The sequence below is a fragment of the Babylonia areolata genome, chromosome 21 (genome assembly GCF_041734735.1).
Source record: "Babylonia areolata isolate BAREFJ2019XMU chromosome 21, ASM4173473v1, whole genome shotgun sequence".
NCBI lineage: Eukaryota > Metazoa > Mollusca > Gastropoda > Neogastropoda > Buccinidae > Babylonia > Babylonia areolata.
Window position 1 is genome coordinate 56,208,546 of NC_134896.1, and position 72,089 is coordinate 56,280,634.

Sequence of the window (72,089 nt, forward strand, 5' to 3'; positions counted from 1 at the left end):
GACGAGTTCGACCAGGTGAAGGGAAGTAATTCTCCATATAATTGCCCTTTATTCACAGAAGCTGCCTCGGGATTTATTGTTGTCAAGTGAACAAACATGCCAAGCTTCGTTCTTGTCTTGAGCTTGGTACCACCGAATATTACGAAAGGTTGCCAGTACGTCTAACAGAAACAAGATAATACGTTAAATTTCAACGAGAAGCAACAGCACCGGAAGTGACGCAACCCAGCTTACGCCTCCCTAAACTGAAACTAAAGCCTGAGCAATACTTGTGTCTGAGAACTGTCACACTGGGCACGATGGATTCCGACTGGACACTGAACAACGCTGATTTGCTTCAGGAGATCGGGACACTGGTGTGGGCAGCCACTGACAACGCCTCCATCATAAAGCAACTGGCAAACCTGCGAATTGGTTACGAATTATACCAGCGCTTGAGCGGAGAGAGAGAAGTTGAAGCCCTGCGCAACAGGACCATCCTGAACATCGCCAAATGGTTGAAGGAGCACCCTAAAGCATCCAAGGAGGAGGTGACCAAAGAAATTGGAAGGCAGATTACAGAGTTTGCCCAACAGGTGGAAAAGATGTGAAGCAAGACTATGCGAAGGTCGCATATGATGATGTTCTATCACTTTTAGCTGCACGTACTTACATTCAGTCAGGGATCAACAAGTTGTGTCAGTGACTTACGAAGTTACTTTTTATACATGTGTAGAACTAGTCTCTATCATTTACATCGTTGATTAGGTGTCTACAGTTGAAATTCTATACTTCATTGAACCATTTTAACTTTTTTTTTTTAATTCTAAAAAAAGTTAAAAGTTGCAGCAGAACATCTCTGTGCTCAGTATGAACATTTCTTCTTCTTCTTCTGCGTTTGTGGGTTGCAACTCCCACGTTCACTCGTATGCATACGAGTGGGCTTTTACGTGTATGACCGTTTTTACCCCACCATGTAGGCAGCCATACTCCATTTTCGGGGGTTATGAACATTTCAAAAGGTTTTAGATTCATCAGACATTGACGGTAAACACCAACCATGAAGTGTGGCTGGTTTTCACACAGTGCAAGATCAACAGGCTTCAATGACTGGTCATCTATTTTCAAGGACTTCGTCTGAAAGGTTTTGTTTTGTTTTCATTTCTTTATGGAATGCCAACGTTTGAAACCAGTGTTCTTCCTGATCCAGCGTATGGTACAGTGAACTTTCCAAGGACTGAGTGATCATTCCGCAGGGAAAGAGGAAGAGAGGCCGGCCTCGCAACAGCTGGAGGCGAGATACCAAGGCAGAGCTGAAGCAGCAAGGGACCAACTGGACTGGAATGGCCAGAACAGCCCAGAACAGAGTGCGATGGCGAGGGGTTGTCGATGGCCTATGCTCCACCAGGAGCGATGGGCAAAATGAATGAATGAATGAGTGATCACTGATAAGGATACAAGTGAAATTGGGAAAATGTAGTTATGATGGTTTCTGATCTCAGATATGCATCAAAACATTATTTCAGATTGCAACAGAAATAACACACCCAGTTATAATTAGAAACATACTGAATATTTGATTATTATTAATAATGATCAGGGACAAGACTGAAACTTGATATCAGATGGTTTTCTTTTCTTTATCTGTTTCTTTCTTTTTGTTTTTAGTTGTTGCTTTGTCACCTGATGTTTTTGTAATTGATTTGAATATTCAAGATGATTTATTTTAAACAAAGACAGGTTTTGGAAATTTCATGGTTAACAGGCTGGTCACAACAGAATTACACACACAAACATGTAATGATTTAATTTATATAAATGTATACACATTAAACACTTACTTAAGCTTAGTTTTTATCTTGTATCTTTTTTTTTATATCCTCAGAATCTTTCTCAGAGCCCTGTGTGATCCCTGTATCATAAGTATAATTGTTCATTAATGTGTATAGTGTGTGTGGAATGTGTTAAATGTGTGTAAATTACTGAAGAGCTTAACAGTTCTCTTTCATTTAATGAAGAAAAGAGTGACACCAAGCATAATCTGTGAAAGATTGTATAGACTGGCTGATACATCATTTGACTTAGAATATTTTCTTTTTGAAGTTCATAATTCATATAAACCCCTAATTTAGACAATCACCTTTAATGCATGTGGATGGACATTGTGTACGTAGGTATACATTAAACATATATACACACACATACACACACACATATTATATGCATTTTGTGTATATGCACTTGATTTATTGTCTTTCACTTTAAGTGATATTGGATCTTTATGCATATTACATATATATGTGGATGTGCTCATGCCTGAAATAGTGCTACACTTTATCTTCATCATTTTACATTGTGATCACATGGATGTGTAGTTTACTTTTCTAGTGTTCACTCATACTGGACGATAGGTATATGTCACTTTGATGGCAAGGGTCAGACTGTTATGTTGTTCTTGTGCCATAGTCTTGTTCCTTCTTTTTCTGTCTCTCTCTCTTTCTCTCTGTTGATTTCTTTTCACCTCAGATTCATTCTTTTTACTTTCATTTCACTCTGTTCACATTTGAGTTCAGTTTTGTTAAAATTCAGGTACGGTCAGTTTTGAACTCCTAGCTGTGAAGACATGCGTCACATACTAAGAATGTACACGCATCAGGACAGAACTTTGTATAAGTTTTTCTTGTCGTCCTGTTTATCCGTCACTGTGATGTATTGTAACGTATTCCAAAAAAGATAAGGTAAAAATAACTTTATTATCTCACTTAGAGAAATTAATCAGGTCCAGCAAAACAAGCATAGACGAGTACTGAACACAAAAACATTAAACATGACTTAATTAACAAGAAGCAATAAGCATCACTATTACAAGACATTTATATAAAAACATTGCATATGTTCACTTTAAAAATGTTGTACTTAATCATTATTGTAGACATTTTGAAAGACACCAGTGTTGGAATTACACATGTATGTTTTTCACATTGTCAGAATTTCAACTTGACACTTTTAAAAATAGCCTTTCTTTTTCAGAATAAAATGAAGTACAAACTGTTATGTATGCACTTTGCATGCACACACACACACACACATCTGGGACGTGCACACACACACACACACACCTGGTTCTTAAGAACTTATAAGGTGAATTGAACATGGGATAAAGATCTTCTGTCCTGAGATCTATATTTCAACTTCAGAGTTCTGTTCCATTGTCCTGATGGCAGCATTTTGCAACACTTGCAGTGTCAGCCCGCGGCATGACATCAGTGTTGACCTGTTGGGGGTTTTGGGGGGTTGGGGGTGGGACTTTACTGGGACACAAAAAAATTGGACGAAGTATGCAAGGAGTCCACTTACATATGCAAGGTCAAGTTAGGAATGAAAATTTATAGACATAAAGGCGGCTGTTGAATGGGGCCAAAGAAATATGTCGACTAACCCGATGAGACAATCACAACTTAGCAAGGTTGACGTAAGTGGCGAAAACAGTAAATATATAAATGTAACATTACTAACAATGCATTTTCTGTCACCTATGAGTTATATTGATTTGTGCTTTCATGTATATTATTTATTTCTTTGTTCAGTTTACTGAATATACTCTTGTGGTTAACTAAAAAATAACCCCCCAAAACAACAACAAAAAACTTTAGGACATCATTTGAAAAGTACTGCATTTTGTCTGGTGTGTTTTCATTGGTCAAGTATTATTTTGAAACATTCAGTATTAATTTTGTACATTTTCTCAGGTCTTGATTACTTTACCAGATGTATCATCAAGTTTTGATAATAACCGCCCCCCGACCCCCCTCCTCGATAAAAGGTGTAATGGTCTGTGTAGCATGTATGGAGTTTTTGTTTTTATACAGTTTAATAGGAATAAAATGAGTTGAAAGAGAACATGCTGGCTGTTTGTGTTCATTGTGTTTCAGTGCTTTTTCTTGTTAACATTGTGTGTGTGTGTGTGTGTGTGTGTGTGTGATTGCAGAAATTTATAAAGATCACCTCCTCCATAAATATTGTAACAAAACAAAACCAGTCCATCCTGAAATGCATCCTAGTTACATGTATTTCAGATTTAACACAGAACCTGTGAGTTATAGCTCCAGTCCAATGAAATTTGAATACAAACTTGATTAAAAATGATTAGAAGTGCATGATTTAAGTATTTTAAGCATCCCCCCCCCCGCCCCTCAACCTCTCCATTTCTTTTTGTCTTAAAACCAGATAATATGGTGTTAGATAAAGTCTAGGATAAGTCATGATGATTTAGATCTTTCTGCAATGTTTACAGATATATCAGAAATGAGAAATACTCCCTGAAACTGGTGGTGTTTTTTTTCATCCATGAGTAGGGTATTTTCATAAATCTCTTCTTTGCCTTTGATGTTATGGAGTAAAGCAGCAGTTAGAATGAAGCTATGCTGAATACAAAGTGAATGTGTTGGTCTGCTCCCAATCCCCCTCCCCCCTCCAGCCCCCCTTCCCCCCCAACACACACACACACCCTTCTTCACACATCCACTTTCCTTCCTATATAATATGCCCCTCCCTTCCCATCTATTTCTTGTTTCACACACACACACACACACACTCACACACCAACACAGAGGCACAGTCACTTTGTATTGTTACAGTTTTTCACACACACACACTCACACTAACACACCAACACAGTCACTTTGTATTGTTACAGTTTTTCACACACACACACGCACACACACATACACACACACACAAAGGTACAGAGTCACTTTGCATTGTTACAGTTTTTAAATAACACACACACACACACACACCACTAACACACACCCACACAATGTCAGTTTGTATTGTTACTTTATATGAAAATATAATATGCATTATAATATCCATACAGTAGATTTTAAAAATCCAAGGAAGACGACCAATCACAGAAGAGGGCTCACTGAAGATAAGACAATCCCTTTGCAACATGCACAACATTACAAAGATTGTAAGTACCTGTAGGTAACTGATTTAGGGCAGACCCCCCACCACCCTCTTAAAAAAAGCACATAAAAATCAATTACGTTATATCATTTCAGCTAAGGAAAGAAAAAAATATGACAGCAAAGGAAAAAACACCAACAATCAAGATGGGCAAAGTAAAAGAAAAAAAGAATCATGGGGGGCAAAAGAAAAGAACAATCATAAGGGGAAAAGGAAAAGAACAATAATGAGTGGCAAAGGAAACAATCATGAAGGGCAAAGGAAAACAATCATGAAGGGCAAAGGAAACAAGCATGAAGGGCAAAGGAAACAATCACGAGAGGCAAAGGAAAAAACAATCACGCCTGGCAAAGGAAAACAATCATGAGAGGCAAAGGAAAAGAACAATCATGCTTGGCAAAGGAAAACAATCACGATACTCCCTCACACCTGTCTTTGACCAATATTCTCTCTCACTCATCGCTGACCAAGCTATGAAAGACAAATATCCAAATGGCCATTAATGTCTTCAGAAGGCACTTTCCTCTGACACACTGGGCATGAAACTAGAGAAACAGGACCTTCAGATCTACTTGTCGGCGCCCCAGCACTGTGACTACTGCTTCCTCCTGAACCATTTGCAGATGCATCTGTTTCAGATGTAAATCCACCTCTGTCAGAAATGTCTTCATCACTCCTGTGTTTCTGATTCCCAGTTGAGTCATTTCCTTCTGTGACAGGTTTAGCACGTTTAGAAACAGCAGGAAAATCAAAATCATCTTCATCAGAACTGACCAGTTCAATGACTGTTCTTTTCCGCTTCACCTCCTTCCTTGCACTTCCCTTGCCTTTGCTGGGTCGGAAGTTCTCTGGAGTGGGCCAGTTATCCTCCTCGCAACTGGACACATGAAAAGAGCTGTGGTGGGAATCACTGTCACTGGAAGTGAGGGCTGTATCAGGTTTGACTTCTGCACACACTTTCGTTTCACGTTGTGGATCTGCTGGTCCAGCACATTTCCCAGCATCCTTTTGACCAGGAACTGTGACGGGATCATTTTTCACAGATGAAGAGGCCGATTTTGAACACGTTTGGTTTTCCCGTGCCCACTGTTTTCTTATTCTAGCTAACCAGCTCCCTCCATCACCACTGCCTTGTCCCAACACATGACCCGCGCTGTTCAACTTCTGACACTCTTTGGAATCAGAGGAATCTGGTTTGGGTTTCATCTCTTTGTCCTTGTCTGTTTGTACCACTGTCCAGTTCTTGGGATTGGATGCTGGAGTCTCTTTGGAAGAAGCACCATTGAAGGTCCATCGGTTACTCGTGTTTTGTAAATCATTTCTCGAATGGCTATTTGAAGATAGTTCTGAAAAATCATCTTTCTCTGGAGTCCAAATACCACCACCCCATTTGTTAGTATCAATCCTTTTTGGACTGGAGGTATTGCTTGTGTGTGCATCATTAGTGGCAGTTGCCGAGGGGATTCTGGAGCTTGAAGATGGATATCCAGAACTGGTGACTGTGCTGGTGACATTTTTGTTGCTGCCAGACACTTTGCTGCCTTTATTCTGTGTGGCGCCTCCCAGGATGTTGCCATTCCCTAGAAAAGAGCGAATGTCCTGACTCGTTCCTGAAATATGGACAAAGTATGAAAATGAGCATTTACAACAAAACTAAACTGCACACCCTTACATGCACCAGGTCCATGCATACACACATACACACACTCATGCATACATGCATATTGCAAAAATAACATCAGCAGCAACAAAGGTAACCATATTAATCAGTTAATGCCAACAGTTATAATGTATCGAAGAACTAAGAAACACAGAAGAACCAAAAATTGTTTTGCTAATTTGAAAAACTGCGCTGCAATTATTTGCAGCTTTGCCTTTCAGATTATTTTCACCTATACATCCTTTTAGGTGCCAATTATGCAACAATTTTGCACTACCCTGTTAGTTATGTCCTTTCAACATGTTTTCTGGGACAGGAGAAATTTACTTGTGTTAACCAATACTTGTATTAAGAAATTAATGAAGGCAAAAAACCCCAAACTTTTAATTCTCTTCAAATTTCTAGCCTGACCTAAGCTTCATCAGGAGTCCACAACCTTAAACTCAAGCCACCTCACTGCGCTGCAGAAACATTATCAGTCAAATGAATTTCTGTGTGTGTGTGTGTGTGTGTGTGTGTGTGTGTGCATGCGCATGCATGCACCTGCACGCACATATTTGTGCATGCATGTGTGCAAACGCATGTCTGTCTGTGTGTGTGAATGTACAAGCACGCATCAGGGAAATCATAATACACTTACTTTTAAGCTCGTCCTGGTCTTTTTTCTGCTCTTTGGTGCCCTTCTTCTTGACACCGTAGCCTTCCGGCTCCTTGACTTTGATGTAGGTTCCTCCGCAGGAACGGACGTGGTCCTCCCACCAGGGGTCGTTAGCAGACGGCGCGCGGTTCATGGCTCGCTTCACCCAGCCGAAGTACGGGCGACGATTCTGGCATGGACCATTACAACGCCACCAGTGTTGACGGTAGTTGTCAACTTCATCATGGAAACTGTGGTATATCTGTAGAAATGTATATACAATGTACTGATTTCTTGTTATGTTTTACATTATCAATAATCTATACGCTTGGGATTGATACGTCGACACGTTTTAAGGGTGGTTTTGTTCCTATAGAGCAAGTTACTGGGATTTGGTGCAAAACGTATTTCACTGCACAATCATGCTTATCATATTTCACAAATAAGAAACATTTTGAGTTTCTTCGAATCACCTTCAGTGTAAATTATATGAGAACATATGTCCACAATCATAAAAGTTTCTACTAACTTTATTTTCAATTGTGTTACACATTTCTAGCTATTCTGCACTTGACTGAACCAATAGATAGATATCTGCATAAAATTATCATACATCTTTTGTTTTCCTTGTTGGCAGTCACTTTATCTTCAAAATGAGCCACTTAAAAACATTAGAAGTTAAATATCGGTGTAGCTTAAAAGATCCAAACCTAAAAAACAAAAAACAATCAAACAAAAACAACAACAAGCAAACAAAAAAAACCCACACCCTCACCAAAAACAAGAACAAAAAACTAGATAAATCTAAGTTCATGTTTGCTTTCTTTCTTTTTTTTATGTAATACTTTAAGTAAGTTGTTCCCATAGGTCTACCATCTTTCTTGCTCCTTTCTAGCAGAGCTCTGCATGTAAGTGATGGGGATTCACACCAAAGAAACCTTGATTACTTTTGTTGACATAATGGGATTCAAAGTCAGTGCAATATTTTGAAGAAACATTAACATAAATGGTAAAGTAGCCTTCTAAATCTGTCATCGTTAATCAAAATAACGCTTTAAAATAATATCTAAAATGCTCTCAACAGACAGACACACATATATGCACATAAGCATATACAAATACACACACACACACATACACTGTAACACAGCCCCTTCGATGTAACCTATTCTGTTTTTTTAAAGAACTGAAAATACCAAATAAAGCAAATTATAATAATTCATTACTATTTAAAAAAAAACAACAACAACATATCATGGACATAACTTATAAAGAAATAATGGGAAAACTTGAAAAAAGCTATATTTCAAACACACTCAGCCAGGCCGAGATAAAAAAGAAAAAAACACAAACACAAAAAACACTACACTTCCTGGTCCACCAAACATCTTAAACAGAGGGCTACTGGTCAGTAAATATCTTTCTTAATTAAGAAAAGTGACAGAAAATACATTATAAATCAGCGAATACAGACACACGCTTAACATTTATAAAGGAAGCAACAGTACACAAAACATAATTATAACAATTCTTAAACACATATTAAACACTGCCTACTTTGCATGCAATGAATGCTACAGTTACCATAACTGACTTACAAGTATCATGCATGGTAAATAAAATTGATGGAGTTACTCACAGTGATGTTGGCGCCAGAAGCTTTGTTAATTCTGTGCATATGCTTCTTGAAGTTTGGACCATGCTCTTCACGCTCCTACAACAAAAAAAATTATCAATATTAAAACAATTCTTATTTTCTCGAATGCTAATACCTTTAACATAATGATGTTGGAATCAGTTATACTAGTAACTGACTTTTTGTCAAATCATAAGTTAACAACTATTTCTTCAATTTACTTGCTCAAACTCTGCCAAAAGACATGCTCATTCTCGTAAAATGGATTACTGTATTAATCCTGCATGAATTTTATAAATAGGATAAAGAAAATTTCACAAAAAAGATATAATAATGTGTTCAGTTTCTTTTTTCTTTAACGCATTCATGCGTAAGTTTTATTAACAGACCTTACATTAAAGTAGTGTGAAAAAACAGCAGTTTACATGTAACCGCAATAGACAGCAATAAATAACTGTAATAAACAGCAATAAATTATAGTCTGAATATATTTCACAATATCCAGAAATGCCTACCCCATAAAAAGAATTTTTTTCAACCCATGTAAAAAGAAAAAGTATGTAAAGGTATGCAATATACCAAGGATACAATGTGATCTTTTGTGTCTAAAATCAGCCACTTTCATAATATCACTATCTCCTCTGCATTGCTGAACCACAGTTGAAACTCCAGTTGAAAGAAATATGATATGAATATGTATTCATGGTACTTACCATTAACCTGATATTTTCTCCACACAATTTTTTTTCACACACAATCAACTTTTTTTTATAACTCATATGTTCATTTTCTCAGTTTGCTCACAAACACAACTAATCATAAACATTCACTGCGCAAACTAAACTAAGTTCTTACCCTGTCTTTGTCAACAACAAATAGGAAGGCATGGATCATTTCATGCTGAAAAAAAAAACATCAAAGAAATTTGATTAGAGACTCACAAAGACACAAATTAATCTGAAATGTGTATTCTGCATTCAAACACACACATACACATTGTTAAATTTGCCCTTTTAAAAATTAAAGTGAACAACAAAAGACCACACATGACAAAGCAAGTGTTCTGAAATCATTTGCAAAACTGAAGTCGAAGAGAATGATCATACTGTCATCCGTGTACATGTTTACATGTGTGTCTTTATGTGTGTGTGCGTGCACAAGTGTGTTCATGCACATTATGTGTGCATGCATCCATACATGTATATTGTGTACATTGAGAATGTGTTTATAAATTCTACACCAAGCAAAAGCTGTATCATATTAATAAACAAGTACATACCAGCAACGTCTCAACCAGATCTTTCCTGGGTCTCAGCTTCAGCAGTGGAACACTGAGGCGAATGGAACACAGGCCACCTCGGCCCTCGTAGTGGCACACACCAGCACACCTAACATTGAGACAGAGGAAGAGAGAAATAGAGAAGAGGGAGAGAGATAATGGAGATGGATTCATTGTGGCCGGCTTAAGATTTGTTCTTCAAACTGTTGTGTATGATTAATGCTGAGAATGTATTGATACAGCTCATTGCTATATTCTATAATAAAACAAAAGGAGTAAAAATGTTTTGTGTTGGAATGTATTGTGATCCAGAACAACAGGAATCAGGAAGATGAAAGGTGGAGAAACCAGAATTACAACTGATCTCTGTGTGTGTGTGTGTGTGTGTGTGTGTGTGGAGGGGGGGGGGGCAGGGTTTATTTTTGGTATGCATCCTGGTTGTGCCAATTGACTCATAAAGTGTAAAAATGACCCATTGCTTTTTCATACTGCAGGACAGCCAATGCATTATTTCAGAAGTTTCTACAAAGAAAAGCACCAGCTTCATGATTTCACCAGTCAAAGACAAGAACCCAAACAGAGTTCACATGACTTCACACAATAACCATAACACAACACAGAGTTGTGTCCTACATTCCTTGTACAATACAGCAGACACAATGTAGTCCTCCTTTAACCGCTCCAGAGCAAGGAACTCAGCTTACTGGACTTTCAATCTGAGGGTCCCAGGTTCAAATCTCAGTAATGATGCCTGGTGGGTAAAGGGTGGAGATTTTTCCAACCTCCCAGGTCAACATACGTGCAGTGCAGACCTGCTAGTGCCTGAACCCCCTTCATGTATATACACAAGCAGAAGATCAAATATGTACATTAAAGATCCTGTAATCCATGTCATCGTTCAGTGGGTTATGGAAACAAGAACACACCCAGCATGTGCACACCCCAAAACAGAGTATGGCTGTCTACATGGCAGGGTAATAATGATCATACACATAAAAGCCCACTTGTATATGTATGAGTGAACATGGGAGTTGCAACCCATGAATGACGAAGAATAAGAGAAGAGAACTCAGCTAAGCAGTTCACTAACAGCAGGCATGTTTTGAATGTCAGGGGTCAGCTTACCCCTTCCAAACTTCTGTGTATGGCTATAAAATCATAGTATAGACAGAGGGAGAGGGAGTAAAAACACAACATGTTTTTGCTTATCTATAGTTTGTGTAACTGCTGTCAGTGGATGTTGAGTTGTGCATTATTAGCCATCCTATTTCTATGACCGGTTGTACGGTGAAACACTGGTCCTAAAATTGGTCTTGTGCCAAGTGGGCCAACTGACATAATTATGACTGGGGGGTGACAAAATTCTGGTGTTCGTATGTGTGTGTGTGTGTGTGTGTGTGTGTGTGTGTGTGTGTGTGTACTCACAAAGTCATTCTCGGACTCCATCTGACTTCAACTCCAGCCAACTTCCCCCAGAAGTACTCATCGTTGAAATGCATGAAGAGAGCACGCACATCAGGATTTGGGTCGGTTATTTCCAAACTGGGATCGACTACCGACAATGCACCAGAATGAGTGACCAACGAACTCCAACTTTCAGTTCCACTGATGCAAGTCGGCTCATCCCTAGACGTAATGAATGTGGAACTTTCTTGGTCAAATTCTTCTTGAAGCCGCCGAGCGAGGATAAGATCACTGTCTTCCATATTTTTTTTCTTGTCCAATGGACTACTTTCGATTGCTTTCGTAAGCAATGCTCATTTCCGCCAGGTTTGGAAAGTCAAAATCGCACTTCCGCTCTATACGAAGAGTGTATTATGTCAGTTTATTTACTATTATATGTACAACAATAGAATAGGGTAGAATAAATTTTGATGTCATGAAAACTTGTGGTTTCTAGGACAAAAAACATGGGTAAATAATCTAAAGTCATTGTGAACGTATTTTAATCAGTGGGCTGCTGAATGTGATATTGATCAGCTGTTTTGTCTGGCATCTGCTTGGCAGATGTGGTGTAGCGTAATGATGGATTTGACTGAACTCGGAACGCAGTGACGCCTCCTTGAGCTACTGATACTGTCCCCTCACATCTGTGTATCCTTCTCAACTAAAACAGATGATACAAGATGTGCTATTCATGTATTTGCTTGCACTGAGGAACAGACGTCCGGAACCGACTCGACAAGGGACTGGGAATATATTAGTACATTGTGTACATGAGCGCTGCGGCCGCCGCTGACATCAGTCGATGTCAGTGGGCCAAATGGTGTCTTAAAGAACAGAATAGTTTGTTACCACATGGAAAAAAAGGGGGTGGAGGGGGGTGGGATGGAGCACGGACGTAAGCCGCATATGACGCAGCGGAACGACCAGTGTACTTGAACGACCAGTACTGAGACCAGTCGTTTTTATAAATGATATATCAACACAAAGCGCACTCCCAAAATTTCGACACAGCTACTCTACTTATAATTACAAAAAGTTGCAGTGACCTTCTTACTCAGCGTATCTGTGAACAAAATCACATACGAATCGCTGAAAGATCCTGCACTTGTTCGACAATAACGTTCATTGAATTTTAAAAAAAAATGTTTGAGAAATGTCGAAGGAGCAAAAGTTTTTGGTAAATTTCAATGACCTTCACCCTTACTCGTCTCGATTTGGTAACCGGAAGTGTACTATGGTGATCGACATACCTTAGCAAAATGACATGAATTATCATAGATGCTGTGTTCTTGTTTGAGGGACTTACCGCTTGACTGTTGTGGAGGATGCCGCGAGTTTAAGGGTAGGCAACGACATTTTTATAAAAATATGTTTTTATTTTGTGAAGGTAGCGTAGATATGAAAATAAGTTTCTCAGAAGCTTAGGTGTTGATGGCAAACGCTAGGCAACGGGGATGCTAAGGCAAGTGTGTTCTGCGACTCTCGGTTAATTTGTCACACAAATGGCGTCTGCTTGACAAATTGATCAGAATTCAATAAACAGGTTCTTCATGATTTGGTCACATCTTTTCCGTTTTGTTTCATATGAATGAAGACTTGCATGTTTGATTTGTCACTCTATTATTTTTTTTCCTAATTTTTCGCTCAAAATTACCTTTCAGTTGGTACGGCAATGAGGATGATTCATCACCTGTTTCGTTTCATGAAAATATGCCAAAAATGAATTAGTGGTCCAATGAGTAGACGATCGATATGTATGTGAGATGAACTGAAACTGTTTTATTGGCATGCAGAATACAGAGAGGAAAGAAAGTTATTGTAAGATGCTGCTAATTGTACAGTAGTAAATTTTCTAAGCAATGCCGTCTTCGATAGTATTGGCAATGGTTGAAGGCTTTTAGGCTTGAAATTTGCAGACATCGTGGGTGTGCACAGTACTAATCCCTTATGACTGCTGTGTCTGAGATCAAAGTTCTCTTCTGCGCGATGACCAGTATGACTAATTCACTGAGTTTATATTCCTGTAGAAAATGCACAACAATAAAGGTTCAGTCTGAGTTGGGAAAACGAACAAATGAACTAATTTAAATGCAAAAGAAGGGTGGGATTGTTCTGCATATGATATGGCTTCCATGGTTGGGTTGAGTTCTGACATTTTATTTATTTATGCATGGTGGTTTGGGGGTGTTTTATTTATTTTTTATTTGTTAACATTTGTTTCATTTTGTTTTATAAAGAATTATGAAAAGCAACAAAATGAGTGCGGAGAAAGTGGTGGAGAGGAGACTCAATGAGCGCTTGAAACTGAGGTTAACAGGTTGATATATATATATATATATGTATTTATTTTTATAAAGGCTTGCAACTAGTGCAAGGAGTCATTGTAGAGATATCGCCATACTGCTTCCAAATAGCTTTAGAGGACAGTTGATATTTGTTGTATTTGTTTAGAATATCTTGTGATTAGATATCAAGTTTTGAAACAAAGGTAATGCTTCATGAGAATATTGGTATTGCCATTGATATTATTTTTATTTCTCATGAGTCATGTACACTATGATTTGTTGTTGTTGTTTTTTTCCCTGTACATTATGAAATGTGTGTGTGTGTGTGTGTGTGTGTGTGTGTGTGTGTGTAGCTTTGATTATATTGTAATTTGCGGTGAAAGACTTAAGCATAGTGAAATTGTTCTCAAAAACATTTGGAAGTGAGTTATTGTTCTTTTGAATATTAATGATAAGCATAGTGAAGTTGTTCTGGAAAACATTTGAAAGTATGTGAATGCTCTTTTAACTTATAATATTATGCAACATAGTATATATGTATATATATATATATATATATATATATATATATGTGTGTGTGTGTGTGTGTGTGTGTGTGTGTGACTGACTGAGGCAGCTTGAATTCTCAGAAATATCTGTCATATTTGTTATGACTGCATTGACCATGTACAGCAATCACTGCACTATTGAATAAAATTTAGTGACCATTAAAGATGTATTCCAGCTTTTTAATATATTGATTTCAATTCACATAAAATCCGGTGTTGCAAAGTAAAGATGTGAGATATGTTTTTCTTCCACATTCATTAGCTCCAGATTCAACTTTCACCACCACTAGTTCAGAGCAAACAGGTAGCCTTTTACAATTTATGATACATTAATTATTAATATAGTTAGCCATACTCCATTTTGGGGGATAGGTGCTTGCTTTGTGTGTTTTTTTTCCCACCATATGCAGACATTTTATACTGATAGATTTCATGATACTTACTGTGCATAGGCCACATTCTGCACACATGTATGTAATAATGAATGCATAAAGGGTGAATGATTTAAACATTTTCAGCACATAATGGTTTATGTTGACCTGGGGGACTGAAAAATCAGCACTCAAATCCGCAGATGCTTAGAGGTAGGATTCAAACTACAGATTTCAGGGTCATGCGGCCTAGAAGCCCAATGCTCTGAAGTTTAAGCACATGACTGTAATACCTGATGATGATATTGCATGTGCGCGTGTGTGTGTTTTCATCTAATTCCAGTAAATGAAACCACAAGTTTGGACGGTGATACTTAAAAGTTTTGGAGAATTTTGAGATGCAGTGAAAGTGTTTTTTTTCCCCATCTGGGCAGGGCTTGAAATTCCCACCCATCCAGTTGTCAGGGAGAACTAAATCTTCTGGCAGACAAGTGGACATGTATCATTGTATGCTCTCCCCTTTTATCCATAGGGCAGTCAGATTTAAAAAAAAAAAAAAAATTATTATTATTATTTTTTTTACTGTGTCACCAAAAGAGTTACTAAGCAGTCATCTCCAGTTCGGAACCATCACACTTCCTTCTTCCCCTTTTCATTTTGATACAACCACTCCACATTCCCCACCCCAGCAAGCAGAGTGAAGTCTCTTTGAGATGAGGCGTGTTCTCCAAACATGTCAGTGCAGAAACAGATATCCACTCCTTGTATTTCTTCCTCTTCAGTCTGAAAAGCCTGGCATACTTTATATAATGTATGCATTTGGTGTAGCTTGTTTTCCTGTATTTAGACAGTGATCAAGTGTTTTTTTGTTGTTATTTTGTTTGTTTTTGTTTGTTAGTTTCTTCTTCTTCTAATGATTAAAAGAGTCAATTTTTTAATGACAGGAGAGTTGTTTACCTGTACTTGTTTTCATCCACTGTCATTGTTCTGTATTGTAAAGGAGTTAGTCCATCAGGAACACAGCTGCTTGTTTTTTATGTGACTGCTGAACCATATTAGTATACATTGTAAAGTCAAGCTCTAGCAGTACTGGTGTGGATCTGAAGTGCAGAACAGTGTAATCTGGTACAGCAGTTTCTGTATGGTTGTGATTTCACTCAACAGAGTGCATTCTTCAGTGGTGCTGGATGACTTTGTGGTTCCGTATGTGCACTTTAGGTCTGAACTCAGTGAGGTAACAGCCCTTTACTGCAAGACATGTATGCTCATCAGCACCAGTCAAAAGATCAACAGCAGCAAAGAACAATACAAAAACAAACAAACGAACAAACAAACAAACAAACAAACAAAAAAGACACTAAAAAAAGAAAAGGGGAAGGGATAGGATTTGGAACAAGAATAAATTGAACGGGCTTCTCTGCTCCAAGCTGCCTCCCCCAGCCCCAGATTGAACATGAGTTGTGAGTCATGTGGAAAGAGTGTGGAAAAAGGGTGAGTCACAGCAGGCCAGTTACTGAAGGCAGTGGTGTTCCTTCATTGACCTGTGTATATGGTGAGAGTTTGGGGGGGGGGGGGGGGGCGCTGCAGGGATTGTCACTGAGGCGATGGGAACAATATATCGGAAGGTGTGGAGCCTGATAGGAATACTCTGTTATTGATTGCTTTGTACCAGGCCCTGTACATATCATGTTGTATGCTTTATTATTGATTCCTTTGACATAATGTGGGGAAAATGACAAACCTGGATGTGGCAGTGTATGGTGGAGGTTGGATGAGCAGCATGGGAATAATTCCGCTGAAACGATGCAGATGATAGGGCATTATTAACAAGGTGAAAAGGGAGTAAAAGAAAAGGAAAGAAGGAAGGGATGGATTAAGATGCTGAGCATCAGTTAGCTTGGAACTAAAGAACACAGGTTAGAATACATTTCAATGAATCACCATTATATTTGAGCATTTCAGCTTTGGTGTGTTGATTAATTATTTTGAAAGTGCAGCAGTATTAGTTTGGGAAACAAGTTGAATAAAACATCATGAAATGCATGTGTATAATTTGTTACCAGGTTTAAAGGAAAAAAAAGAAAGAAGAAGATTGCATGCCCAACTCCATGCCTGCCCTCATTTTTTGTTTCCTGATAATACTGCTTCACCACTCACACACTCAGCTCAAACTTGTTTGAAACGTCAAGCAAGGAGTGGTTAAGGAAAACTGGAAACTGAATAAGACTATAAAAAAAAAAAAAAAAAAAAAAAAAATATATATATATATATGCTGTAATTTGAGAATAAAAAGGTTCAACAAGATTTAAAAGGTGCAACTTTCATGTGGAACTAGAAGACATAATTTACTTCCTTTGTGGTGTGTGGCACAGTTGCTAGACATGTATTGATGTAATAACCATAATGTATACATTCCAGACAATAAGAAGGATTAAAAAAAAAAAAAAAAAAAAAAAAAATCATAAAGTGGGACCTTAGTTGATCATCCATCCAGAAAACTAGCATTATAGATCTTCTGACCCAGACCACTGCACAAGGTCTCGGTGTGTGGAATGATTTTAACTCACTCAGTACGGCCAGTCCTCTCTTCTCCTCTACACAGACCCCTCGGATGTCCTGTGGGTGTCTGAATGACCCAACCTTTAGCTTCTGTCATCAGAATTGTGGTATTCTTTGTCAACATTCACCTCTTCAGTATAAGAGCCTTCCACTTGCAATATTTTGATGATGGTAATTGGGGTGAAACGCTGTTAACGTTGTCTCTTTCGCCGTTCGTATGGAGAGAGTTAAAGGGGAATAAAAAACAGAAAAAAAATACAACTGCAACAACAACAACAATGGAAAAAAACCCAAGTTTCAGTCTCAGTATCTAAAGGAGGCGTCACTGTGTTTGGACAAAACTATATATATGCTACACAGCATCTTCTGGGCAAATGCCTGACCATCAGCACAACCCTAGTCAGGCCTTGAGTGCATACATTGTATATTGTGTATGTATCATTGTGGATTTCTGCTAAAGATTTTTGCCATGGATGGATTCTTTTTGAGTGCACCAAGTGTGTGCTGCACATGGGTCCTGGGTATATTGTCTCATCTGAATGACTGGACATGATTTTCCAGTCAGACTGGTGAGAGCAGCATTTGAACCGACACTCGACGGGCGCAATAGCCAAGTGGTTAAAGCGTTGGACTGTCAGTCTGAGGGTCCCGGGTTCAAATCACGGTGACGGCGCCTGGTGGGTGAAGGGTGGAGATTTTTATGATCTCCCAGGTCAACATATGTGCAGACCTGCTAGTGCCTGAACCCCCTTCATGTGTATATGCAAGCAGAAGATCAAATACGCACGTTAAAGATCCCGTAATCCATGTCAGCGTTCGGTGGGTTATGGAAACAAGAACATACCCAGCATGCACACCCCCGAAAACGGAGTATGGCTGCCTACATGGTGGGGTAAAAACGGTCATACACGTAAAAGCCCACTCGTGTGCATACGAGTGAATGTGGGAGTTGCAGCCCATGAACGCAGAAGAAGAAGAAGAGAAGAAGAACCAACACTCTCACAGACATGGTATTGGCTGGTGAGCGTCTTATCCACTAATCCAGTCTGCCACCTTCTTCTATTAACAAACAACCCTCCCTGCCATCCCCCACCTCCCTCCATAACCTGATCAGAACCTGAATCAAACCTGGGAGCCTAGCATTCCTAGCCATGTGCTTTTCATTTCATCCACAAGGCTGGCCACAGCTTCAGTGCGTGGTTTTCCTCTTCATTTCAGTTTTTTGTCCAGGGGACCTGCTGTGTGTAGTTCTGTGGTTAATTCAATCCAACAGAGCAGAACAAGTTGAGTGACTCATGAATGAATGAATGCACACAAGTGATGGAAGAGAGAGAGAGACAGACAGAGAATAGTGGAAGCTAATTCAGTGATTGAACCCAGGTGTATGTGGTTGTGTGTGCGTGCATGTGTGTTTGTGTGTGTGTGTGTGTGTGTGTGTGCATGTGCATGTGTGCGTGTGTGTGTGTGTGTGTGTGTGTTTTTGCGTGCATGTGTACCATATGATGTGTGTGTGTGTGTGACTCACTGTATATTTAGTAAAACTCATCAAAGGAATTATGGACACTCTAACACTGAGCACAACAACTAAAACAAAAGTGCAAAACTGTGAGCGTATAGTGTCTTTATATAGTTTAGAATTCACGTATACATATGTGTGTGTGTGTGTGTGCGCGCACGTGTGTGCGTGTGCGTGTGTGTGTGTGTGTGTGACACATGCAGGCACTGAAACCAGTGGGGTCAGCAGCAGCAGCGATGGGGTAAGCACGGGGCCCCCAGGAGCCCAGCCTGTGCAGCAGCAGCAGCAGCAGCAGGTGTGAGGTGTGACTGTGTGGCCCCACTGCGACCACCATGAGCACCGAGGACCTCCTCCAGCCCAACCAGCTGGTCAAGGACAGATGGAAAGTGGTGGGTCACTGTGCTGGGAGACTGCTGGTGGTGTTGTGTGTATATATATATATGTGTGTTTGTGTGTGTGTGTGTGGTTTTGTTTGTGTGTTTGGTTTTGTTTGTGTGTGTGTGTGTTTGATAGGGGGAGAGAGAGAGAGTGTGTGTGTGTGTTGGGAGACTGCTGGTGGTGTTGTGTGTGTGTGTGTGTATATATATATATATATATATATATATATATATATATATATATATATATATATATACATGTGTGTGTTTGTGTGTGTGTGTGTTTGTGTGTGTGTGTGTGTGTGTGTGTGTGTGTGTGTGATCAGTACAACAAACAGTTAATCTGACAATAAATGGTTTCAGTCAGTCAGTCAGTGTGATAGGGAGAGAGGGAGAGTGTGTATATGTTGGGAGACTGCTGGTGGTGTTGTGTGTACATACATCTGTCACTCTGTGTGTGTGTGTGTGTGTGTGTGTGCCATTCATATGTGTGCCATTTATCATTTATGTGTGTGTCAACACATGGAAACTGTATACATGTGTGTGTGTGTGTGTGTGTGTGTGTGTTTGTCACTGTGCCACTTATGTGTGTGGATACATGGATACTGTATATGTGTGTAGGTGTTTGTGTGTTTTGTTTGCAATGTGTGTGTGTGAGAGAAAGAGAGAGAGAGAGAGAGAGAGAGAGAGAGAGAGAGAGTGAATGTGCCATTTGTGTATAGGTGTGTTTTTATTTTGTATCCAGTGTGTGTGTGTGTGTGTGTGTGTGTAGGTGGGTAGGTGTGTCTGTGACTGTTCAGTTCGTGCATGTAGATAGATCTATGAATTTTTCCTCACATGGATATATATATATATGCGTGTGGGTAGGTGTGTTTTGTTTGCAGTGTTTGTGTGTGTGTGTGTGTGTGTGTGTGTGTGTGTGTTTCAATTGTGTTCATGTTTCTTTTTTTTTTTTAATAAGCTTTCCTTTTTGCTCAGATTAAATTAGTATTCAGAGGAGGTTTGGGGGGTGGGGAAGGGGCGTGGGGGTGATTAATACAGATAATATACTTTAAACAACCTTTCTCTCTCCTCTCTCTCTGTTTGACCTGTGAACAGCTGAAGAAGATAGGGGGCGGGGGGTTTGGAGAGATCTACGAAGCGATGGACATGGTGACACGCGAGTCGGTGGCCCTGAAACTGGAGTCGGCCAAGCAGGCCAAGCAGGTGCTGAAGATGGAGGTGGCCGTGCTGAAGAAACTGCAAGGTATATATATATATATAATATGAGGAATGAGAGAAGGGGGCATAGGGGTGGGAGGGGTTATGGGGTGGAGAGAGAGAAAGAGAGAGAGAGAGAGTGGTCATGAGTGGTTCATGTGATTTGTAACTGTTTATTTCATGATAAACACCCCTGAGGTCTTAGAGAGAAAGGGCATTATAAAAAATGTACATTATTATTATTAACATTATTAATATTATTTACATTATGTATGGTGAGATTTAGTTTAATTTTGGTGTAAATGTGACTGTGTGTCAGAGAAAGAGAGAGAGAGAGAGAGAGAGTGTGTGTGCATTGCATATTTATATAGATGTATGTATGTGTGCGTGTGTGTGTGTTGAAGACAGAATCCCGAGAGAGAATATGCCTTGGTGCGCACATTAATGAAAAAAGACCAGTTGTGCTTCTGGTTGTGTATCGCTTGAAGAAAGACCCATTTGGATGATGAATTAGACTGTTTTATTTTATAATATTCTAAGTTGTTATGTTTTGTTATTTATTTCAAGAGCTTGAAAAGAAAATCAAACCCGCACAGGTAGAGGTTGGAAATACGAGTTCTGTCAAAAGTGCTGACCCAGTTAGAGCTTATCCTGCCAAGATGAATCTTGTTCACTGTATTGTTTATTCTGAGTGTTGCTATAGTCAGGGGCAAAAATAAGAATAGTAAAAGTCTTCTTTACTCTTCTGGTGAATATCCTTGACCAAAAGGGACATGGCTTCCAACATTTGGATATTGTTCACTGGCTGTACTTTCAGCCTGCGGAAAGGTTGATGGGTTAGTTTCAGTCTCACGATTAGAAATGGATAGACATTCTTACACACGAGTCAGCATGACATTCTGGTATTGATCCAGATTGCATTATTGAAGTGCTGTGGGAGTCTGCACTTCTAGGTGATCTGGAACAAAATATGCTGTGATTTATTCCTGACTTACACTGCAGCCAGATTTCATTCTTTGTTATTGACTTATTTACAGAACACAAGAGAACTGACATTTAAAACAAAGAGTGTTTGTACAGATAAGTGCTTGATTCAGAAAACAAGGTGGAAAAAACCCACGAAGGAATCAGTCACACTTAACAAAAAAAAAAAAATTATTATTGTTATTTTTTTTTTTGCAGATCTTAGGGATTGAAAGTACAACTATTGTTGGAATTGGAATTGGAATTCATCATTAAGGTTAAAGCCCCATATCAGGGGTATGAACATATTTTTTAAATTATTTTATTTATTTTATTTTTTTAGCAAGGAAGAAAATAGTATATATAAGCCAGGATATAAACATGAAAACATAAGTTCCGATTTGGATACAACATAAGCAGTGATTATCAATATTATACAGCATCACAGTAATGCTGCGTCATTGGTCATGAGCTAACAATTTCTCTTCTTTTGAATGCTTGGTATAAGAATACAGCAAAATTGTTTATTACAAGTTCATTTCTAACAGCCAGAAGTAATGAAAGTAATAAACGGTCAAACGGGAAAGTACAACAATTGTGGAGAAGAGAAAGACAGGCAGAAAGCAAACAAAAGCGGAGTGCAAAACAGAGCTGATACCTATGTGACATCCTGTCAGATGTTGGCCCTAGACATGAGCAATGGTGGAAATGTTCAGCACTCATGGCAGCTGTGATTTGCAGAGAGCAGCAGTTAGCCCTGAGAGTATCCTAGTACTGTGTCAGCCACTAAAGTTCCACTAACAGAGCAAACCTACTGGCTATAACTTGCACCAGTTTAACTCATTAAGGTAGTACAAAAACGTATGAAATAAACTTGAAGTTTATGGCTTTCTGTGACATGGTATGCAAAGATATTGGACTAAACATGTGTAAAAAGGTCATTTTGTGCAGTTTGTCGTGACGGTTTCCATGGAAACGAATCCAAAATGGCCGACAAAAAAAAAAATCAAAAGCTTAGAACTTCGGTACCTTTATAGATATGTTATTTCTGTTTGCTTTATTTGATTTTTTTGTATTTGTTCTTTATTATAGTGCAGTGGTATTTTGGAATTTGAATAAATACCTTTTTTGTTGTTGCTGTTGAAATGTGTATAAATTCCTTGACATATTTTTTTTCAAGTGAGTATATATTCATTTTTTTCACTAGTACTATACAAACCACCACACTATAATAATGATGAATACATAAAGAAAGAAAGTACCAAGTTTGAACATGCTATCTTTTTAAGTTTTTGAGCATTGGCATTTTGAAAAATGGTATTACGAGGACAAAACACAAAACTGAGAAAACAGGAAAAGAAAGAGATGTGCTTGTACTCACAAGAAATCACACATGTTGATGCTGTTTGAAGCTTTATTTAAGTGAATATAGTACCCAGGTGAAACGGACTATAAAGATTAGATGTTGAAGAAGCAAATTATGCGAAAAACGAAAGTCACAAAAAATCATGATTTTGGTCAAAATTTCACTACCGTGTCTGGCCTTGAGCGTAGTTGTCAGACAGGGAGCATACACAGGAACTCCCCTTTTCATTGTAAGTTCAGCAGGGCCTACGCTCAGCTTATATCACAGACTGACATAAGCTTACATTTAGGCCAACAGCAAGATGAGAGATGTATGATCAATGGTACCTTCTCAATATGGGAAGTCATTTTACAGCTTAGCCTTTTGTGAAGTACTGTGACTCTCAGAGTAGGAGGCAAGATTGCACCTGCTGGCTCTTAATGCTGCAGCCTTGGGGGCTAGTAGGCTTTTGCAAACCATCCCAACTCCGACTGTCCTAAAACCCCTCTTGGCCAAGAGAGTGGGGATGCAACTTAGGCGAGACATTCACCACTATAGTCAAATTCTAGCCCAGGTAGTTGGGACAGTAGTTGCCTCCTCTGTTGTTCTGATGGTCAAAGTTGGACACGACTGACCATTGCACAGTAGACATTTAGAGAGTACATGAAGGAACTCCCATTTATTTTATTTTCATCACCTTCCTGGAAACCCAAGACGTTGATGATCCATGTCATCATCATGACATTCTTACAGGTCGGGACCACGTGTGTCGCTTCATCGGCTGTGGTCGCAACGAGCGCTACAACTATGTTGTGATGTCGCTGCAAGGCAAGAACCTGGCAGAGCTTCGGAGGAGCCAGCCACGGGGGTGTTTCTCTCTCAGCACCACGCTGCGCCTCGGCTCGCAGATCATGAAGGCTGTGGAGTCCATCCACGCTGTGGGCTTTCTGCACAGGGATATCAAGCCTGTGAGTGTGTGGGGGTTTCCGGGGTGGGTGGGTTGATGCTTTGTGGTGTGTGTGTATTTGTGTGTGTGTGTTTGTGTGTGTGTGTGTGTAAGAAAAATCTTACAGCTGTAATCATACATTTTTAATGTTGGTTAAGTCATGGGTCTACCAATATTAGTTTATTGATTTATTATAGAAAAAACCAGCAACAAAAAAAAACATTATTTGGAGCTAAAAATTGTTTTGTCTTATTGATTTGATTTTAAGGAAAAGTTTCATCTCATTTTAGCATCATTCTCTCCACCCCTCTTCTCATCTTTTCTTTAATCTTTTCTGTTCTTTTGTCAATGAATTTTCTGTTTTGCTTTCCAGTCCAACTTTTCAATGGGCAAGGGGAGCAATTCACGCAAGGTGTACATGTTGGACTTTGGCCTGGCGCGACAGTACACCACAGCTACAGGGGAGGTTCGACCCCCAAGAACCGCTGCTGGATTTCGAGGCACCGTCCGCTACGCCTCGGTCAACGCTCATAAAAACAAAGTGAGCGCTTGTTGCGGCTCATGTGTCGTGTAGTTAATGAGGGCGAGAGACAAAAAGAATGGCAGAATTCTTCAGTTGGCTCGGCTCGGTTGTTCTCGAGCTGCATAGCACCAGCAGAGCATTTGCGCATGCGTTGCACTGTTGTATTACATCTACAATTGACGGGTGCCATAGCTGAATGGTTAAAGTGTTGGACTTTCGATCTGAGGGTCCTGGGTTCGAATCACGGTGACGGTGCCTGGTGGGTAAAGGGTGGAGATTTTTACGATCTCCCAGGTCAACGTATGTGCAGACCTGCCAGTGCCTGAACCCCCTTCATGTGTATACGCAAGCATAAGATCAAATACACACGTTAAAGATCCTGTAATCCATGTCAGTGTTCCGTGGGTTATGGAAACAAGAACATACCCAGCATGCACGCCCCTGAAAGCGGAGTATGGCTGCCTACATGGCGGGGTAAAAACGGTCATACACGTAAAAAACCCACTCGCGTATATACGAGTAAACGTGGGAGTTGAAGCCCAGGAACGCAGAAGAAGAAGAAGAAGAAGAAGAACATCTACAATTCAGCTGGCACAGTTGAATAAAAAGACATACAAAAACGTGGATGATTCACATGTATACATTTGTTTAATCATTCACATATCAGGAGATGGAGCAACATAATCACCAGTACATATGTTTGTATGTATGATAGTCAGTTGTGTTCAACTATGACCATCAGAATAGCAGAGGAGGTAACTGCTGTCCTGACTATCTGGGCAGAATTTGATTATAGTGGAGAATGTCTTGCCCAAGTTACATCCCCACTCTCTCGGCCAAGACGGTTTTGGACAGTCGGCGTTGGGATGGTTCCCAAAGGCCAGCTAGCCCCTATGGCTGCAGGACTAAGAGCCAGTGCCATTTTGCCTCTTAGTTTGAGAGTCATGGTCCTTCACAAAAGAGTAAGCTGTAAATGATTTTCCATTGCAATAGAGAAGCCATTGATAATACAGTTCTCACGTTGCTTTTGGCTCAACAGTAAACTTATGTCAGTCTGTTGGGCCAGTATTTGTATGTATACGCTTGTTTATCTACTAATTTATCAGAGTACCTTATTTGTATATGTATATATGTGTTTAGTTACCTTTTCTACATATATTTGTATACATAACACATGATAACCTACTAATTTATCAGAGTACCTTGTATATATATATATATATATATATATATATATATATATATATATATATATATATATATATATATATATATATATATGTGTGTGTGTGTGTGTGTGTGTGTGTGTGTTTGTTTACCTATTTGTCTATGTGGAGATAGGGTGGCATGACAACCTGTACACATACTTGTTTGACTTGATTCCATTCACCAGGAGATGGGTCGCCATGACGACCTGTGGTCGCTGTTCTACATGCTGGTGGAGTTCATGGCGGGCCAGCTGCCGTGGCGCAAGGTGAAGGACAAGGAGCAGGTGGGGTCGATGAAGGAGAAGTACGACCACCTGCAGCTGCTGAAGAACATGCCGGCGGAGCTGAGGTCCTTCCTGGAGCACCTGCAGACCCTGGACTACGTGACCAGCCCCGACTACCCCTTCCTGCATGGCCTCCTCGAGCAGTGCATGCGCCGCAAGAACATCCGCGACCTGGACCCGTACGACTGGGAGAAGAGCCAGGGAGACTCCTCCATCACCACCACCACCACCTCGCAGCTGATGGCCATCAAGCAGAGTGGAGGGCCTGGGTAGGTTTTTTTTTTTTTTTTTTGAGTGCCAGAAAGTTGGGGGTGGTGGTGGGAGGGGGTGGGGAGGGGGTGTGGTTTGGCCTTGGTTGTGGATGGTTGGCTGGCTTCGTTTTCTGTCGGTTGGTTGGACGGACGAAAGGAGAGAGCATACATGTCCAGTTGTCTGCCAGAAGAATGAGGCGTCCCCTGACGATGGGATGGGTGGGGATTTCAAGCCCTGCCAGGATGAAAAGACTTCCACCACATCTTGAAAGTCTGCAGAACTACCAGTTTCAAATTCATGTACAGAAAAAAGATATGTTGTGACGTTTACATTACACACTCTCACAAGCACACTCGGACACACACTGACACACATACTTCATGCACGAAGGGAAGTAAATGCATTGACGCAAGCCTTGTCTCCCATATCCCTGTCTTGTTTCCTCCCAGTTCAAAGTACATGCCCATTCCCAGCTACTTAAAGTAGAGGAAAAAAGGCAAAAAATTCTGGTAATTTTGTTTCAGTTTATTGTTAAATCTAATGGATCATTTTTCTTTCTCCCTTTTGTTTTTGTGTGTGGGTGTATTTGTGTAGCTGTAAAACTGTTTCTAATCAGAATGGCCTGTTGAAGTATCATTTCATGAGTTGATTGGGTTTAAGCATTAAGAAAGCTCAGTGAATAATCTCTTCCACTGCTGAATGGCAGGGCAAGACTGAACAAGTCACTGAAACATGAAATCAGTGGAGATAGTGGGTAGGAGAATTGTTAGGATATCCCAAGATATCAGCAGTGTCAAGGGTCAGGGGCACTTCTGTGCGTTTTAAATTGGTCTCAGGAATATTGGCACTTGGTGTGTCTTATAAACGCCCAAATCCGATGTCAGAGTTGTTTTTTTTTATATCTGTGTAATTTGCAGCAGAATTACAAATCTGTTGTGAAGTATTTAATTTTACAGAAGATAATGTTGATGATTGACAGAGTTATCAGCTGAAACTGTGTACTGCAAAACATTGATATTGCAGTTTCATTTTGTATTCTTTCAGTTGCCTTGTATCTTTGTATCCACATAATTGAGTGCGTGTGTATGTGTGTGTGTGTGTGTGCTCTGTATGTGTGTGCTTTGTTTGTGTATATATGTATGTGTGTACATGTGCTGTGTATATGTGTGTGTACATGTGTGCGTGTGCATGTGTCATGCATGTATCTGTGTGTGTGTGTACGAATACACGTATATGTGTGTATGTGTGTGTCGGTGTGTCTGTATGTGTCTGTGTGCACGTGTGCTTGCATGTGGACAGCCCACAGAATGTGGGCCCCAACGAGGCAGGTCATGGGGCGACGGAGGTGATGGACGAGAACCTAAGCCAGGAGGACGGGGAGGAGGCCCTGAAGAAGGCGGGGGCCGACCAGCTCATCATCGCTGTGGACCCCAACCAGCTGGACGTCGACAACCGCCTGCTGGAGGAGCAGGGGGTCATGGTCGTCACCCCCAAGGACATCATCCTTGACAAGAACCACGCTGGCCACGTTGGCAAATACGAAGCTGAGCAGAAAGGCAAGGACTCCGCCGCCGATGCGGACAAAGCAGGCGGGCAGTTTGTGCGTTGTGCTGACAACCACCGTGCCAGTGACCTGGACGTCAGGGGCACTCTGAACGGTGATGCTGCCCCTCCAAGGGAGAGGCTGGCCACTGCCAAGTTGGAACTGAAGCCCGGGGGGTCTGGGGAGAGAGGGGCGGAGTCTAAAGGTTTGATGGACATTCCGGATCCCTCGGCTCCGGGTGTGTACAAAACAGTGCTGCAGGTGGGGTCGCTGGGGCCGGTCAGAGTGAACGGGGACAGAGCCCGTGCTGCAGGCAACCGGGAGGGGCCTTCGGGCTTTCACAACGGCCACTCCGGCCACTCAGGGTCCTCTATACCCAGACTGACCCACGTAGCATCAGGTGCTAGCCAGCAGGCCAAGGTGGCGGAGCCCTCCCCCGTTCCTCCAGCATCAGCAGACAGACCCAAGGACGGAGCAATAGTCAACGGGAAAGCCCCGCCTCACAAAACAGCCACCATCCAGCTTCCTCAAGCCAGCCTGGTGAAAGTGCCGGAGGGGGAGCCCGAAGAGACCACCAAGGACGAGGGGGGCCAGGAGGGGTACCAGGTGAGTCGTGCCGTGGTCACCTTCGCTGTGCTGCAGACGGAGGACAAGACGCACACGATCGGGGATGACGAAGAGGGGGTTGACGAGAACGCCACCCGTGCGGCCCCCTTCACCATGGCCAGCCAATGGCAGGGCATCTCCGCTCTGGGTTCTAGTGGGGAGGAGGACAGCGACAACAACGCTCTGGATGAGGGAGCGCCCCGGGAAGGGGGGGCGTTCCGCCTGTCCAAGTCGCGCTCCCGGCAGCTGGCCATGAACACGCTGGCGGACGAGGATGACAACTTTGACAGCATGGCCCGCAACTCCCTGGTGCTGTTGGACGACAGGGACGGCCTGGACCTCCTGAGGGCCTCCCAGGTCTTCGCCGAGGTGGAGGAGGAGGAGGAGGACTCCAACGTCAGCCAGTTGGCCCGGGCATGTAAGGAGGAAGGGGGAGGGGGGGAAGTGAAAGCTGCCCCACCACTTGTCTCGTCGTCCAAACCCCCCGATCTCCCAGGTGGTGGTGGTGGTGGGAAAGGGATAAAAGTGGTCAGCACTGAACCATCTTACATGAAGCTCAACACTTCTAGTCCGAGGAAAATGCCTGAGAAGCTTGCTAAAGACATTGGCAACCGAATTGGGTCTCCTCTGAAACAGGGCCCTGGCAGCCCTTCTAAACTGCTGTTCAAACTGCGGGAAGGTGAGGAAAAGAAGGGGGCTAAGCCTGCCTCCAAACTTGCTGTCACAGGCAAGCCCCTGGTCCAACAAACTGTGAAAAAAGAGAAGCCTGTGGAGGCTTCCAAACATAGTGCCAGTGGAATCGTAGCCACACAAAAGAGTGCCAGTGCAATGCCCAACGAAGCGGAAGACAAAGTTACCAAAGACACCAATATAGGCAGTGTAGTTAGTAGTAGCAGTGCTAGAGACAAAGACTCGGTAGACCCCCACAACCTGGCTTCTCACTCACAGGTAAAACCCCTCCTCAGAGACAAACACGTAGAGACCAACGGCAAAGACAGCCCCAACAGAGAACCCAAGCCCATTCTGAAAGAGAAACGGTCTGAAAACGGTGACAGCAGCAGCAGCAGCAGTGTCAGACATCTCAAATCCATCCTGAAGGAGAGAACAGGGGAGGGCAACGTGGGGCAGGCACCCACCACCACCACCGGCATTCCTGTCGCCAACGGCTCCGACAGCGCGCCTCGAAAGTTGTCCGAAAAAGACAGCAGTCTTCCCCGCCGGGCCTCCGTGCCTGTCGAGTCCAAGATTCCTGTGTCGAGCAGCCGCATGGCAGACAAACTGAGCACTGCTGCCGCCGCTGCAGAGGAGAAGCGGAGCTCCCCGCCTACCAAGATCCCTGTCAGGACCGGAGTGATGAAGTCCAGCTCCAGCCGCAAGAGGTCGGTGTCGGCGTCTCGCCTAGAGCGCTCCCAGAAAGAGCTGGCGGACATCCCGGAGTGTGTGTCTCCTCTGAACGCGGACGACGACTCCCCCATGCCCCGTCCCCCGCCCGGCGCTCCCAAGGCCAGCGTGAGCAGTGCCAGGTGAGTGAGTGAGTGGGGACTGTCGCACACACCTGTATCTTTTGTCACTACTACTTCTCTCCCCTTTGGCATTGGGGTCTTGGTTTTTTGTGTTCTCACATATTTTCTTCATGGTGTAGGTTTGTTGTTGTTGTTGATGTTGTTGTTGTTGATGTCGTTGTTGTTGTTGTTGTTGATGTCGTTGTTGTTGATGTCGTTGTTGTTGTTTTTGTTTAACCGCCCCATGACTGCCTGGCATTTTTAACGGGAAAAAAGAGGTGGGGGGAGGAGGTAGTGCTGTGATATAAAAATGACAGTTCTAACTTAAAAAAGAGGTGGTGGAGGGGAGGGGAGGGCCATGATCTAAAAATGACATTTTTATCTGAAAAAAGAGAGATGGAGGCTGTGGTACCAAAGCGACAGAAGATTTTTTAAATTATGGGAATATTGGGAAGAAATTGTGTATGGACCAAAACTGTTGGTGATGATTATTAGGTAGAAAAAACAATGACTGATTTTTGAAAGGCAGGTGGTTAATGGCTGGCAGTCATTGGGTTAATGTGTTGTTTCCAGGCGATCTGGAACCTAGGGAAAGGAGATTTGGATCATTACAGAGTGCCTGTTTCTGTTTCTGTTTTATTTTTCAGTGTGGCAAAAAGAGTGAAAAAACAACAACAAAAAAACAAAGTTTAAAGAAAGAGAAGTATGCTACAAGAAATGATGTGTAATGAAGATTTTTCACAGCGTTAGGAATTCTGGATTATGAGTATTGCATTTATGAACATGATGAGTATTACATTAAAAGTCATTTTACAGATTGTAGAACTTTGTAATTGTGCTTTCTCTCTCTCTCATAAATCTCACACCAACAAAAAGTAATGAATACCATGAAGAATCAAGAAGATACACAAGTACAACAGTTTAGTGATAATGCATCATAATCCAGCAATGAATACCATGTTGACGGTATACAGCTGCATTTTGAACACCAAGACAAAAGTGACAGTAATCACATTTATAAAAACAGTAGTTGAGAGTTAAGCAGATAGGTTTTGTAGAGCCTAACAGAGGTGTTTGCAGTATACTATTAAAAAAAGAAGAAGATGCAGTTCTTTCTTTGGTAATCTTTGGTAAACTTATTATTACCTTACAACTTTGTCCAGGCACAGTTTTCAATTTTGAACATACACAGACATACACGCACACAAAGGGCAACTAACAGACAAGACAACGCGCGCGCGCACACACACACACTCACACACACACACACACACACAAAACAAACAAACAAACACACACCACACACCACACCCCAACAGGCAACACACACACATACCAACACACACACATACACCCACGCACTCTCTCTTTCTCTCTCTCATACACACACAGAGGTGTGTCAGTAGTTACAACCAGTTCTTCAAGGACTAGAACTTTTTTGTCATTTAATATAACTCCCAAACAATCACACTCACTCACTCAGAAATGATTTTTCCCCCCATTTAAAAAAAAAATAAAAACCATTGCCCCAATATCCAGTCCATTCATCATATGTTGGTACTCTGATTGAATCCAAATCTTTTTCCCCAAAGGCTCTGTGCTGCGTTGTTTGTTAATCTATATTTGCATTGCCTTCCTGCATACAGTCTGCAAGTTGTGTGTGTGTGTGTGTGTGTTCTTCATATTGTGTGCATTGAATGTTCAGCCTGTGGTGATGGTGTGTCAGACTGTGTGGACTTTGGGATGGGGATGAGTGAAGTCTTTTCCTGTTTGAGTTTGGGAATTTTGCTCTGTGTGTGTGTGTGTGTGTGTGTGTGTGTGTGGGTGTGTGTGTGGTTTTTGTCCTGCTGAAACTTTGGCCCCAATGGTGCATATAAGATTTCCTCAATTCCTGTTAGTAATTTTCAAGTGCTTTCTGAGGTGAGTAGACTGTATGTGATTTTGTTTGTTTTTGTTTTTGTACGGTCAGAATTCCTTGAAGAAGAACAAATTAAAGCTGGTTATATAAATCATTAAGTGTAACCTTGACATGATTATGATTCTTTCCTGCTTTCCGGTCCTTTTTAAATACGCCATTGCATTTATGTTTGGGGCCTTCAGTGTGTATGAAGTAAGAAACAAGTACACACACACACACACACACACACACACACACACACACACACACACACACACACACACACACACACACACACACACACTGAAAAGAATGTATCCCTTCAAAAAACAACAACAAACTAACCAAAAAACCTACACACACAAATTTTATCACTTGACTATTGGAATCAGGGAATGTATGACATATTGAACATTGGTATTTCTACATCCAGAACTGTTTTGAGAAGAGACAGTGCTTATTTGTTCTATGATTGTGTCTTGTGAACCTGTGGGGTTTTGATGACAAATAAAAACTGATACTGATTTACACACACACACACACACACACACACACACACACACAAATGCAAACATAGACAGACAGGCAGACACACACACACACACATGCAAGCACGCACGCACGCACGCACACACACACAAACTGAGAAAGACAGGCAGACACTTGCGCACACATGCACACTTGCATCCCCAACCCCCCACACACACACACACACACACACACACACACACGTAAATGGACAGAAAGTAGAGAGTAATGGTCTGCTTTGCAGAACATCTCAGCATCTGGGAACCCAGCCATTGAATGCCAGACCAGAACTTTTTCTCTTCCTGTACAGCTGTAGTGTGTACTGGATATTGAGTGATTGTCTGGTGCTCTTCCCCCCCCCCCCCCCCAACCCCCCCGGAAAACAGAGTATGGCTGCCTATAATTTGTCAGTGTATGGCGGGGGTAAAAACGGTCATGATACATGTATAAGTCCGCTCGTGTTTACATACAACTACAAGTGAACGTGGAAGTCACAGCCCACGAAGGAAGAAGAAGAACGAGTCTGGTGCTCTTCAATTTGATGAGATGGTAGATCGAGATACGGGTTACATCATGCATTTTTCCATTCAGCCCATGTAAAAGAACCCATGGCGACAACAACAAAGGAGAGTTCTTACCTCAGTGGTGATGCCAAGGAGAGAGGGAGGGAGTGGTGGGGTCAGGGTAGAAGAAGAGGAGGAGAGTGAATGTGAATGTGACCCATTTGCCTGAGGTTGTCATGTATGTTGTCCGGTAAGAAATGCAGGACATGGTGACAGCGATGATTTTTTGTGTGTTTTTGTTCAGTTCCCCGTCTGTTTGAAGTCTACAAATTCTTTTGGTCTTCTCTTCCTGAAACAGAATTTGGGGGATAGTTTCACATTAGTTTTTATCTCCAACCAAAGATATTCCCCTGTTCATCATTTATATGTAGCATCTGCTGCCATTTTTTTTTTTTTTTTAATTAATGGGTTATTTTCCCTTACACCCTATAGTTTTAGTCTGAATGTGTTATACCCTGAATGAAGTGTGAATGTAAGTAGACATGTAGCACAAGTGATTTTCCCCGCAAAAGAAATGCTGTCCTTATTTCTTCAATTTTGAATAGCTTCAGTTGGCCACCACTGAAGGATTTAGAACTGTGAGGCATCCAAATTCTGGAGGATAAGATAAGATAAGATAAGATAAGATAAGAATAACTTTATTATCTCCAACTGGAGAAATTTGGTCAGGTGCATTATCACAACATAGACAAGTAAACAACATGGGGACCATAACTATAAAAGTCAACAACAGCTTTTACGAATATTACGAAGATACAAATGTAAAAAAATATCACATACACGGTTTCATACTAGTATTCTTAATGTAAAAACAGAAAGAATTAAGAAACATTATTTGAACATAATTATAAACATAGCCTACTATACTGCACATTGATTATAATGGACAGATAAGAATAAAGATAAATTGCGGAAAACCGCAACCAGATAATCAGCACACACCCGCACCCACCCACCCCCCACCCACCCCACACACGCAGATTACTTGGCCACAGCATTTCAAAATCAGGACTTCTTATTAAAAAGAGAGAGAGAGACTCAGAGAGAGAGAGAGAGGTGTGGTGGTGCGGGGGTGGAGAGGGAGGGGGGGGGGGGTGCGGGGGTGGAGAGGGAGAGGGGTGGGGGGAGGAGAAGAAGAAGAAAATGTGAATGTGCTATAAAAGTAGATTGAAGTTGTGGACCACAAAGGTTTTTGCTAAAAATAGATAACAGGTGAGGAAAATTTGAGAAGAATGAAACATGTTTGTGATCACAATCCTTCAGTCCTTCATACTAAATTGTCGAGTGTTGGCCAAGTGCTCACGCATTCGCCAAGGAAGCAAGAGAACATGAGTACACTGGTTCGAATGCCACAGTCGCCAGTATTTACTCCCCCTCCACTCAGCGTTGAGTGGTGATCTGGACACTAGTCATTCAGATGAGACGATAAACCAAGGTCCTGTTTACAGCATGCACTTTGCGCATGTAAAAGAACCTGTGGCAACAAAAGGGTTGCCCTGGCATAATTCTGTAGAAAAATCCACTCTAATAGGAAAACAAATAAAGTTGCAGGCAGGAAAAAACGAACAAATAATGGGTGGCGCTCACAGTGTAGTGACACTCTCCCTGGGAGAGCAGCCTGAATTTCACACAGAGAAAGCTGTTGTGACAAAAGAGTAATGCAATACAATACAATGCAATGCAATGCAATACACTATTTTGTTTTTAAAGAATATTTTATTTTATTTTGTGTAAAGGAATTTGTTGCTGAGTGCCCCAGCCATGCTGACAGTATGAAAGCCTTATCATTCCTAAACTTCCTTTTTGTTTGGCTTATTTAATTATTTATTCATTATTTCAACTTGAACAATATTAGTATTATTACCCAGTGCTTCCATATATATTGCCACAAACATTCTTTTTTCTCAAGTTTTTAAGAGAGAGCTAAACTTGTCATGCTGGAGTTAGTCATTGTGAGGTTTAGCAACGTGATTATAGCTTTTACCTTTCGCTGACTGTTGATAAAGCCAGTGAGTGATCTCCCTTCTTTTTGTCCACTCATTTTGTTCCGATGGGCGCAGTAGCCAAGTGGTTAAAGTATTAGACTTTGAATGTGAGGGTCCTGGGTTTGAATCTTGGTAACGGCGCCTGCTGGGTAAAGGGTGGAGATTTTCCTGATCTCCCAGGTCAACATGTTATGTGTAGTTGTGCTCGAGCCTGAACCCCCTTTGTGACTGTACGCAAACAGAAGATAAATACGCACGTTAAAGATCTTGTACTTCATGTCAGCGTTCGATGGGTTATGGAAACAAGAACATATCCAGCATGCACACCCCCAAAAACAGAGTATGGCTGCATACATGGTGGAGTAAAAATGGTCATACCCATAAAAGCCCACTTGTGTAGATATATATATATATATACAAGTGAACGTGGTAGTTGCAGCTCACGAACGACGATGAAGAAGAAGAAGACATTTTCCCCCCCCATCCCACCCGGCATTTTATTTGTAGCTTTTGGATTTTGATTTGTTTTTATTTTCAGACGTCGACGTTACAAGGTGGCCAACAACTCGAGCCCAAGGGAGACCACTCCCTAGCATGCACTGTTCTGCTCTAGGTCCAGCCTGCACTGCCAGTAATGCCCCTTTGTTGATTCACCTTGGACCTTGTTTCAATGCCCTGCCCTGCCCCCCCAGCTGTAGCCTGTTGCTTGTCTCCTTGCTTGATTTGGTTACCTGTGTGGTTGCCTCCGGGTCAGTGCCTTTGTTGTTCTCTTTGTTTAACACTGGGTTTTGCTGCTGCTTTGTGTGTACGTGCGTGCGTATGTGTTTGTGTATGTGTGTGTGTGTGCATCTTGTTTGGGTTTTTGTGGTCTATTAATGTATATATGTGTGTTTGTGTGTTCTTCTTTATGTGTGTGTGGTGGTTTGCGCTACTTGCTTGCTTGCTTGTTTGCTTGCTGTGTGTCTGGAGGTGGTGTGGGTGTCTCGTCATGCCGGTTCATTCCATTCATTTATTGAAATTATTCACTAGGTGACGGTTGTGTCTGCAGGGTTTTGAAGTTTGGTCAGGTAAGGATGTTGAAATGAAATTATGTGTCTGTGCATTAGCTGCCTCCAGTGTAGCCACTGCAGCACAAATGACCACATTTGAAATGGTCAGTACAATTGTGAAACTCTTGAGTCATGTGATTTACTCACATTCACACCCAAGCTGGAGTATGCAGTCTTTCTGACACACAGACACCCCCACCCCCCACCCCCTCCTCCCCCACACATTTACAAACTCATACACACATGTATTGAGATTCTGTAAGTGTAAGTGTGAACAGGATCAGTTGTTTTCTAGCTCGTATATATTTTTTTTTCTAAAGGAAAAAGCTGCAGATCTCAGGCTAGAATTTTGATTATTGTGGAGATTGTCTTGCCCCAGCTACATCCCCACTCTCTCAGTCAGGAGGGTTTTACGACAGTCGGGGTTGGGATGGCTCCCAAAGGCCAACTAGCCCCAAGGCTGCAGCACTAAGAGCCAGTGCAATCTTGCCTCCAAGTTTGAGAATCAAAGTCCTTCACAAAAGAGTAAGCTGTAAATGGTTTCCCATTGCGATGGAGAAACCATTGATCATACAGCTCTCACTTTGCTGTTGGTCGAACTGTAGGCTGATGTCAATCTGTGATATAAACTGAGCATTGTGCCAGCAGCTGATTAATCAGTTCTAATTACTCTTATTTGTATTTGTATTTCTTTTTTTATCATAACATATTTCTCTGTGTGAAATTCGGGCTGCTCTCCCCAGGGAGAGCGCGTCGCTATACTACAGCACCACCCATTTTTTGGTATTTTTTCCTGTGTGTAGTTTTGTTTGTTTTTCCTATCGAAGTGGATTTTTCTACAGAATTTTGCCAGGAACAACCCTTTTGTTGCTGTGGGTTCTTTTACGTGCGCTAAGTGCATGCTGCACACGGGACCTCGGTTTATTGTCTCATCCGAATGACTAGCGTCCAGACCACCACTCAAGGTCTAGTGGAGGGGGAGAAAATATTGGTGGCTGAACCGTGATTTGAACCAGCGCGCTCAGATTCTCTCGCTTCCTAGGCTTTCTAGGTGGACGCGTTACCTCTAGGCCATCACTCACACTTTGGAGAGTCTTCATGCCTTGAAGCCCCTGACTGAAACTTAGCCAGGGATCAAAAGTGCACAAAAGCTAAATGTCAGGCTGATCTGTGGTGAACTTCTGTCGGAGTTGGCAAACAAATCTTGCTTGGTGTGGAAATCACTTGACCATTAGGATTTTATATATCAGGTGAAGCTGAATTTTGATTTAACTTGTGTGACTTTGCTCAGCACCAGATAGGTTTTGAAGACAGTTTAGGTATAATATAAAGGGGGGTGGAGGTTTTGAAGACAGTTTAGGTATAAAGGGGGGTGGGAAGAGCTGAGTCCATAATTTGATGATAATTTTCATTGTTTTATGAAGAGCAGACTCTATAATTTGGTTTTAGTTTTTCAGTTTTGTAGGAAGAGCATATAGTTCATAGTTCAGATCTCATTTTCCTAGTGTCATATTTCTGTGGCAAACAGAAAGATCTAGTTCAACATTGTAAGTTATGCATTACCATATCGTTTCATCATGGCAGTAGTGTTTTTGACATGTATTTGTTTTTTTCCTTACCAAACAATACAGTTGCCAGTGTGTTAATCTGTTGTTTTTTTTTCTTTCTGATTGCAGAGGTTTGAAAAAGAAAGAGTGAAGATGAATCTGTCCACCCCCTAGACCCCCTGTATAAAAGACAATCAGGACCTGTGGCCAAGGAGGAGGAAGGGACGGTCTCCTGGCTGCTGCTGTCGCTGTCCTGCTTTGTCACCAAGCCTCATGACACATATCTTGAACCCCCCCCCCCCTGCCCCGTCCCCCCCTCGCCCCCACCGACCCCCGTCCTCTGTTCTCTCACCTCCCTCACCAGGGCAAGCATCAGTCTGCCCCCCCCCCCCCTGCCCCTGCCCCGTCCCCCCCTCGCCCCCACCGACCCCCGTCCCCTGTTCTCTCACCTCCCTCACCAGGGCAAGCATCAGTCTGCCCCCCCCACCCCCCTGCCCCTGCCCCCTCCCCCGTCCCCCCCTCGCCCCCACCGACCCCCGTCCTCTGTTCTCTCACCTCCCTCACCAGGGCAAGCATCAGTCTGTTCTGGGCATAGACACCGCTCCCACAACCCCCCCACCCCCTCCCCTGCCCCCCCACTTCTGGGGTTGTTCTCCTGTTGGGTGTTCACACACACACACACACACACGTGTGGTACTGTGACTTGTGAGTTGTGAGTTGTGTCGGTGCACTGAGACATGATCGTCGCTGAAGCACTGAAAATCAGTGTTGTGTTTAAAAAAAAATTATTATTTTTTTTTTAAAAAGAAAGAAAAAAAGCTGGACAGGGTCAGAGAGTGGTGGAGAAGGAAAGGGTTTGGGGTGGGGTGGAAAGGGTGTGGGGGGGTTGGGGATAGGGAAGGGGTGGGGGCTTGTAACTGGGTAGAAAGAATTGTTAGAAAAACATGAATGTCTTTCTCCCTTTTTTTCAATTATTATTGACAAAAAACGCAAAAAAAAAAGAGAGAGAAAAAGAAGTATACAATTTCCAATTTTGGATGCTTTTGGCTTGGAATGTGGGCTTTTCTCTTTTTTTTTTTTTATTGATTTATTCATTTTTAAAATTCTGACTGCTTTTTAGAGTAGCGAATGGGGCTGATAGTTTTTGTTCTGTGATGCAGACGATTGAGGGTTAGATGGTTCTTTATTATTGATCCACTCAGTTGTTCAGGTGTTGTATGTCTCCGTCACTTTGCTTGGTATGTTTGTTCATACCTGGTTTATGTTTGCTCAGTGTTCTTTGACTTGAAGAAAAGTTGTGACATTGAAAATGAGAGCAGTGGAATCTTTTTTTTCTTTCTTTCTTTCCGCTTTTTATTTTATTTTATTTTATTTATTTTTCACTAAAGTAATATGACAGTAATCCATTTAACTCTCTCCATACGTACGGCAAAAGAGACGACGTTAACAGCGTTTCACCCCAATTACCATCATCAAAATATTGCAAGTGGAAGGCTCTTATACTGAAGAGGTGAATGTTGACAAAGAATACCACATTTCTGATGACGGAAGCTAAAGGTTGGGTCATTCAGACACCCACTGGACATCCGAGGGGTCTGTGTAGAGGAGAAGAGAGGACTGGCCGTACTGAGTGAGTTAAGCCTGGTAGGTACTTTGAAGGCTGTGTTAGTGTATAAACTGTCTCATCCTGATTTACATTCCAAGAGGATACATGAATACCTCCAAGTGTTCTTTTCTGTGCACAGTAGAATGTGTATTTTGCCCTCATAAATGCTCTTGGTAGTTGATTTTTTTCCCCCCTATTGTACATGAATATATAATTGTACTCAGGAGAAGTTGTGTATTGGAAAATGGGGGTGTGGGGTGTGGTGGGAGGTGGAATTTGTAAAATTGTTATATATTTATTTATTTTTTTTATTTAGATTTTTTTTACCAGTATCAGTTTACTTTACTGAATCTCACATAACTGGGAAATCCAGTCTGAAGAACTGATGAAGATTAGAAAAGAGAGAGAGAGAGAGAGAGAGAGAGATATTTATATATAAATACTTCTTTTCTGATGAGAGTTACTTTTTTAAGTTTATGCATGATATTATGGTAGTGATCAAATAATGTAGGTGTGACAAAACTCAAATAGCTTTCCAGAATCAGATGTGGGACCATTTGATTTACAGATTTAGTCAGTCAGCAATTGTTTGGATTAAAAGAAAGACGTAGACACCAGTCAGAAAAACTGAACAGTACACTCCTTCTTGTGTGGTTATACATGGACTTGATTTTAGAAACAAAATGATACGGTATACTTTTGTCCATGTCACCGTCACAAGCTGTTTAAGACAATCTTTTATGAAATCAGATTTGGGCTGTCTGGGTCATATGATGAAATTATAATCTAAAAAAATGAAAAAAATAGCAGAAAATGGTAAAGACAGTGATTAGGATTGAGTTCCCAGAAGGTGTAAAACTTCCTTGGATTGCATGCATTTACAAGCTTGTGTTTTAAAAAAAAAAAAAAAGTCATGAAACCTATGAGGAGAAATCAAATATTGTGTGCAATCATGTGGCGTTTGACATCGTAGTGAATTTTGAATCTTTTGTCCATGCCAATCCTTCTGTTCCATCAGGGGACATTTGTAGGCCATGTTTTGAGGCATGAATGTAGATCCTGTATGAGTCTGCTTTCTCTTTTATCCAGTCTCACCAAGTCAAGTGAACGTGCATTCTGTGAATGTTGTTTGGACGACCAAACCGGGTTCTTTTGTACCTTGACCAACTGGTGTTCCGTGAGAGAGAGTGGTTGTCAGCTCAGCTGCATTTATCAGATTTATTTGAATGACAAAGTTCTATATCCATTTCCATGAGATTACTCAGTCTCATCAACCAGTAGTTTTTGTTTGTTTTTTTCCAGTTTGAGTTACACTCCTGGTTTGATCTTACGAGTTACCAGTCAGTATCTATCAGAAGGAAAGTTGAGTGATTTATTATTATTTTTTATTCATTATTTAGTTACTTTTTTAAATTTTTGCTGAGCAATTATTGCTCCCATCATCAGAGTGAAAGCAGACTGATGTTCCCATGGTACTGGAACACACACACACACACACACACACACTGGTATACGTGCGCACACAGACACATTCAGACACAGATACACGCACACACTTGCCTGCTCGTGCAACCCTCTCCCCCACCTTCTCCCTGCAGCTACAGTACGCATTTTTTGCTTCAGTCCCTCACATCCCTGAACATGGGACGTTACATGGCTTCTGGTTACATGTTTTGTAACACTGACATCAGCTGTTTCTCCATGCTGCTATTTTGGCCCAGATCCAGAAAACAGTGGACGCTATTCTGTATGTAGAATGCAGCAAATTTCGGGGACACGACAATGTCTGTTTGTCCTTTTTTTTTTTTTTTTTTTTTTGTCTTTTGAATTTTTTTGTGTGTGTTTTTTTTGTGGTTTTTTTTGTAAAAGACAATCTAGATTTTTCAGCCACAGACTGACAAAAATGACACAGCAGTACTAGATAGGTAGTCTGTCCTGGAGAAAAAGGTATACACTGTGGGGCATGTTTGATACTTGCTGAAGGATGATTATTTTTAGGGTAGGGTAGGCTCTCTGGACGTGACAGGTGCTTTGGGTTTATGTTGCTTTTTATTTATTTATTTATTTTTTTAAGCAGATGTGGTATAGCTCATATGGATCAATCTGCACGCTTGGACTCCTTGAAACTAAAAGTTGGCAGGTTCTTTAAAGGTTAAAGAAAGAAGAAGAAGAAAAAACCACAGTTAAGTTTTTGGCAGTCTTGCAGTTTGTGTGACATGACATCCTGTCATAGACCTCAGTGCTTTCTGTCACCATAGTTCTATTTTTGTATTTTGATGTGCTGGATGTGATTGTGCTAGTAATACAGGTATGTGTGTGTGTGTGTGTGTGTGTGTGTGTGTGTGTATGAGTGAGTGTGTGTGTGTGTATGTGTGTGTGAGTGTGTATGAGTGAGTGAGTGTGTGTGTATGTGTGTGTGTGAGCAGTACAGTTGGCGTGGAGAGAGCTGTTCATTTGGTGGTGCCATGACAAGGTTACAAAACCTTTCCTCCTTTTTTTCCTGTTGGGAAAAAAATCATAAGGGATTTTTGTCTTTTATCATTTTTTTTTTTTAATCAAAGAAATGATCACAGTGTAAACACTAGTTTGTTACACATCCCAGTGGGGCCTGTTTTCCTTTCTCGGTGACTCGGGGGATGACTTTTTTTAATTTTATTTCATTGAACGGACCCTGCTGCCTTGTTTTGACCTGTGATGACGCTTGTAGAGAGATGGGTGCACAGCAATAAGTGTCGGCTTCTGTGGCTGAACGTTCAGTGTCAGTGACACTTTCCTGGGTTGGTACTCTTTCCTTCCTGCTTCATTGATAAAGGTGAATTGCCGTAGAACTGATGCCAAATTCACATTTGAAGAAAAAAAATTTGCCTCAACTGTTTTGTTTTTGTGTACTAAATTCATAGACCAAAATTTCACACAGACTTTGCAGCAAAGCGTTTCTTTGTGCAAGAGAGTGAAACTTATGACTTTGCATGCAGATTTTACCGATCTCTGGGCATCCTTTCTTGGCTGAGGCAGTGTTTGACGAGATCCACCTCTACGAGGTTCATTACTTGAGCAAACTGCTCCCATGTTAGCCGCATGTATTACCTGAAGAGATCCCCTCCCAACCAAGTTCCTGGATGAGGTTGTTTAGGAGCTTCAGAGTGTTGTTCACCAAGATTTTATGCTTCCTTTTCCCATTTCTTCTTCCGTAGAAACAGGAATGCTTTCAAAACTCTGAATTTTCCATAGTGCATACGTAGATTGTACTGGTGCCATGGTTTCAATCAAAAAACTGGCAGGCAGATTTTGTGTTTGTGGATGAGGGGCTTTTTTTTTCTTCTTCACATTAATTCTTTGCCTGTGAATTTTGCATCATTTCTTTTTCTGGATCTTTGGAATTCCACCTGAAGAGATAGCTGCTTTTGTTGAAGGAGAGTGAAAAACAGCATCCAATGATTGATGGGTCTGTGATGATGTCGCTACCTGTTGTCCATATTCAGTTTGACTTGATGTTGTCAGTCTGTGTATATTGGGTCGTGAATGAGTACTATTTATGAGTGCATCGAGTGAGTGGATGGATTTCAGTCCATCGGGGTGTCAGAAGTGACACCAAGAAAACGCTGTACATTTGTAGGATTATTTATATCTGGAGACTTGTTTTTCCGATGTGATTATTATTTTGACGAAGTAGTATTTGGGTGTGCTTTTCAGTATGTTCTTTTTGACAGTCAAGGAACTTTGAACAGTTAAGGAGCTTAAGGATTAAAAGTGTATACTAATGTCAAGACTTAAAATGTGAAAATGAAAAACAAAAAGCAATGATAGTAGAATGCACACCTCTGCTTGTGACCAAAGCCCTCCTCCCCACTTTCCTTCCTTTTCCTTTCCCCTGTTCATATGTTTTGAGGCCCAACACTCGGCTCATATCACAGATTGACATAAGTTTACATTTGGGCCAACAGCAAAGTGAGAGCTGTATCATCAGTGGTTTCTCCAGTCAATGTTAAATCATTTACTGCTTAGTCTTTTGTGAAGGACTATGACTCTCAAACTAGGAGGCAAAATTGCACTGGCTCTTAATGCTGCAGCCTTGTGGGCTAGTTGGCCTTTGGGAACCATCCCAACACCGACTGTCCTAAAACCCTCTTGGCTGAGAGAGTGGGGATGTAACTTGGGCAAGACACTCTCCACTATAACCAAATTCTCGCCCAAGTAGTCGGAACAGCAGTTGCCTCCTCTGCTGTTCTGATGGTCATAGTCGGACACGACTGACTATTATATATATATATATATACATATGTTCTGTACAGTTCCAGAGAGGGGGGGGGGGGGGGGGACCTGGGAGTGGAGAAAGAAGAGACCTTTAGTTTCTCTCCTCTGCCTGATTCCACTGATACCTTGTCCACGCACAGTGGTGGTGTATTTTACGTGTGCTTGCTCATGATGATTGTATGACAGCCAGAGGAAGCAGGTGCTGTCCTGACTAGCTGGGCTAGAGTTTGATTGTAGTTTAGAGTGTCGCCACGATAATTACTGACAGTGCAATGTTATGTGTGATGAACCCTGGATGTGTTCCTTTCTAGGTGAAGCGGAAGGGACAGACTGATTCTGTGTACTGTTGTTGTTGTTTTTCTGCCCCATCATCTGCACTGTTTCAGTGGCATTGCTCCACCGCTGCTCATTCAGAGTCCCCCATTCACGGCCACACCCAGGTTCATCTGTTGCTGTCCCAGTGCTGGCAGTCTACAGGGAACGTGTGTGTTTTGTTGTGTTTAAAATCAGTGGAGGTTGAAAGTTGTGCACTTTGTCAGACAAAACCTGTGGAATAATGTCTGGGTTTTTTTCTTTTTCTCTTTCAAGAAAAGATTTTTTTTCAGTGCAGGCCTTAGATAGCACGCGTTGACAGTGCTTCAGTATGCTTTGATGTGTTTGCCTGCGGACAAAAACCATGCGTGTACAGATACATTGACTGTGCAGAGTTTAAATTCTGCTTCACAGTCAGAAGTGTGATTAATGGGGGCCAGACTTTAGAGGCACAACGATAGATTAACTTTTCATCTAATTTGCTCTCTCTCTCTCTCTCTCTCTCTCTCTCTCTCTCTCTCTTTCCCTTTAATTTTTCATATTTAGCTGCAGTCAAGTTCTTTCTGTTTTTATTTTGAATTTATTAAAAACAAATCTTAAAATTTGTATGTGAATAGATTGACGACCTGGAGTGTGTTTGTGTGTGTGTGTGTACGTGTTCAGCTTTTATATTGGTGTTTTATCAGCAATGCTTGTGCTATACAAATCGAGCAGAGCAGGGCGACGTAGTATCACAGAAATGAAATGTTTCCAGTCATATTCTTTAAACAGACATCACACACAGGTTAAAGAATTTTGATATATATGCATTTTGGTTGTGTTGTTGACATTTAGAAGTTCAGTTTCTCAATACAGTCCTCATTTCCATATGTATCTCTCAGAGATTGATAAAAAAAAAGAAGAAAAAATGAATACAGTGGTATTTCAATTTCTCAACACAATTCACACATCCTCCAAGTAAGAATGCACACCTATGTGGACACAGACTTAAAATGTCTATGCACATTGAAATGGACATTGGTGATCAATTGACAGTTTGATAGTGGCTCCTATGTTGCTAACGTCTTGACGTGTGTGCGTATATGTATTGTCAGTGCGCACATCTGAAGTATAGGAATGATGATTTTTAGCAGTCATACACGAATGTTGTGCACTTCATTTTGTTCTGCTCCTAAGCACAGTCACACACACACACACACACACACACACACACACACACACACACACACACACACACACACACACTCTCTCTCTCTCTCTCTCTCTCTCTTTCTCCAGGGCACTTTCACAGACAGTACACTACATTCACACACTGAGCAAATTTGTGTGCAAGTGCTGAATCATCTAAACAGTCTGTGGATGTTGCATTGTGTGCATGATTTAAGATGCTAGCAGGGGGGGGGGAGATGTGACGATAGTAGACATGGCCAGTTTTCTGCGTTGTTGTGGTTTATAGGACTGATCCTCCTCAGTTAGAAAATATTTTTAAAATTATTAGTTGTTTTGACGGAAAGCATTATGAGCACGGTCCTCTACCAGGGCGTCTTGCCATAGGTTTCACTGCAGCTGATTTATTAATGCTCACATCTTGTAGCTGGTTTGATTTGTTGTCAGTCTGGCCACTGGGGTTGTATTGTATTGTGTTGTGTTGTATAAATCTTGTCACAACGGATTTCTGTGTGTGAAACTTGGACTGCTGTCCTAAGTGAGAGCGCATTGCTTTGGTACAGCACCACCCATATATATTTCTGTCTGCAAGTGGTATTTGTTTTACGATTTGTTTGATGATGGGCACCAATGGTCGAGACCTTTACCAGTGTCTCCAACATCCCTCGTTACAATTGACCAGCTTTCATGTAGCATGTTTGTTTGGTGTCATATACTGTACCATGTCAAACTGATGCAAACTAGGCCTATTGGTTTGCTCTGCTTGGCCAAATTTCGCGCGGCTAACAGTGAAAAGACGGGCCCACCCGCTCTCAGCCAATCAAACGCCTCTAAAAACTATAAGCGCTTAATCATTCCTTTGGCCAAGGCTGTCCACGCCATCTTGTCAGGTTTACGCTCTGTCTCGTCTTACGCTTTTTTCGGCTATTCAGCGTATCCTTTTGGCCTTATTTTGTTGCATGCGGCTTGTGTTTATTGTATTCTTACATTCTGTGTACTCGATTCGACTCGGCACCCTCGATTCGTTCGATTTTTTCTGCCTCTAAGTCGATCCTGTCTTTCCTTTCTCTGTTGGGGGTCGGATTTTCGCTGGGTGCCTAAGCGCGGGTTCCATGCCTCGTGTGCCATACCACGAAGGCAGGGGATCATGATGCTGGGATTGAGACTCGGTAAGAGACTCTCCCAGGCCCGGAGCTCATGATTCCTCCCGATACGGACCGCGGCGATGCGTCGTTAGACGCTGATCGCGGAGGCGACTTTCGTACCAGTAAAACGGTCATGAAGGGGACCGGGGGGAAAGAGGTACGAGCGTCGCCTCCCGAGGTGTCCCAGCGCGAGGCAGGGAGAAGGGTGAATGGCAAGTCATCTCCGTGCTGTGGGGACTCGCAGCTAGGCGCGGACTCCCAAGGGGAGGCCGCGCACGGCCATTACCCGGGTCCCCACTCGGAGACGGCCCTCACGTGCCCCATTGTTGTTCCCCCTCCTCCCTCCTCTGTCGACCCCCCTCCCCCACCTCCTTTTTTTGGGGGGGGAGAAAAATTTGGTTCCGGGGGGGGGATCTCTACTTTGCCCACCCCGGGCCAAGCCACCCCAGTCTCCCCACGGGAGGGGATTCGGGGCGCGTGGCAAGCGAGACCTTTACCAGTGTCTCCAACATCCCTCGTTACAATTGACCAGCTTTCATGTAGCATGTTTGTTTGTTGTTGTTGCCTCTGACAGTGGGAATGCCTAGTTATGATGAGACAGTATGCAGGGCATGTTTGAATGTAGGTGTCAGTCAGAAAAGTGGTGTCAGTGGACAAGGGTCTGTGCAGATACATGCAGCCGAACTACGCTGTTGTGTCTTTGAGGTGATGGACGTTTCTGTGGGCGGGTATCATCCAGTGTGTTTTTGTTGTTCTTGTTTTTGTTTTTTTCCCTTTTGCTGAAACAAGGTGCTTTTGTGATTGGTTATGGGCTTGGTGTGCATGTGTGTGTGTGTGCGTGTGTGTGTGTGAATTAAGGCTTTTCCTTCAGCTGCACTGTTTTGTTAGGCTGTGTGTTCATGAAGGTGGTTGCTGGTATGGGAGAGGGGATGGGTTGTATTGGTACCTTTTTTTTTTCTTTTGACCAAAGGTGTTTTGTCAGCTTTATTGTGAAGTCAAAAACTGAAATAATCTTTTCCATGTCTGTATATGTGGTTGTTGATTATTGCTCTTGATTTTTGTTTATAATGCATGCAGAAAATGTTTTGTTGTTGTAATCCCAAGTTCATTTTACCATAGGGCTTGTCAGAATTGTGTGTGCATGTGTGTGTGTGTGTGTGTGTGTGTGTGTGTGTGAACATAGCATTACCATTGTAAAAATGACAAAGAAGTACAACTTCATTAAAGATACATTTATAATGGAGCTTATAGTGATTACTTTATCAATGAAAACAGATCTGTTTGTTATGGTTTGTTCCAAGGAATCCTCAGGAAATGGAGGCAGATTTTTTTTTTCTCAAGTTCATGCACTTGCTTCTCCAGCAAAGTAGATAACATGTCTTTTATAAAGTGTACTGAATTGTGCACAGTTCACATGTAGTTAATTTTTTTCTGTCTTTAGTTTGCAAATGATTTGCATGGTAGAAGGGTAAATAGAAATACCCTATGCAATGTGTCATAGAGATTGAAACTGTTATTTCTAGTAAGTGTCAGCTGTCAACATAATGCATTCAGAGTTGATGCTTGTCCACAGGGCATTTGCAAGCTGTTTGGGTTTGTTTTCCAGTCATAGATTCACTGGTTCTGGTGGTAAGAGACCTGGCATAGACAGAACAGTTGAATTCTTATACACTACCCAAAACTGTGCCACGTAAGTTGACGTTTGGACTCTGTTGTGCAGTACGTTCCAGTGCTGCTTGTTTTAGGGTGACGTCTTCATCCACAGTGGATGACACTTCTGCTTGTCTGAGTCCAGATTGACGGAAGTGAAGGCTGGCAGTGTGCTTTCCGACCCTGACACACACAAGAAGTAGAACTAATCTCATGTAGAGTCTGATCTGGTAATTAGTCCGCTCCGCCCCGCACAGTTTTCTTTCAGCCATCACAAACCACCGAGTCAAATGTAAAGGTACTGTGAAAGGAATTGGAAATGATTTGATTCGGAAGAAGACTCAACTCCTGTGAAAGAGGGGCCACTTTTTATTTTATTTGATGATAAATCTTTGAGATATTTTTTTCTCCCAGCTTTATAAAATGCAAGAATGCTGGAGGCAACATGGCTGTCAAAATTGTCCAATAGTTACAAGAGTGGGTTAGAAAAAAGAAATAAAAGAAAAAAAAAGAAAAAAATCCAACAAACATAAAGCTGTTAAAATAAAGAAGTTTCCATTTAATCCTCTCTGTGCTCGGCTAGTCCTGTGCTGTCCTGTCTGAAGCTGGCAGACAGTTCAGATGTAGACAGGATGTCAAAGTTTTCTTTGATTCTCCTCAGAATTTAATTTTCTGTTTCTGTTGATTCCTTGGTTATAGTGGTGAAGACTGTTAATTTAAGATTGTGATTTGATTTCATCTGTTCATTCATGTACTGTTTGCTTGCTGTCGGAAGATCTGTGGCTGTCGGAAGATCTGTGTTGCAATCGAATCTTTCACTCTGCCCGTGTTTGTGGTGTGTGGCAGTTCAGAAATCCAACAGTACCTGGGTACGATTGTTTTCCAACAGTTTGTAGGTATGCTTGTTTTCAACAATACATGGGTATAATTGTCGGTTTTTTTACCTGTTGAACAGGGCTTTTGTTCCCCGCTTGTTGAACAGACGGTGTATATTTTTTTCTAGTCCAATGTGAAAAATGATATCCATGTTAGTGCAGGACCTGACCAATGTGTGAATCAGTGCAATCAAAATGTCCAGTTTTTGTAGACCCTAGTGGAATGTGAGTTTTTAAAAGCACTGTCAGTGTCAGAATATTACTTGCTTTATGTAAGTTTGTATAAGATGTGGATAATTTTATTTGCATTATGTAACTTTTGTGTAAGATGCGGAGAATATTATTTGCTTTTTGTCGCATTGTGCATGATGTGGTCAATCAGCATTTGTGTGTATGTGGTGGGTGTGTGTGTGTGCGCACGTCTGTGTGTGCGTGCGTTTGTGTGCATGTTTTTCCTCTGCAAAATTTGTACTTGATTTGATCAGTATTTTTGCTCTTTTGTTTCGTCAGTTGATTATGTTACTTTGGTTACCCCTTATACAGTTTGAGTATTAATCATTTGTGATGGTTTCCCTTTGTTTGTTTGGGGCGCCAGTAAGTCTGGTGACTGTGTCCATCACATGTGACCTCTGTGATCAAGTACACCAAAATCAGGTATTCTTAAATTCTTATTCACACCTGTCTCAAGTCAGCTGTTTTGTGTTTGTTTTTTTATAGAAATTTTATTTGTCTGTTTTTGTTATAAATTTTTTTTTAAGACATTGAAAAATATCGTCCATTAGATGTGAAATGGGAACATACACCCCAGGATCAAGAAGTGGTTGATTTGAATGTCCATTTTCTTTGGAACAGGGACACAGTCTCAATAATGTTGACAGATTCTGAAGCCCGTGGAAATGGTCTCAATAGTTTTTGCATGGATTCTGACCGCAGACATTCTTGGTAAGTTGTCGCAGTTTTCAGCAACTCGCTGGCTATTCCAGTTGATGAAGTGCTCAAGGGATGCAAGCAGTGTTAACATTTGGACAGAGTGGGCTGAATGTTTTGTTTTGTCAAGGACAAAGAACAGTTTTTGCACAGGTTTCAACACAAAAGTTTTATCTGTGCTGATGAATATCTGTGTATAATATATATAAAAGGAAAAATCCGTATTGGTTAAATTTAAAGCTTTCTAATAATTTGAATGGATAAGATTATAAAGGGCCAAAAATATGCAGGATGCAGAAAAGAATATTTATATTGTAATACACCAATACTCTTTAATTTCCTGAAAGTTTACATGTTGCATTGTCATAGGAGAATAATGTACTGGTTGTTTAAAGTGGTAAATGCCTTAGGTGATGGCATGTTAATGTTTCAATCATTCAGTGATTTTGTTTGTTCATCACAACTGTCTTTTCTTCTGTCAGTTCGGATACAATTAAAACTTTCATATAAAAAAAAGAATAAGAATTCTTCTCTCAGAGTCGATATTCAGAAATATTAAAATAGAATATTTTTTAGTGTTTCACAGCTTAAATTTTGAGAAACTTTCTCTTTCGTAAGCCTGTGTAAAGTATGCTTTTGTGTTTGACAGAGTGTCCTGGTGCACTACGTTCGTTGATGTTTATTGTGCAACTGGTTTTTCAATCAATATACAGTATCTTGGAAAGGTCGTCATGTGTGATGTCCTTTTTTTGCTCCAAGATTGCTTCCTGTGAGAATGAAGATTCTCTCTCTGTGTCACAGACACACACTCCGAGCTGCTTCCTGTGAGAATGAAGATAGTCTCTCTCTCTTTCTCTCACACACACAGTTGCTTCCATTGAGAATGATGACTTGTCTCTCTCACACACAGTTGCTTCCAATGAGAATGACGACTCAGTCTCTCTCTCTCTCACACACAGTTGCTTCCAATGAGAATGATGACTCAGTCTCTCTCACACACAGTTGCTTCCAGTGAGAATAAAATCACTCTAGTCTCTCTCTCACACACAGAGTTGCTTCCAGTGAGAATGATGACTCAGTCTCTCTCTCAGAGTTGCTTCCAGTGAGAATGAAGACACCCTAGTCTCTCTCTCTCTCACACACACAGTTACTTCCAGTGAGAATGATGACTCAGTCTCTCTCTCAGAGTTGCTTCCAGTGAGAATGAAGACACCCTAGTCTCTCTCTCTCTCTCACACGCACACACAGTTACTTCCAGTGAGAATGATGACACTCTCGTCTCTCTCTCTCACACAGTTGCTTCCAGTGGGAATGAAAACACTCTAGTCTCTCTCTCTCTGACACAGAGTTGCTTCCAGTCAGAATGATGACACTATTGTCTCTCTCTCTCTCACACACCGTGTTGCTTCCAGTGAGAATGATGACTCTAGTCTCTCTCTCTCTCACACACAGTTGATTTCAGTGAGAATGATGACACTCTAGTCTCTTTCTCTCAATCACACAGCCACAATGGAGACTTAACAGACTTGTCCAACAACTCCTTTCCATGTCTGCCATTGTTAAAGGTCCTATGGCTGTGTTTTCAGCGACCATGGCAATGAACTCGCATCCAGTGGCCAGGGCTTGGCATAGGAAGGAGAGTCCCAATTCTCGCCTGCCGCAGTTTTAACCTCCCCCAACCAAAGTAAGGTACCCATTTACACCTGTGTGGAGTGACGACAATATGAGTAAAGTGCCTTTCCTGAGAACACAACAACCTGCTGAAACGGGGCCCTTGAAGCCAGTCACTGATGAACACTGGGTGAACACCACCACAGCCATTGTGCTAACACCACAGCTGACCACAGGCATGGGCAGTATCAATGTCTAGAAGTGACAGGAAACCAGACTTGGGTCACTAAAATGGGGAGTTTGTATTAAACTCAGTTTGGTTCAATATACTATACCATGTCAAACTAACAAACTCCCTGTTTGGTTCAATATACTATACCATGTCAAACTAACACAAACTCCTTGTTTGGTTCAATATACTATACCAGGTCAAACTAACACAAACTCCCTGTTTGGTTCAATATACTATACCATGTCAAACTAACAAACTCCTTGTTTGGTTCAATACTATTGTTTGGTTCAATATACTATACCAGGTCAAACTAACACAAACTCCCTGTTTGGTTCAATATACTATACCATGTCAAACTAACACAAACTAGGTCTATCGGTTTGCTTTGACCAAATTTCGCCGCTCTCCGAGCACTAAAACGCCTCTGCCAAACCTGTGGTCTCCTCAGCCAATCAGTACGCTTCAGTTTTCAGAGTGAATCTTTCCCATGGCCATCGCTCACAAAGCCAAGCTTTAGATACTTGCTTGGTTTTTGTCACAAGCAGGGTGAGGAGGGCCACAGACTTTGGGATCATTTTTCTCATTTTGTCTCAAGACAATTCAATATTTTGTAATGAGGATGACGATGTTGCTACAGAAATCATTCAGGTTTGAAGCATTTTCTCGACTTGAAGATGATTCATCATATAATGAGGATGAGTGTGGTGATGCTGCTGCAATGGAAGTTATTTGGGACCGAGGCAACATGAAACTATACTTGAGCTTCATTTACATCAATGTTAATCAGGCCTCTGATACTGTGGTGTTGGTCAGCAGCACCTGACGTATCGGTAAGACGTACATGGTTTTATCTTTGAGAGAAGCACTCGACTACTGGCAGGATCAAGCAGAATGCAACTTGTGTTCTGTTTGCCCTGAAAACACACCACAGCCGCGAACAATCTTTGCAGGATTGACTGTGTGGTCTCAATCTTTCTGTTATAATTTGAGCTCCTGCACAACCCAACAGCTGGAAGGATCCATTCAAGACTGAAAAATCCCACACAGTGGTTCAAACCTCCCCAAGTCCATGACACTAACCACTTCACCTCAGTGGCTGGTGCTGCCTAACTGACACACTGAACATTTGCCATCTAAAGCACTGAAGGAAATCATATGTAAGTAGGTTTTCAAATGACGAAAATGTTTCTTTCAACAGCTGACAAACTGAACATTGCAATGTCAGTAACTCATCCAGCCGACTGTTGCAGTGAAAGGAAAAAAAAAACAAAAAAAGGATAAAGAAACAGTGTTTACTAATGGAAAATTAATGCTTTCTTTCAACAACTGATCGACTGAATGCCACAGTGTTTGTACCTCATCCAAACAACATAAAAAAACAGAAGAAAGAGAAAAACTTGCAAGAAACTCGAGAAGCCCAAAGAGATAACTGCAGTTTATTTTAGAATTAACACATGAGTATCACTAGCATTTCATTTTCATCAGGAAAAAAAAAAAAAAAGTCTCTCAGCTCTGCACACAGACTGAACACGGCGACTACAGACAATAAAGTACAGAGGGGTGGGGAGAAACAAAAAGACAACCTCCATCCGCAGGTAAACACAAAAGTGAGGCAACTACATCAAGCAGGAAACACTGAGTAATACAAGTATTCCGTCACTGTCATAAATTATCATCATCATCCAACACAGAATGAGAGTGGTGGTAGCAGTGGTGATAAATGGCTTTAATCCTTCCCCTCATCAACAGGTGACGCTGCACACAATGTCAGAGAAACGCACACGGCATGGTTAGCTCATGGACATGAGAAACAGAAAAACGGATGTACACTCCTGCAGTATAACTGCAGCAGACTATCCCTCTCCTTGGCTGGAAAGAGGGGTGGGGGTGGGGGCAGAACACTGGAAGAAAAGGAGAGATTGGGAGAAAAACACACGCACACTCAAACACTCTCTTTTCCTGATTTCGTCACCTTCAAACGTGCAACATTGAAGAACGGGGAAGACGGGCGGAACTGAAAGAGCTCTTCCCATCTTTACTCCCTGTGGGGTTGTCTAACGACGTACGTTAAAGAGCTGACCGACACACACACCACAAAATGTCATTGCAACCCCACCATACTCCACAATCGTGATACCGACACTTTTTCACCTGAATACACCACATAAGCAAATCTTGAGTACTGTTTCACACCACCATCTCACAGCAGTTTGCAGCAATGACTCCGTGACACAGAATGTGCAGGTGACGATGGGGTGAGGGAGTTTTAAAACTCAAATGGTTACAAAAAGACTGGAAAGTAACACTACGATAAAAGGTCCATAAATTATCTCAAAGAGGTAGAAGCAATAAACAAGAAAAGCAATGACTGGAAAAAAACAAAAAAAACCCATTACAATGCATATGACAAATTATCTTGGATTATCCACACTTAGTGCTTAAGTTGCGGCCGCTCCAACTTTATCTCTTTATGATCAATATTTTTGTTGTGCCTACTCCAACTAACTCTTTATGACTAATGTTTATGCTGCTCATTCCCTCTCTGTGGGAAATCCATGCAGGTTCTTTAACTACACATTGCTGCTAGATAAAAAAAAAAAAAAAAAAACCCAACAGAAAACCCCATCATTTTTCTCACCATGCAAGGTGCAGGTCTATCCTGGTCAACAATCATTACACTGAAAACAAGGTCAATCCCAATGACTGAAGAGGCCTATCAAACTTACAAAGCTCAAAGCAACATAGTGTACCTCCAATCTGAATGGACAGTGTCGTGTCGTCTGATGCCTTAAAGTGTTTTCTTACCTTTAAAACTGCAGGGCATACCTCAGTCCATGCTGGTATATCTTTAAATCCTAAAACTGTTGTTATCATAATGAGAATTCTTTGCCTTGTTTCCATCTGTCTTCTCAGTTCTGAAGCAAAGGTAAAATGAATATGATCAGTGAACAGAAAAACGAAGAGGAACTTGTGTTAATGTGTCAATATTCAACTGGGAAACAAAAAGGGAGAAACAGATAAGGGAGATGATGGTTAAAGGTTGGTAAACACAGAAAGTAACAAATTGTGGAAAATGAGCACACGCCATCAAGCACTGACTTTTATCTAAGTACACGAACCTGTCAATAACAATCTTTTCCTCAGCTAATCCCAGTACTGAAGTGGGTCAAAGAAATAAATGCAGCAACTGCCAGTGTTCAGCTGTAGGACAGACTGAAGAACAGAATACTGAGGCTGAAGACTGACCATGCTCAACCACACCAAGACAAGTTCAGTGCCCAGAGACTGACCATGCTCAACCACACCAAGAGAAGTTCAGTGCCCATTTTGTATCTCTTGTATCAGATGAGAAGCCTAGCAATCGGTAACTAGATGTTAGAACAACAGCAAGTGATTAGAGACAAAAACTAAGAACCTCCCTCTTAGACAGCGAGATTATCGTCCTGAAATTCAACATAAAGAAATACCTCCATGCAAATTATACTTTTACATTGGGGAGAGGGGAAAAAAACCCATGAAGATGCTGGGGAAGAGAAGACATCTGCCATTTACTCTGCATGATTATTTAAGCTCAATGATAAACACTGCCAGATTTCTGATCCATGAAGTGCATTTAGATGTAAACTCTAAGCTCCACATTGTCAGGACGATCAAGAAAAGTAAAAAGCAACCAGAGCCGAGCCTGAACTGACTTTCAACGCCCAGCCAGCTTCCATAGCTTTTCAGAATCAATGAATGCACGTCACTTTTATTACTGATGCATGCAGATACGCAGCATGCAAGGGACAAAATGAGGTAACCGATGAATGTATGTCATTGTGTTGATGCCTGCAGGCAGCACGCAACACACATGAGGTCCACAAGAAACTGAAAATGATCATCATCATTTCTTACATCCATGTTTTTTTGTGTGTTTTTTTTTTCCATGGCCATACTTTGTGAAAACCTACCAACACAAAACCAGAGCGTTCTGCTCCTGAAGAATTCCTACAACACCGGCCAATAACGTAACTGGGGCTGCTTATATACAAATCAGAAAATGCACGGCACGACGCACACATCACCCCCCACACAGACCAACATAACCACAGCATCAACTCTGCGCAAAGCACACCGAGGGAGAAGAAAGAGGCTGATGGCCGATGACACGATGACTGTGAGGTGGACAGAACCAGACACGCTGTGAAGAGCTGGCATGAGGGGCAAGCAGCCTGGTGACAAAAGCGCTGGATTAGTGACTGCTAGCCAGCCAGCCAACCAACACACCTACCCTAACATCAACAGGATACACCGTGCGCAAACACGTTAGGTTAGTATCACATCACCACTGACTCTGCCCGTGTGTTGGGGTGACTTCTCACTCTCCCTCTTTCCTTGCACACACACACACACGCACATGCACACACTCGTGCGCACACGCATATAATGACTGAAAATGCAGGTCAGTTCTGATTTCCACAGATATAACCGAACGAGCACACAAAAACATATGGAACTCCACGAGAATAAAAGGGTGTGAACAGATATTAATTATACCATGTTATGTATAATACATACATGTGTGTATATATATATAAACATGACTATACACGAAAACAAGGTACAAAAAGAAAAAAAATCAGGCTGAAAAGCACAAAACTGGAAAAAGCATGTAAAGAGAAGGTGAAAGGGTTGAAGAACTGAGACCATGCACAATTATGCATAACAGCATAAAACTTGACGCACAAAGACGTGCCATGATCAGCCTACAGCATCAATCTTTTTCTCACTGCCTGCTCCAAGTTATGAATAACGATAAAGAGAGAAAACAAATCTGTCTCGGTTTATTTAATACAAGCAGCAAACATTTAATCGATGGGATTGATACTATGGCGAAAATTATTGAAAAAAAGCTCCACACAAAAAATTTCATTCAGGCAAAAGCAAAAAATAAAACACAGTAGCAACAATAAATAGTAATAACCATATAATCATTATAATAATCATGGGAAAGATCACAACACAAAATCCACATGCAGTAATAAAAAAAGATCCTGAAACTGTGGGAGAAAACTGAAAACCTTGTAATTCATTACAAATGCAGACAGTTGCATGACTGATATCTCCGAGCAAGGTTTGTTAAACGGGCACGGCAAATGACCAAAGAAACATTTTGTGGTTACACCTGTTCTGCCCTCCCAATTCTCAATACAAAAAAATATGAAACTTTATCAAGTTGTTACACACAATCAGGGGAAGCCAACATCAAAGAATTCTGATAATTTTCAAACTGATTCCAAACTCGATTATTTTCCCATCCCTTTGAAAACGGATTATCATTTTTTTTTTTTAAACCTACTTACGCTGCGCAAAGCTTCTAACCAAATCCAGACTTCATATATTCCCTGTTCTGAAACAGAAAATTTAATCTTTTAACTCATTTACACAATTCAACTAACGTAAAATGCAGTAAATATCCATATCATATTAATAATCACCAATTTTACATCTTTCTACAACACGTGATATCCTACCACAATGCATCTACATTTGAAACACACAAATTAACATTATGCATAATTTCACTCAGGTACCTTCCAATTTTTTTTTATTTTTTTTTAACTGGCCAATGCAAATGTGTGCAATAGGTTTATCTTTGCAGCAGAATGAACTTTCTAAAAATCGGCCACCTAAATTATGAACGCATATTACTGACTTAACTACATACCCAGCCTGTGTAAAACCTTTTCTCGGCGAGAAAAACAACAGCATCTCAAGGGCTTCAACTCCTGCTAATGTTGGCTGTAATGATTCCTGGATGAGTAATGTGGTTTACTTCTGTACAAAACTAAAAAGAGAAAAATCAACATATTGCAGTCTGTTGCCATTTACTACATCTTTTGCCCATGCACAGATACCAATGTCTGATAGACAAGTAGTGCACCACAGACAGGTTCTGGTATGTCTGTCTTGTGCATGAACTGAAAAATAAAATAAAATAAAATAAAAATAACCACCACTGTCGCTCTCTTATCAACTTCAAAACAACGAGATTCCAACATCACTGTATTTTCAGTTTGAGTCTGCATCTCAGATGTGTTGTTTCCAAAAGTAAACAGTAGTGTTGTCTGTATGACGCCATGATCATCAAAGTGAATTAACAACTCAATAACAAATGCAGGCTTAATATGTAACAGTCTGCTAAATGAAGAACAAACAAACACTAAACTGATGTTGTTCCTATTATATGTTATCAATCTTAATGACAAAGCTAAAAAGGTTGACAAACTTGACATGAAAAAAAAAAATCAAAAATATAAATGAACTGAAGATCAACTGTGGAATACAATCAAAAAGATATCTGAAAAATAAACATTTTCCCCACACTCTTTTCTGGCAATAAAAACAAACAAACAAAAAACACACAAAAAACCGAAAAATAAGATCTCTCTCCATACAATGAAAAAAAAAGAGAATAATTTTTTACATCACAGTCAATATCTGACACACAGGATAAAATAAAAAGGGAAAGAGGAGGGGAGGGGGAAGGCTGAGAAAAAGAAACAGGGGGACAGGTTTCAAAGTGGGGTTTTCTCACAAGGATGAAAAGAGAGAGAGAAAAATAAACCAACCAGGCGTCCAGTGTCGTCTCCCTGACAAACAGCTATCACCCCACGAACACCACCCACCGTGCAGACCACTCTGACAACCCACCCTACCCCTCTTTCCACTCACACCATGCTCTCTCTCTCTCCACACACACACACAGACTCTGGTGCCCACTGAAAAATGACACACACAAACACACACACAGAGAAAAACACAAGTCAGGAGGGTGGAGAACGAAGGGGAGATGGGACTGAAATAGAAAACAGGTGGAGATAAATCCCGACAAACTGAAGAAAAAAAGAAAAGGAAAAAAAGTCAGAAACCAACATCAAAGCAAAGCAAAAGAACAAATCAGGAGAGGGGGGAGGGATGAATCTAACTCAACCATGAGGAGCTGATACCATCTCACACACACACACACACAAACAAAAAACCAAAAAAAAACAACAAACAACCCAAGCTGATGACTGAACTATTGTGATAAACTTTTTACAAAGACATGAAACCCACAGGAAAGGAAGAAACAGAAAAACAAGTGTGGCTGATGGGAATGAGAGGAGGAGGAGGAGGAAGATGTAGGAAAGAAAGTGGGGCAAAGGGACAGGTAAGATAAAGATGACACACTGTCCACCCCAGAAAGGGGCAGAACAGGGGTGGGGGGTGGGATGTTTTTAAGGGGGGTTGGTGGGGGAGGGGTGTGGGGGAGTCAGAGAGGAAAAAAGGGACACACAGTGTCATTTCTATGCAACACAAACAGCTGCAGGCTGGCACACTGGCAACGGCAACATTTGTCAGGGGAAGCAGGAAAGGGGGGAAGGCGAAGGAGGGAGAGATAGAGAGGAGGAACCCCCCTCCACCGCCCCAAGAGCCCTCCTCCCAACCCCTACCCGCACCCTTTCTAGTCGCTCGTCGCGCTGCTGTCGTGGTACATGGTGACGGTGACAGCGAGTGAGAGGAAGGAGGTGGGAGGCAGCGTTAAGAGTGGCCGCCGCCCCCGATCTTCTTGTTCTTGTTGTTCAGCTCTAAACGGTCCAGCCGTTTCCACAGCTCCTCGCGGTCCTTCTCCCTCTTCTTCTCCCTGTAACCAACAACAACAACACTTGGGAGCTGCGCTTGTACCGAACTTTTCAGTCTCTTCAAGACAACATTTTTCTCAAAATTATGTTTTATCTGGCATGTTTTACTGTGACCCACTGGTGAAGACTCTGGACAAGTGTCTGATGAATGTCCTGTGGATACTAGCACTCTGAGCAAGCAAAGAAATCAAAAGTAGCTGAGGCAAGTACCCTCCCTTGGTATATTACCTCCCTTGTGTTTACACACGCAGTGTCCTCTGTGTCCAGCAGTCACCGTCCTTTCCAGACCCTGTGCTCCCAAGCGGCTGAGTTTTTTCTCTCCCTCCACATGTTCTTCCATTCTGTGTTTTCACGGACTCCTTGTTGCATGTTACCATGTCTTCCAACAGGACCGTTCTTGAATTAGAACCCGTCACCAATTGATGACACCCAGTTTAAGAAAATAGTTACTGCCTCTATAAAGTCTTTCTTTTTTCTTTTCTTTTTTTTTCCCGAAAGGAAATACTGTCATTCGAATTGTCCTTCCATCAAGAAAAGCACACAGCACCAGATAAAGATAATCATGTAGGATTTCAGACAAAAATCCAGTTTTGTTTGCCATCCACTGAAAATCCAACAAAAATTATATGATGCAGCATCATTTTATAACTTAATTTTATGCACCCTCTCAGATAGGACATTTTTTTCACATCATTTATGGACATAGTATTCAGCACTCAGATTTCTGTAGAAGTGTTTTTGTTCGTATATCAGGAATACTACTACTACTACTACTACTACTACTACCACCACCAACAATGAAGCATTTCTGTCACACAGTTCTCAAGGTTACAGCTCTATGTGCTTCATGAGAAGAGTTATACTGATGCAAAGGAACATGATAAAAACCAAGCATGTACACGTTCATTTACACACATAACTTACAAGCACAAATAAAAAAAATTCTAAAAACATACACACACAATTCCCAATAGCCCCACCCTTCCATCCAGTCACCCACACACTCACACCACAGGATACTACTGTTACTACTACTAATGATAATAATAGTAGTAGTACTACTACTACCACTACTACTACTACTACTTCCAATACCTCGCCAAGTGGCAATTTCTACCTGTGCGAAACACACAGACGCTAACCGATATCTGGCCTAGCAGCAAATTCTACCTGTACAATACATACAGACAGTACAACCGATATCTTGCCAGATAGCAATTTCTACCTGTATGACACCTACAGACACTAGCTAATCACCTTGCCAAGTGGCAATTTCTACCTGTGCGACTGTACAGACACTAACTGATACCTTGCCAAGAGGCAATTTCTACCGGTGTGATACACACAGAGATACCTTGCCAAGTGACAATTTCTAACTGTGCGATACACACTGACACTAGCCGATCATCTACTGTGCGACTCATACAGACAAGACCAACAAAGTGCACTGACTTTTGTCGCTCAGCCTTGTAGTTGGAGGTGAGCTCGTCAAACAGCTTGCTGTTCATCTCCATGAAGGTTTTGAGGACGTTGTAGACCAGCGCCACAATGGTCTGGTTCCAGTGCTCCTTGGAGATGCGGTACAGCGAGGGGAACATGATGGGCAGCACCGTGTTGCTGTTCTCCTCAATCAGGTTCATGATGTACTCATTGTTCCAGAAGTACAGTGCTCTCTCTGCTACCTGATTCAACAGCAACAGTAATAATAGTATTATCATATTCTTATACAGCACTGCAACACAAGATAATTCATAAACACAGTCCATTACCATTTAAAAGATTTAGTTTTAAAACTAAAACAGAGGATACTGCGATCAAGCATAACAAAGTACGGCAAAATTGTAACAGGTGGCATCTCTGCACCTAAGACCGATACAGCCACTGACCTGAAAATGGGGACTGGACACGCAGCGGGCGATCGTCTTGAAGAGCGGCTCCATGACCTTCTGGAACTGGGCGGGCTCTATGACGTCCAGGATCTCCTCAATCTCCCCCAGGAACATCACCTCCTTCTGGCTGCAGGTCTTGGGCCACAGCTTGAGCAGGCCCTTTATCACCTGCACCACAGGGACACACACCATCAAGGTGAGTTAACAGCCCTTTATCACCTGCACCACAGGGACACACACCATCAAGGTGAGATAACAGGCCCTTTATCACCTGCACCACAGGGACACACACCATCAAGGTGAGATAACAGCCCTTTATCACCTGCACCACAGGGACACACACCATCAAGGTGAGATAACAGGCCTTTATCACCTGCACCACAGGGACACACACCATCAAGGTGAGATAACAGGCCCTTTATCACCTGCACCACAGGGACACACACCATCAAGGTAAGATAACAGGCCCTTTATCACCTGCACCACAGGGACACACACCATCAAGGTGAGATAACAGGCCTTTATCACCTGCACCACAGGGACACACACCATCAAGGTGAGATAACAGGCCCTTTATCACCTGCACCACAGGGACACACACCATCAAGGTAAGATAACAGGCCCTTTATCACCTGCACCACAGGGACACACACCATCAAGGTGAGATAACAGGCCCTTTATCACCTGCACCACAGGGACACACACCATCAAGGTGAGATAACAGGCCCTTTATCACCTGCACCACAGGGACACACACCATCAAGGTGAGATAACAGCCCTTTATCACCTGCACCACAGGGACACACACCATCAAGGTAAGATAACAGGCCCTTTATCACCTGCACCACAGGGACACATACCATCAAGGTGAGATAACAGGCCTTTATCACCTGCACCACAGGGACACACACCATCAAGGTGAGATAACAGCCCTTTATCACCTGCACCACAGGGACACACACCATCAAGGTGAGATAACAGGCCCTTTATCACCTGGTACAATTCTTTGTCAGGACAACAAATACACCTGCATGCAGGAAAAAAAAAAGAGCAAAAAAAAAAAAAAAACCACAAAAAAAAGCACTGCACTGTATCGCCACACTCTCTCCCCGGGTAGGGCAGTCCAAATTTCACACAGAGAAAAGTGTTGTGACAAAGGCTGATACGATTAAAAAGAGCAATAAAAATTTAAGAAATCCATAAAAAGAGCTTGCACATATTCATTTCAAAACATTGTAATTGATAACCATTACAAATATGTTGAAAGATAGTGACACTGACATTGTACATATCACATTGCACATTCATTCACATACCATCAAATATTTTTGGAACTAATAAAAACAGTTTATTTTATGAACAAAAGCAAAAGCAAACTTATTATGCACATGCTTTTTCATGAATGTACACGCATACACAAATACACGTACATGCACAATGACAAATGACTGAACACTTTTTTCTTCAGAAAAAAAAAAAAAAAAAAAAAAGGGAAAAAAGAAAAAAACATTCTGAGAGTTACTTCTCACAGTTTTCTTTGTTTCATTTTTCTTTCGTTCTTTTATACTAAGAACCTGGTTATATAAACATATAATGAGAGAAACGGTAAAATGAAAAATGTTAATTTCACCATATTTTTCCAACTCCACTCCCAAAAAATTAAAACAAAAAGCTTTTCTCAAACACCCAGCAAAACACTCACAAAACTGACGCCATACCCCTCTTGGTTTTTGTATATCTGAGAAACAAACATGATTTTCCAGATCTTAATATTAGCTTTGAAACCAAACAAGCAAAAAACAAAAACAAAACACCTTCACTTTCAAATGAACAATTCTGGACATGCACACAACCATTCATCATTAAACACAGACACTCACATCTTCCGTCAAGGTGGCATCTTTCTCAAGGAACTGTACAACACAGTAGGCCAGCTGAAACAAAAACACACACAAACAAACAAAAAACACTAGTTTCAATATTCAGATACAAAGCATGCATTCAAATCTAAAAAGCAATGCATTCAACTGAAAACAGAATGCTTTTATGTTCTGATGGACAGAACAAGACTTTAAAATGTGTTTCCATAAGAGTGTGACTGCATGTGCCTAAATGCACGTGTATGTTTGCAAACAAACATGCAAGCATATTTTCATATGCATGTATGACTTTGAACAGGAAGGTGTACAATCAGCAAATAAATCTTAAAAAAAAAAAAAATGTATGTGAAAGAAAACAGACATGTGAGTTTTGCTATCAATTACACTCAGGACGGGGAAAGGGGATGCATAATAAAAACAGAACATACAGCTGAGAATACAAATTATACAACACGATATCAAACAGATATATCACCTATTTTTAGTCTTTTGAATTAAAAGAAAAAAAAAAAGAAAGCTGAATCCTTTTCCTTTTTACTAATGCATGCGCTGATGACTTGATTTTCAAGGATTTCAGGGGACAGTAAGTTCCAAATTCACCATTTTCATGAAAATGCTACTCAGTTTCAATGTATTTCAGGAAACACATGACAGTTTGAAACACTAAAAATGACTGCAAGGTAAAATCATCCAATGCCCCCTAACTTATGACAGAGTGACAATCACAATATGTTCTACACTGCACATCCCAGGACGACATTATGATCCAATAAATCCACAGACACACACTTCTGTGTATGAATAACACAAAGTCATAATGCTGAAGTTAAACTTTCCCCCCCATCTAATTTTGCATTTCTTTCATTAGTTTCAAGGGAACAACATGACGCACAATTTTTCTCAGAAGGCAAATGGGTGACCCTGTGTCTTATGGCTGACTTGGGAGTAGACTGGCTATGTGACCTAGAATTCAATGACTTGGGATTTTATTCAGTGACACTAGATCATTCAAAACACTTGCTTACATTCAACAGAACCCTCCCCCACATTACACAGACACTGATGACGGAGTCTCCCGTTGGCCCGACGGATGAGTAGGCAGGCAGGCTTATCTGTTGGTGTGTGTCCCCATATGGGAGAAGAGGCCGATTCTGGATGCGCAGCACTTCCCACAGGTGTTGCAAGGGAAAATGCCTGGCCAGCGCAGGTGACTCTTTTTTTTAGTGAGGAGGAGTTGTGCAGTCCCTTCCCCACTCTCTCGCCTACCGACACTCACAGTCCCACAGGTGCAGATACTGCCACGTGTAGGACAGCCTCGGCAGGTGCAGGTTTTTTCTTCAGAGCTCCGTCTCCTAGGGGAACTTCCAGCCAAGGATAAGAGCTCCCCCTGCCCTTTGGTCATCCTCTTCCGCCTTCACAGCTGTTGGGAAAGGTTTCCTCCTCCGCCTGGTCTGTCGTTGGGAGACTTCACATGCGGCAGGTAGTACTGGGTTACATGGTACCAGTAGCAAGGGCTATGCCCCTGACCTAACCCGAATAAACTATCATTAATGAAATGTTCATCACTACAGTGTTTTTCACTTTTTCAATTCACTTTGCGTAATTTATATTGTTCTGTGAATGAGTTTCTATTTATCTATTCATTAATTTACCGTTTTCAATGTTGCCTTTTTAACCAGCAAACACGTCAACAACTTCCCTTTTAGAAATAATAAAATATTCTTGTATCATACATCCTGCATGGCAGGTCCACATCGGCAGGCACTTGTGGGTTTGGCTCTACGCCACATTCCGCCAAAAGGTTGGCACTTGTTGGTTTGGCTCTTTGCTATACCCTGCCAAAAGGTTGGCACTTGTGGGTTTGGCTCTACGCCACATTCCGCCAAAAGGTTGGCACTTGTGGGTTTGGCTCTACGCCACATTCCGCCAAAAGGTTGGCACTTGTGGGTTTGGCTCTACGCCACATTCCGCCAAAAGGTTGGCACTTGTGGGTTTGGCTCTTGCCCAGCTAAAGAGAGAGAGAGAGAGCACTTGTGGGTTTGGCTCTTCGCTACACCCAGCCAAAAGGTTGGCACTTGTGGGTTTGGCTCTTCGCTACACCCAGCCAAAAGGTTGGCACTTGTGGGTTTGGCTCTTCGCTACACCCAGCCAAAGAACTCTCATTCCACTCGCACCCACTGCACACCGCACAGCGGCCTACCTGCGCATGGTAGAGACTCAGACTGCGTGACTTGTGCAGCGGTATCAGGACCTTCATCAGGAAGGTCTTGTGCTCTGCTTTGAGGGGCAGGGCAAAGCCGTTGATGATGCTGCCTAGAATCTCCAGCAATTCTCCCACTCCGTTGAATGACTCCGTCTCATAGATATACCTGAAAGTGTGTACATTCGCAAACATGATAGGGAGAAATGCAAGAAACATAGTCGCTTGACATCAACTACAGTGCTTTTAACTTTATCTGTCACTTGTGTGCGTAAGCACTCACATACACCATGTGTATAAATAAGCAGTTTTCCACAACATAATAGTGGAGAAAAACTTTAAAATGGTGCATGCAAACACTGTATAAAAAGCACTTGAAGATATGAAGACCGTCTTGCTTTCAGCAACACCATTTCACATTTACACACACACACACTACAGAAACAAAAAGAAAAAGAAAAGAAAAAGAAAAAACCCACAAAAGTATACACCCCACACAAAAGAGCCATCTCTCCTTTCTTCACCAAGTCGCTGCAAACATACCACCCTCACCTACTCAAGTGTGCAGCTAGCAAATTTATTCTATTTATCCATTTATTGATGATCTTTTTCAGGACTCCTTAAATTACACTAGAGTCCTGATGGTTGTGTGTGATCCAGAAGTTGTGGACTTTGTTTCTTTTCCTGGCAGAGTGAAAACTGACCAGTCTTACTATTCAGAGTATTCTCGACAGGCTAGCAAATCTTTTTTTAAATTGTGTTGTGTTCTGTGGTGTGATGTTGTTTTGTGTTCTGCCATGTTCTGCTATGATGTGATGTGTTGTGGTGTGTTGTTTTACATCTGTTGTTTTGTACTTTGTTTTGTATCATTCTGTATTGTTTTGTGATGAGCTGTGTTCTGCTGCTCTGTGCAGTTTCAGGTGGCTGGTTTTCATTCTTGTCACGGCATAAATTCTCTGTGCAATCTGAGCTTTCACTATGTTGCAACAATGTTTTCTTCCACCTTTCTTTCTCAAAGCAAAACAAGAAGCACTTTGAACAATACAACTACATCACTGACATGTCAGTGAACAACTCTGTCTGAATACATTCATTATTTGTGATCATCTATTTAAGGTAAACAAATACAAAAAAATCACAAGACAGTCATCCCCAGTGAGAGCTGCTCAAATTACCTGAGAAAGATGTTATTGATCTGTTTTCTAATGAAAGCCCGCAAGCCAAGGAATTTGCCGTATATTCTGTGCAGGACAGTCTTCAGGAAGTCTCTCTCCCGGGGGTCCTCGCTATCAAACAGTTCTAGTAGCTGCACACAGACACACACAAAACACACCAGTTTCAACATGTGTACATTATTATTTTGTGTTCCCTACTCTTCTCTCTCACCAACACAAATGACAAGAAACAAGGGTTGGAGATGATCAACAATAGAACAGCCACACAAGTGACAAGAAACAAGGGATGGAGATGATCAACAATAGAACAGCCACACAAGTGACAAGAAACAAGGGATGGAGATGATCAACAATAGAACAGCCACACAAGTGACAAGAAACAAGGGATGGAGATGATCAACAATAGAACAGCCACACAAGTGACAAGAAACAAGGGATGGAGATGATCAACAATAGAACAGCCACACAGGGGACAAGAAACAAGGGATGGAGATGATCAACAATAGAACAGCCACACAAGTGACAAGAAACAAGGGATGGAGATGATCAACAATAGAACAGCCACACAAGTGACAAGAAACAAGGGATAGAGATGATCAACAATAGAACAGCCACACAAGTGACAAGAAACAAGGGATAGAGATGATCAACAATAGAACAGCCACACAAGTGACAAGAAACAAGGGATGGAGATGATCAACAATAGAACAGCCACACAAGTGACAAGAAACAAGGGTTGGAGATGATCAACAATAGAACAGCCACACAAGTGACAAGAAACAAGGGTTGGAGATGATCAACAATAGAACAGCCACACAAATGACAAGAACCAAGGGATGGAGATGATCAACAATAGAACAGCCACACAAGTGACAAGAAACAAGGGATGGAGATGATCAACAATAGAACAGCCACACAAGTGACAAGAAACAAGGGATGGAGATGATCAACAATAGAACAGCCACACAAGTGACAAGAAACAAGGGTTGGAGATGATCAACAATAGAACAGCCACACAAGTGACAAGAAACAAGGGTTGGAGATGATCAACAATAGAACAGCCACACAAGTGACAAGAAACAAGGGTTGGAGATGATCAACAATAGAACAGCCACACAAGTGACAAGAAACAAGGGATGGAGATGATCAACAATAGAACAGCCACACAGGGGACAAGAAACAAGGGATGGAGATGATCAACAATAGAACAGCCACACAAGTGACAAGAAACAAGGGATAGAGATGATCAACAATAGAACAGCCACACAAGTGACAAGAAACAAGGGATAGAGATGATCAACAATAGAACAGCCACACAAGTGACAAGAAACAAGGGATGGAGATGATCAACAATAGAACAGCCACACAAGTGACAAGAAACAAGGGTTGGAGATGATCAACAATAGAACAGCCACACAAGTGACAAGAAACAAGGGTTGGAGATGATCAACAATAGAACAGCCACACAAATGACAAGAACCAAGGGATGGAGATGATCAACAATAGAACAGCCACACAAGTGACAAGAAACAAGGGATGGAGATGATCAACAATAGAACAGCCACACAAGTGACAAGAAACAAGGGATGGAGATGATCAACAATAGAACAGCCACACAAGTGACAAGAAACAAGGGATGGAGATGATCAACAATAGAACAGCCACACAAGTGACAAGAAACAAGGGTTGGAGATGATCAACAATAGAACAGCCACACAAGTGACAAGAAACAAGGGATGGAGATGATCAACAATAGAACAGCCACACAAGTGACAAGAAACAAGGGATGGAGATGATCAACAATAGAACAGCCACACAAGTGACAAGAAACAAGGGTTGGAGATGATCAACAATAGAACAGCCACACAGGGGACAAGAAACAAGGGTTGGAGATGATCAACAATAGAACAGCCACACAAGTGACAAGAAACAAGGGATGGAGATGATCAACAATAGAACAGCCACACAGGGGACAAGAAACAAGGGATGGAGATGATCAACAATAGAACAGCCACACAGTGACAAGAAACAAGGGATGGAGATGATCAACAATAGAACAGCCACACAGGGGACAAGAAACAAGGGTTGGAGATGATCAACAATAGAACAGCCACACAAGTGACAAGAAACAAGGGATGGAGATGATCAACAATAGAACAGCCACACAAGTGACAAGAAACAAGGGATGGAGATGATCAACAATAGAACAGCCACACAAATGCTGGTCTGCAAAATGCCAAAACACAAAATTTTGGCTCTGAGAAAAAAATGACAAAAGACATTCAAAAATCTTACATGAAAGATAACATGGACAGAAGTAGAAAAAAAAAAAAAAAACATGATCAAGAGAGGGCATACAGCATTAGAAACGCACACAAACACACACAAATAAAACAGATTTTCTGATCTCTAAGGTCAACACATGAGCACACCTGCTAGACTAGAAGATAAAATATGCACAATTAAGGATCCTATTATCCACGTCATGTGTTCAGTGGGTAATGAAAACATGAACTTATCTTACATACCCCCCCTCACCCCCATAAAAAAAAGAAAAAAAAAAAAAAAAAAGAATACGGCTGCCAACAAAGCAGGGTTAAAATGTCAAAACGTTATACACACATAATAGCTAATTTGTACAATACAAATAACGTTGCAGCCCACGAAAGCTGAATAAAAAACTCAAGAAGATAAGAGGCAGTCTCACATGTCAGCATCACAAAGGTGAACATGAGAGTAAAAGGGGAGCCGAGATGAATGGCACTTTATGCTTGGAAGACATCTGACAAGACAGGGAACAGTGGGCAAGCAAAAAAACAAAAACAAACCACACACACAGACATCTACACAAACACAAGAACCAACACAAAGGACTCAACTGAAGACAGATTCTGACTGTTTTCATAAGACAACAGAAAACTGACTGACAAAAGACTCCTGTTGATTGCACGTGTATTAATTTCTGTTGATTGGACATTCTCCAAAGAGATTTGAAGCACATGTAAGTTTTTATTTTTTTGTAGGACATCAAAACCAAAAGCTAAGAAGCATGGAAAACCAAGTCAAACTTCCTAATCAGAATTAATTTCTGTCTTGACATTCAGGCGGCATGCCAGAGGAGAGCAAATCTCCATTGTCCAGCTTCACCTGTCTTCCCCCTAAACCCCTGCCCCCCCCCCCCCCCCCCAACCCCCCTTTTTTTTTCCTGACTGTGAAATGTGTTTGAATATGGCTATAATTCTTTTACTTTTCAAAGCAAAATGTTCAAAAGGGTTTTACCAAAGAGGCAACCCCTGCTGCTGCTGCTGCTGTGTGTGTGTGTGTGTGTGTGTGTGTGTGTGTGTGTGTGTGTGTGTGTGTGTGTGTGTGTGTGTGTGTGTGTGTGTGTGTGAGTGTGTGTGTGTGTGTGTGTGTGTGTGTATTTTAGGTGAACAAAGTGCATGTTGCATATGGTATCTCAGTTTATCATCTTATCTGAAAGACAAGCACTCAGATGACCACTCAAGGCCTGGAGGTGGAGGGAAAGGGGTGGGGAGAAGAAGAGGGTGGGGCAAGCTTGTGTACAACTTGAAACATGGACCTGGGATCTTTTCCAAGCAATTTAACACATGCTGCATGAATATCAAACAGGGCCCTGACTCCTTTGCCCATTTTGTTTCAATCATTGTTAAAAAAAAACCACAAAAAAACCCCCAAACCCCCTCATTTGTAGCAGCATGAACACAGATAAAGGTGGATTAAAAAAAAACAAAAACAAAAAAAACACAAGAAAAACAAAAAAACATACATATGACAGAATATATGAAAAAAATAACTGGTGCATTCTGTCATGTACTGGAAAAAAAAGAACTTGTGTACAATGAAAAGTCTGAAGGATGTAAAACACTTTTCTTTTTCTTTTCTTTCTTCAAGACTTTCTTTTTTCAAGAAATTCACTGCTTGAAACATGTGAACCAACAACATGAATAAAAATATGAATAAGCTATAATTGAGTACATCAAAGCAAGTGGAACAACTCTTTAACAGGCAAAGGTGTCCGACAACAATAAGAAGTAAATCACTTGACGTGACCAATACAATACATGATTATGCCAACATGACTGCTTTGTCAGGTGGGTCCGCCTACTAGTCCTACCTTCTGTTAAAAAAAAAGAAAGAAAAAAAAAGGGTGCCAACTCCCAGATTAAGTTAAGCCCACACATGAAACTCAGTCAGGAGCAGCCAAGTATGCCTGTGTGTGCATGGCACTCCTGGCTTAAGTGGTGTTTGTCACACACATGCTGGTAGATTTCACATACTGACGTGACTTAAGCAGAGCTACTGGAATCCAAAACAGCAAGGCAGGGAAGAATAAAAACTGATGCCGTCTGATAGACCTAAACCCCCCCCCCCCCTTTTTTTTTTAATCTGCAGTCCTTGATTCACATTCCTAAACCCATTTGGGATACATCTATGTTGTTACTCTGTTCTGTTCTGATAGATTCCTACTTTTTCCCTTCTCCCCGTTCCTCTCTCTCTCTAACAAATTCAGTAGATTAATGGCTCACCAATGTAAATAACAATGAATTAACTGGAGCTCTTTTTGTTGATTTTGCTAAGGCTTTTGATGTTATTGATCATTCTCTGCCATTGCGTAAGTCAGAGATATATGGTTTATCTTTCAATGCTTTAGAACTCATTTCATCCTTCCTCTCTAACAGAAAACAACTTTATCAGCTCACAAATCTGAATCTGCATTATTGTCCATTAAACATGGTGTACCGCAAGGTTTTGTTTTGGGATCAATTATATTTTCTATATACATAAACGACTTGCCCTTATCTATTCAGGCAATGTGTGAATTGTTTGCTGGTAATACCACTGTACATGTCAGTAATTCTGTATTATGTAATTTATAATCTTCTCTTCAGGAAAGCATTGACCAATTAACTTAATGGTCTAAACTGAACCACACGTGTCTCCATCCCCAGAAAACAAAATACTTGACAATCACAAGACAGAAGCGTCAAAATCCTCATCAGTAAATCCTGATTACAGAGCTCTGGTTATTCTTCCACTAACAACTAAACTTAAATATAATAAGGCGCTATTTATGTTAAAAATTATGTCGAGTTTTTCTCCCCCATTCTCTTCAAAATAGATTTGCTATCAACACTCATCGCAATGTACACAAGATTTATGTACTGCTTCCAAAGACTGATCTATTCAAGTCTAGTCTTTCTTACTCAGGGGATTGCTTATGGAATGAAATGTTATCATTCTTAAAAGTGAACACAGTTAAAAGCATCTCTATATTTAAAAACACATATTGTGCATAGCTCATGAAAAACCCGTAAACATTCTTCACATTGTTATGATAATATTATCCACAATTTCAAGCTGATTATCAATAATTATTGCGTTTAGGACTGTCTGTCTCTACATCTGTCTGTGTACCTGTCTATTTCTCTACCAAGTCTTCCTTCTTTCTTTCTTTTTCTTTTCTTCTCCTCTTCATTCTTGCTTTCTCTATCCTCCATTACTGTATCATTTGTATGTGTACTATGCATATAATCGTTGATATATATAGTTATAACTTATATGATGTACATGCTTACTTTTTTTTTCTTTCTTAGTGTGTGTGTGTGTGTGTGTGTGTGTGTGTGTGTGTGAAGAATTTGCTATTGTGCATGCATTTTTTCTTACCCCCACCCCACCACCACCTTTTTTCTTCTTTTTTCAAATTCTTGTTGTTGATGCTGCTGTCAATTTTGCCCAGAGGGCCAGATGCAAAAACAACAACAACAACAAAAAAAAAACAACAACAAAAAAACAAACAAACAACCATGCTTATTCCCTTACCCTCATGAAATAAAATTGTGTTCGTTCATTAGTTCATTCTCTCTCCAGACAAACTGAAAGACAATGCACTTCTCCAAATATTCACCCCCAATTACAGATCCAATATTTTCTTTAAAACTGCCATTCCTATAATGGTACTAAAAAGAAATCACCGAGCATTATACACCCACCTCTCTATCCATGAACTTGGTTTAACTAAATCTGGATATTTTCTTCTCAAATTTTCAAACCATGCAAATGAAACAGAAAAAAAACAGACCCTGCAGTGGAGCCAACTTCCTCAAGAAAAACAATCTTCAACTAAAGATCACACAAACTTACAAAGAATGCACCAATAATAATAACAACAACAATAATGATGGATACTTAAATAGCACACAATCAAGAAATTTGTTCTGGGTGCTTTACAACACACTTTTGTTTACATAACATATTACATCAATGTTATGTACACAC

At 41.3% G+C, this 72,089-nt stretch overlaps 3 protein-coding genes across 6 annotated transcripts in view; 1 reads left to right on the forward strand and 2 right to left on the reverse strand.

The window, feature by feature from the left end:
- Positions 1 to 4,801: 4,801 nt before the first annotated feature.
- Positions 4,802 to 11,900, reverse strand: LOC143295930 (uncharacterized). The gene is made up of 6 exons (XM_076607616.1): positions 11,588 to 11,900; positions 10,163 to 10,271; positions 9,739 to 9,783; positions 8,887 to 8,961; positions 7,251 to 7,509; positions 4,802 to 6,560 (listed from the first exon to the last, which is right to left on the reverse strand). Exons 1-6 carry the CDS (start codon positions 11,866 to 11,868, stop codon positions 5,422 to 5,424), a joined length of 1,908 nt encoding a protein of 635 aa, XP_076463731.1. The 5' UTR covers positions 11,869 to 11,900; the 3' UTR covers positions 4,802 to 5,421.
- Positions 11,901 to 12,847: 947 nt separating this feature from the next.
- Positions 12,848 to 37,654, forward strand: LOC143295935 (uncharacterized). Of its 3 annotated transcripts, none has more exons than XR_013057092.1 (9): positions 12,848 to 12,950; positions 19,091 to 19,276; positions 20,363 to 20,510; positions 23,526 to 23,740; positions 24,092 to 24,259; positions 25,635 to 26,002; positions 27,285 to 29,657; positions 35,148 to 35,358; positions 37,335 to 37,654. XR_013057092.1 is itself a non-coding variant. In XM_076607622.1 (9 exons), exons 2-8 carry the CDS (start codon positions 19,220 to 19,222, stop codon positions 35,200 to 35,202), a joined length of 3,384 nt encoding a protein of 1,127 aa, XP_076463737.1. In that variant the 5' UTR covers positions 12,848 to 12,950; positions 19,091 to 19,219; the 3' UTR covers positions 35,203 to 35,240; positions 37,335 to 37,653. The 3 variants fall into 3 exon arrangements, 2 of the variants coding, with proteins under 2 accessions (XP_076463737.1, XP_076463739.1); XM_076607622.1 differs by having other exon boundaries at positions 35,148 to 35,240; positions 37,335 to 37,653; XM_076607624.1 differs by lacking the exon at positions 35,148 to 35,358.
- A 17,040-nt stretch (positions 37,655 to 54,694) lies between these two features.
- Positions 54,695 to 72,089, reverse strand: part of LOC143295937 (serine/threonine-protein phosphatase 2A 56 kDa regulatory subunit epsilon isoform-like) — a 37,034-nt gene continuing 19,639 nt past the window's right edge. Inside the window, exons 5-10 of one of the 2 annotated variants that reach the window (XM_076607625.1) lie at positions 65,793 to 65,923; positions 64,618 to 64,786; positions 62,418 to 62,471; positions 60,535 to 60,705; positions 60,101 to 60,330; positions 54,695 to 58,650 (exon numbers count right to left, since the gene is read on the reverse strand). In XM_076607625.1, coding sequence (XP_076463740.1) covers positions 58,548 to 58,650; positions 60,101 to 60,330; positions 60,535 to 60,705; positions 62,418 to 62,471; positions 64,618 to 64,786; positions 65,793 to 65,923 — 858 coding nt within the window. In that variant the 3' untranslated portion in view covers positions 54,695 to 58,547. Of the gene's footprint in view, positions 58,651 to 60,100; positions 60,331 to 60,534; positions 60,706 to 62,417; positions 62,472 to 64,616; positions 64,787 to 65,792; positions 65,924 to 72,089 lie in introns of both variants that reach the window. The other variant, XM_076607626.1, reaches the window with a different exon arrangement.

Bases quoted from the DNA above. Each gene is read 5' to 3' on its own strand.
- LOC143295930 (XM_076607616.1), bottom strand. From the start codon at position 11,868: ATGGAAGACAGTGATCTTATCCTCGCTCGGCGGCTTCAAGAAGAATTT. The intron at 9,784-10,162 runs GTATGTACTTGT...TTTTTTTTTCAG, and splicing joins ATCTGGTTGAGACGTTGCTG to CATGAAATGATCCATGCCTT. The intron at 7,510-8,886 runs GTGAGTAACTCC...ACATTTCTACAG, and splicing joins CTTCTGGCGCCAACATCACT to ATATACCACAGTTTCCATGA.
- LOC143295935 (XM_076607622.1), top strand. From the start codon at position 19,220: ATGAGCACCGAGGACCTCCTCCAGCCCAACCAGCTGGTCAAGGACAGA. The intron at 23,741-24,091 runs GTGAGTGTGTGG...TTTGCTTTCCAG, and splicing joins TGCACAGGGATATCAAGCCT to TCCAACTTTTCAATGGGCAA. The intron at 24,260-25,634 runs GTGAGCGCTTGT...TCCATTCACCAG, and splicing joins TCAACGCTCATAAAAACAAA to GAGATGGGTCGCCATGACGA.